Here is a 72,089-nt window from a genome sequence, read left to right as displayed (position 1 = left end):
CCGAGAGATTGATCCAGTGATCCTCACATGCCAGACAGATTGATCCAGGGATCCCCACATCCCAGAGAAATTGATCCGGCGATCCCCCATCCCAGAGACAATGATCCAGGGATCCCCACATCCCAGAGAGATTGGTCCAGGGAGTCGCCCCCATCCGAGAAATATTGATCCAGGGATCCCCACATTCCAGAGAGATTGATCCAGGGATCCCCAACTCGCTGAGAGATTGATCCAGGGATCCACACATCCCAGAGAGATTGATCCAGGGATCCTCACATCGCAGAGAGATTGATCCAGGGATCCCCACATCCCAGATATTGATCCAGGGATCCCCACATCCCAGAGAGATTGATTCAGGGATCCCCACATCCCAGAGAGATTGATCCAGTGATCCCCACATCCCAGAGAGATTGATCCATGGATTTCCCCATCCCAGAGACATTGATCCAGGGATCCCCACATCCCAGGAAGATTTATCCAGGGATTCCCCCCACCCAGAGAGATTGATCCAGGGATCCTCACATCCCAGAAAGATTGATGCAGGGATCCCCACATCCCAGAGATATTGTTCCAGGGAATCCGCCATCACAGAGAGATTGATCCAGAAATCGCCACATCCCTGAGACATTGATCCAGGGATCCCCAAATCGCTGAGCGATTGATCCAGGGATCCCCACATCCCAGAGACATTGATCCAGGGATCCCCACATCTCAGACAGAGTGATCCAGGGATCCCCCATCCCAGAGAGATTGATCCAAGAATTCCCCCATCCCGGAGAGATTGTTCCAAGGATCCCCACATCCCAGAGAGATTGATCCACGGATACCCCCATCCCAGAGATATTGATCCATGGATCCCCACATCCCAGAGATATTGATCCAGGGATCCCCACATTCCAGAGAGATTGATCCAGGGATCCCCACATCCCCGAGAGATTGTTCCAGGGATCCCCACATCCCCGAGAGATTGATCCAGTGATCCCCACATCTCAGAGAGATTGATCCAGGGATCCGCACATCCCAGAGAGAGTGATCCAGGGATCCCCACATCCCTGTGACAATGATACAGGTATGCCCACATCCCAGAGACATTGATCCAGGGAACCCCACATCCCAGAGACATTGATCCAGGGATCCCCACATCTCAGACAGAGTGATCCAGGGATCCCCCATCCCAGAGAGATTGATCCAAGAATTCCCCCATCCCGGCGAGATTGTTCCAAGGATCCCCACATCCCAGAGAGATTGATCCATGGATCCCCCCATCCCAGAGATATTGATCCATGGATCCCCACATCCCAGAGATATTGATCCAGGGATCCCCACATTCCAGAGAGATTGATCCAGGGATCCCCACATCCCCGAGAGATTGTTCCAGGGATCCCCACATCCCCGAGAGATTGATCCAGTGATCCCCACATCTCAGAGAGATTGATCCAGTGATCCCCACATCTCAGAGAGATTGATCCAGGGATCCGCACATCCCAGAGAGAGTGATCCAGGGATCCCCACATCCCTGTGACAATGATACAGGTATGCCCACATCCCAGAGACATTGATCCAGGGATCCCGACATCCCAGAGATATTGATCCAGGGACTCCACATGCCCAGAGAGATTGATCCAGTGATTCCCCCATCCCAGAGAGATTGATCCAGGGATACCCACCTTCCTGAGACATTGAACCAGGGATCCCCAAATCGCTGAGAGATTGGTCCACGGATCCCTACATCCCAGAGAGATTGATCAAGGGATCCCCACATCCCAAAGAGATTGATCCAGGGATACCCCACATCCCAGAGAGATTGATCCAGGGTTCCCCACGTTCCATAGAGATTGATCGAGGATCCCCACATCCCAGAGAAATTGATACAGGGATCCCCACATCCCCGAGAGATTGATCCAGGGATCCCCACATCCCAGAGACATTGATCCAGGGATCCCCACATCTCAGACAGAGTGATCCAGGGATCCCCCCCATCCCAGAGAGATTGATCCAGGAATTCCCCCATCCCGGAGAGATTGTTCCAGCGATCCCCACATCCCAGAGAGATTGATCCACGTATCCCCCCATGCCAGAGATATGGATCCATGGATCTCCACATCCCAGAGATATTGATCCAGGGAATCCCCCATCACAGAGAGATTGATCCAGAGATCTCCACATCCCAGAGAAATTGATCCAGGGATCCCAACTTCCCAGAGATATTGTTCCAGGGATCCCCACATCCCAGATAGATTGTTCCAGGGATCCCCATATCCCAGAGTGATCCGGGGATCCCCACATCCCCGAGAAAATGATCCAGGGATCCCCACATCCCAGAGACATTGATCCAGGGATCCCAACATCCCAGAGACATTGATCCAGGGATTCCCCACATCCCAGAGAGATTGATCCAGGGATCCCCACATCCCCGAGAGATTGATCCAGGGACCCCCACATCCCCGAGGGATTGATCCAGGGATCCCCACATCCCCGAGAGAGTGATCCAGGGATCCCCACAGCCCAGAGAGATTGATCCAGGGATCCCCACATCCCGAGAGATTGATCCAGGGATCCTCACATGCCAGACAGATTGATCCCCACATCCCAGAGAAATTGATCCGGCGACTCCCCATCCCAGAGACAATGATCCAGGGATCCCCACATCCCAGAGAGATTGGTCCAGGGATTCGCCCCCATCCGAGAAATATTGATCCAGGGATCCCCACATGCCAGAGAGATTGATCCAGGGATCCACACATCCCAGAGAGATTGATCCAGGGATCCACACATCCCAGAGAGATTGATCCAGGGATCCTCACATCGCAGAGAGATTGATCCAGGGATCCCCACATCCCAGAGATTGATCCAGGGATCCCCACATCCCAGAGAGATTGATTCAGGGATCCCCACATCCCAGAGAGATTGATCCAGTGATCCCCACATCCCAGAGAGATTGATCCAGGGATCCCCACATGCCAGAGAGATTGATCCATGGATTTCCCCATCCCAGAGACATTGATCCAGGGATCCCCACATCCCAGGAAGATTTATCCAGGGATTCCCCCCTCCCAGAGAGATTGATCCAGGGATCCTCACATCCCAGAGAGATTGATGCAGGGATCCCCACATCCTAGAGATATTATTCCAGGGAATCCGCCATCACAGAGAGATTGATCCAGAAATCGCCACATCCCTGAGACATTGATCCAGGGATCCCCAAATCGCTGAGCGATTGATCCAGGGATCCCCACATCCCAGAGACATTGATCCAGGGATCCCCACATCTCAGACAGAGTGATCCAGGGATCCCCCCATCCCAGAGAGATTGATCCAGGAATTCCCCCATCCCGGAGAGATTGTTCCAAGGATCCCCACATCCCAGAGATATTGATCCATGGATCCCCACATCCCAGAGATATTGATCCATGGATCCCCACATTCCAGAGAGATTGATCCAGGGATCCCCACATCCCCGAGAGATTGTTCCAGGGAACCCCACATCCCCGAGAGATTGATCCAGTGATCCCCACATCTCAGAGAGATTGATCCAGGGATCTGCACATCCCAGAGAGAGTGATCCAGGGATCCCCACATCCCTGTGACAATGATACAGGTATGCCCACATCCCAGAGACATTGATCCAGGGATCCCGACATCCCAGAGATATTGATCCAGGGACTCCACATGCCCAGAGAGATTGATCCAGTGATTCCCCCATCCCAGAGAGATTGATCCAGGGATACCCACCTTCCTGAGACATTGAACCAGGGATCCCCAAATCGCTGAGAGATTGGTCCACGGATCCCTACATCCCAGAGAGATTGATCAAGGGATCCCCACATCCCAAAGAGATTGATCCAGGGATACCCCACATCCCAGAGAGATTGATCCAGGGTTCCCCACATTCCATAGAGATTGATCGAGGATCCCCACATCCCAGAGAAATTGATACAGGGATCCCCACATCCCCGAGAGATTGATCCAGGGATCCCCACATCCCAGAGAGATTGATCCAGGGTTTCCCACGTCCCAGAGAGATTGATCCAGGGATCCCCACATCCCTGAGACAATGGTCCAGGGATCCCCACATCCCAGAGACATTGATCCAGGGATCTCCACATCCCAGAGAGATTGATCCAGGGATTCCCCCATCCCAGAGAGATTGATCCAGGGATCCCCACATCCCAGAGAGATTGATCCAGGGATTCCCCCATCCCAGAGAGATTGATCCAGAGATCCCCAAATCGCTGAGCGATTGATCCAGGGATCCCCACATCCCAGATAGATTGATCCAGGGATCCCCACATCTCAGACAGAGTGATCCGGGGATCCCCCCCATCCCAGAGAGATTGATCCAAGAATTCCCCCATCCCGGAGAGATTGTTCCAGTGATCCCCACATCCCAGAGAGATTGATCCACGGATCCCCCCATTCCAGAGATATGGATCCATGGATCTCCACATCCCAGAGATATTGATCCAGGGAATCCCCCATCACAGAGAGATTGATCCAGAGATCACCACATCCCTGAGACATTGATCCAGGGATCCCCAAATCGCTGAGTGATTGATCCAGGGATCCCCACATCCCAGAGAGATTGATCCAGGGATCCCCATATCCCAAAGAGATTGATCCAGGGATTCCCCACGTCCCAGAGTGATTGATCCAGGGATCCCCACATCCCAAAGAGATTGATCCAGGGATCCCAACTTCCCAGAGATATTGTTCCAGGGATCCCCATATCCCAGAGTGATCCCAGGATCCCCACATCCCAGAGAAAATGATCCAGGGATCCTCACATCCCAGATAGAGTGGTCCAGGGATCCCCACATCCCTGAGAGAGTGATCCAGGGATCCCCACATCCCAGAGAGATTGATCCAGGGATCCCCACATCCCAAGACATTGATCCAGGGATCCTCACATGCCAGACAGATTGATCCAGGGATCCCCACATCCCGAGAGATTGATCCAGGTATCCTCACATGCCAGAGAGATTGATCCAGGGCCCCCACATCCCAGATAGAGTGGTCCAGGGATCCCCACATCCCTGAGAAAATGATCCAGGGATCCCCACATCCCAGAGACATTGATCCAGGGATTCCCCACATCCCAGAGAGATTGATCCAGGGATCCCCACATCCCCGAGACATTGATCCAGGGATTCCCCACATCCCCGAGGGATTGATCCAGGGATCCCCACATCCCAGAGAGATTGATCCAGGGAACCCCACATCCCGAGAGATTGAGCCAGGGATCCCCACATCCCAGAGACATTGATCCGGCGATCCCCCATCCCAGAGACAATGATCCAGGGATCCCCACATCCCAGAGAGCTTGGTCCAGGGATTCGCCCCCATCCGAGAAATATTGATCCAGGGATCCCCACATTCCAGAGAGATTGATCCAGGGATCCCCAAATCGCTGAGAGATTGATCCAGGGATCCACACATCACAGAGAGATTGATCCAGGGATCCTCACATCGCAGAGAGATTGATCCAGGGATCCCCACATCCCAGAGATTGATCCAGGGATCCCCACATCCCAGAGAGATTGATTCAGGGATCCCCACATCCCAAAGAGATTGATCCAGGGATCCCCACATCCCAGAGAGATTGTTCCAGTGATCCCCACATCCCAGAGAGATTGATCCAGGGATCCCCACATCCCAGAGAGATTGATCCAGGGATTCCCACATCCCAGAGAGATTGATCCAGGGATCCCCACATCCCAGAGAGATTGATCCAGGGATCCTCACATCCCAGAGAGATTGATCCAGGGAATCCCCCATCACAGAGAGATTGATCCAGAGATCGCCACATCCCTGAGACATTGATCCAGGGATCCCCAAACCGCTGAGCGATTGAACCAGGTATCCGCACATCCCAGAGAAATTGATCCAGGGATCCCCACATCTCAGACAGAGTGATCCAGGGATCCCCCCATCCCAGAGAGATTGATCCAGGAATTCCCCCATCCCGGAGAGATTGTTCCAGGGATCCCCACATCCCAGAGATATTGATCCAGGGATCCCCACATCCCAGAGAGATTGATCCAGGGATCCCCACATCCCAGAGAGATTGTTCCAGGGATCCCCACATCCCTGAGAGATTGATTCAGCGATCCCCACATCTCAGAGAGATTGATCCAGGGATCCGCACATCCCAGAGAGATTGATCCAGGGATCCCCACATCCCAGAGAGATTGATACAGGGATTCCCCCATCCCAGAGAGATTGATCCTGGGATCCCCACATCCCAGAGAGATTGATCCAGGGATTCCCCCATCCCAGAGAGATTGATCCTGGGATCCCCACATCCCAGAGAGATTGATCCAGGGATTCCCCCATCCCAGAGATATTGTTCCAGGGAATCCCCCATCACAGAGAGATTGATCCAGAGATCGCCACATCCCTGAGACATTGATCCAGGGATCCCCAAATCGCTGAGCGATTGATCCAGGGATCCCCACATCCCAGAGAAATTGATCCAGGGATCCCCACATCTCAGACAGAGTGATCCCGGGATCCCACCATCCCAGAGAGATTGATCCAGGAATTCCCCCATCCCGGAGAGATTGTTCCAGGGATCCCCACATCCCAGAGAGATTGATCCACGGATCCCCCATCCCAGAGATATTGATCCATGGATCCCCACATCCCAGAGATATTGATCCAGGGATCCCCACATCCCAGAGAGATTGATCCAGGGAGCCCCACATCCCCGAGAGATTGTCCCAGGGATCCCCACATCCCTGAGAGATTGATCCAGCGATCCCCACATCTCAGAGAGATTGATCCAGGGATCCGCACATCCCAGAGAGAGTGATCCAGGGATCCCCACGTCCCTGTGACAATGATACAGGTATGCCCACATCCCAGAGACATTGATCCAGGGAACCCCACATCCCAGAGAGATTGATACAGGGATTCCCCCATCCCAGAGAGATTGATCCTGGGATCCCCACATCCCAGAGAGATTGATCCAGGGATTCCCCGATCCCAGAGAGATTGATCCAGGGATCCTCACCTCCCCGATAGATTGATCCAGAGATCCCCACTTTCCACAGATTTTGATCCAGGGATCCTCAAATCCCAGAGAGATTGATTCAGGGATCCCCACATCCCGGAGAGATTGATCCAGGGATTCCCCCATTCCAGGGACATTGATGCAGGGATCCCCAAATTACTGAGAGATTGATCCAGGGATCCACACATCCCAGAGAGATTGATCCAGGGATCCCCGAATCCCAGAGAGATTGATCCAGGGATCCCCACATCCCAGAGAGATTGATCCATGTATCCTCACATCCCAGAGAGATTGATGGAGGGATTCCCCCACCCGAGAGAGATTGATCCAGGGATGCCCGCATCCCAGAGAGATTGATCCAGGGATCCCCGAATCCCAGAGAGATTGATCCAGGGATGCCCGCATCCCAGAGAGATTGATCCAGGGATCCCCACATCCCAGAGAGATTGATCCAGCGATCCCCACATCTCAGAGAGATTGATCCAGGGATCCGCACATCCCAGAGAGATTGATCCAGGGATCCCCACATCCCAGAGAGGTTGATACAGGGATTCCCCCATCCCAGAGAGATTGATCCTGGGATCCCCACATCCCAGAGAGATTGATCCAGGGATTCCCCCATCCCAGAGAGATTGATCCTGGGATCCCCACATCCCAGAGAGATTGATCCAGGGATTCCCCCATCCCAGAGAGATTGATCCAGGGATCCCCACATCCCAGAGAGATTGATCCAGAGATCCCCACATCCCTGAGACATTGATCCAGGGATACCCGCATCCCAGAGAGATTGATCCAGGGATCCCCATATCCTAGAGGGATTGATCCAGAGATCCCCACATCCCTGAGACATTGATCCAGGTTCCCCACATCCAGGAGAGATTGATCCAGGGATCCTCACATCCCAGAGAGATTGATCCAGGGATCCCCACATCCCAGAGAGATTGATCCAGGGATCCCCACATCCCAGAGAGATTGACCCACGGATCCCCCCATCCCTGAGATATTGATCCATGGATCACCACATCCCAGAGATATTGAACCAGGGATCCCCACATCCCAGAGAGATTGATCCAGTGATCCCCACATCCCAGAGAGATTGATCCAGGGATCCCCCCATCCCAGAGAGATTGATCCAGGGATCCTCACATCCCCGATAGATTGATCCAGAGATCCCCACATCCCACAGATTTTGATCCAGGGACCCTCAAATCCCAGAGAGATTGATTCAGGGATCCCCACATCCTGGAGAGATTGATCCAGGATCCCCACATCCCAGAGACATTGATCCAGGGATTCCCCCATCACAGAGAGATTGATCCAGGGATCCCCACATCCCAGAAAGATTGATCCAGTGATCCCCAAATTGCTGAGAGATTGATCTTGGTATCCCCACATCCCAGAGAGATTGATCCAGAGATCCCCACATCCCTGAGACATTGATCCAGGGATACCCACATCCCAGAGAGAATGATCCAGGGATCCCCACAACCCAGAGAGATTGATCCAGGGATCCTCACATCCCCAATATATTGATCCAGAGATCCCCACATCCCACAGATTTTGATCCAGGGACCCTCAAATCCCAGAGAGATTGATTCAGCAACCCCACACCCCCAGAGAGATTGATCCAGGGATCCTCGCATCCCAGAGAGATTGATCCAGGGATCCCGACATCCCAGAGAGATTGATCCAGCAACCCCACACCCCCAGAGAGATTGATCCAGTGATTCCCCCCATCCCAGAGAGATTGATCCAGGAATCCCCACATCCCAGAGAGATTGATTCAGGAATCCCATCATCCCCGAGAGATTAATCCAGGGATCCCCACATCCCAGAGAGATTGATCCAGGGATCCCCACATCCCAGAGAGATTGCTGCAGGGATCCCCACATCCTAAAGAGATTGATCCAGGCTTCCCCCATTCCAGAGAGATTGATCCAGGGATCCCCACATCCCAGAGAGATTGATCCAGGGATCCCCACATCCCAGAGAGATTGATCAAGGGATCCCCAAAACCCAGAGAGACTGATCCAGCGATTCCCCACATCACAGAGAGATTGATCCAGGGATCCTCACATCCCAGAGAGATTGATCCAGGGATTCCTCCATCCCAGAGAGATTGATCCAGGGATCCCCACATCTCAGAGAGATTGATCCAGGGATCCGCACATCCCAGAGAGATTGATCCAGGGATCCCCACATCCCAGAGAGATTGATACAGGGATTCCCCCATCCCAGAGAGATTGATCCTGGGATCCCCACATCCCAGAGAGATTGATCCAGGGATCCCCACATCCCAGAGAGATTGATCCAGAGATCCCCACATCCCTGAGACATTGATCCAGGGATACCCGCAACCCCGAGAGATTGATCCAGGGATCCCCACATCCCAGAGAGATTGATCCAGTGATCCCCATATCCCAGAGGGATTGATCCAGAGATCCCCACATCCCTGAGACATTGATCCAGGGTTCCCCACATCCAGGAGAGATTGATCCAGGGATCCCCACATCCCAGAGAGATTGATCCAGAGATCCCCACATCCCAGAGACAGTGATCCAGGGATCCTCACATCCCAGGGAGATTGATCCAGGGATCCTCACATCCCAGAGAGATTGATCCAGGGATCCCTACATCCCAGAGAGATTGATCCAGTGATCCCCAAATCGCTGAGAGATTGATCTTGGTATCCCCACATCCCAGAGAGATTGATCCAGGGATCCCCACATCCAAGAGAGATTGATCCAGGGATTCCCCCATCACAGAGAGATTGATCCAGGGATCCCCACATCCCAGAAAGATTGATCCAGTGATCCCCAAATTGCTGAGAGATTGATCTTGGTATCCCCACATCCCAGAGAGATTGATCCAGAGATCCCCACATCCCTGAGACATTGATCCAGGGATACCCACATCCCAGAGAGAATGATCCAGGGATCCCCACAACCCAGAGAGATTGATCCAGGGATCCTCACATCCCCAATATATTGATCCAGAGATCCCCACATCCCACAGATTTTGATCCAGGGACCCTCAAATCCCAGAGAGATTGATTCAGGGATCCCCACATCCTGGAGAGATTGATCCAGGATCCCCACATCCCAGAGACATTGATCCAGGGATTCCCCCATCCCAGAGACATTGATCCAGGGATCCCCAAATTGCTGAGAGATTGATCCAGGGATCCACGCATCCCAGAGAAATTGATCCAGGGATCCCCGAATCCCAGAGAGATTGATCCAGGGATCCCCACATCCCAGAGAGATTGATCCAGGGATCCTCGCATCCCAGAGAGATTGATCCAGGGATCCCGACATCCCAGAGAGATTGATCCAGTGATTCCCCCCATCCCAGAGAGATTGATCCAGGAATCCCCACATCCCAGAGAGATTGATTCAGGAATCCCATCATCCCCGAGAGATTAATCCAGGGATCCCCACATCCCAGAGAGATTGATCCAGGGATCCCCACATCCCAGAGAGATTGCTGCAGGGATCCCCACATCCTAAAGAGATTGATCCAGGCTTCCCCCATTCCAGAGAGATTGATCCAGGGATCCCCACATCCCTGAGAGATTGATCCAGCGATCCCCACATCTCAGAGAGATTGATCCAGGGATCCCCACATCCCAGAGAGATTGATCCAGGGATCCCCACATCCCAGAGAGATTGATACAGGGATTCCCCCATCCCAGAGAGATTGATCCTGGGATCCCCACATCCCAGAGAGATTGATCCAGGGATTCCCCCATCCCAGAGAGATTGATCCAGGGATCCCCACATCCCAGAGAGATTGATCCAGAGATCCCCACATCCCTGAGACATTGATCCAGGGATACCCGCATCCCCGAGAGATTGATCCAGGGATCCCCACATCCCAGAGAGATTGATCCAGTGATCCCCATATCCCAGAGGGATTGATCCAGAGATCCCCACATCCCTGAGACATTGATCCAGGGTTCCCCACATCCAGGAGAGATTGATCCAGGGATCCCCACATCCCAGAGAGATTGATCCAGAGATCCCCACATCCCAGAGACAGTGATCCAGGGATCCTCACATCCCAGGGAGATTGATCCAGAGATCCCCACATCCCAGAGACAGTGATCCAGGGATCCTCACATCCCAGAGAGATTGATCCAGGGATCCTCACATCCCAGAGAGATTGATCCAGGGATCCCTACATCCCAGAGAGATTGATCCTGGGATCCCCAAATCGCTGAGAAATTGATCTGGGTATCCCCACATCCCAGAGAGATTGATCCAGGGATTCCCCACATCCGAGAGAGATTGATCCAGGGTTCCCCACATTCCAGAGATATTGATCCAGGGATCCCCACATCCCAGAGAGATTGATCCAGGGATCCCCACATCCCAGAGAGATTGATCCAGTGATCCCCAAATCGCTGAGAGATTGATCTTGGTATCCCCACATCTCAGAGAGATTGATCCAGGGATCCCCACATCCAAGAGAGATTGATCCAGGGATTCCCCCATCACAGAGAGATTGATCCAGGGATCCCCACATCCCAGAAAGATTGATCCAGTGATCCCCAAATTGCTGAGAGATTGATCTTGGTATCCCCACATCCCAGAGAGATTGATCCAGAGATCCCCACATCCCTGAGACATTGATCCAGGGATACCCACATCCCAGAGAGAATGATCCAGGGATCCCCACAACCCAGAGAGATTGATCCAGGGATCCTCACATCCCCAATATATTGATCCAGAGATCCCCACATCCCACAGATTTTGATCCAGTGACCCTCAAATCCCAGAGAGATTGATTCAGGGATCCCCACATCCTGGAGAGATTGATCCAGGATCCCCACATCCCAGAGACATTGATCCAGGGATTCCCCCATCCCAGAGACATTGATCCAGGGATCCCCAAATTGCTGAGAGATTGATCCAGGGATCCACACATCCCAGAGAAATTGATCCAGGGATCCTCGAATCCCAGAGAGATTGATCCAGGGATCCCCACATCCCAGAGAGATTGATCCAGGGATCCTCGCATCCCAGAGAGATTGATCCAGGGATCCCGACATCCCAGAGAGATTGATCCAGCAACCCCACACCCCCAGAGAGATTGATCCAGTGATTCCCCCCATCCCAGAGAGATTGATCCAGGAATCCCCACATCCCAGAGAGATTGATTCAGGAATCCCATCATCCCCGAGAGATTAATCCAGGGATCCCCACATCCCAGAGAGATTGATCCAGGGATCCCCACATCCCAGAGAGATTGCTGCAGGGATCCCCACATCCTAAAGAGATTGATCGAGGCTTCCCCCATTCCAGAGAGATTGATCCAGGGATCCCCACATCCCTGAGAGATTGATCCAGCGATCCCCACATCTCAGAGAGATTGATCCAGGGATCCGCACATCCCAGAGAGATTGATCCAGGGATCCCCACATCCCAGAGAGATTGATACAGGGATTCCCCCATCCCAGAGAGATTGATCCTGGGATCCCCACATCCCAGAGAGATTGATCCAGGGATTCCCCCATCCCAGAGAGATTGATCCAGGGATCCCCACATCCCAGAGAGATTGATCCAGAGATCCCCACATCCCTGAGACATTGATCCAGGGATACCCTCATCCCCGAGAGATTGATCCAGGGATCCCCACATCCCAGAGAGATTGATCCAGTGATCCCCATATCCCAGAGGGATTGATCCAGAGATCCCCACATCCCTGAGACATTGATCCAGGGTTCCCCACATCCAGGAGAGATTGATCCAGGGATCCCCACATCCCAGAGAGATTGATCCAGAGATCCCCACATCCCAGAGACAGTGATCCAGGGATCCTCACATCCCAGGGAGATTGATCCAGGGATCCTCACATCCCAGAGAGATTGATCCAGGGATCCCTACATCCCAGAGAGATTGATCCTGGGATCCCCAAATCGCTGAGAAATTGATCTGGGTATCCCCACATCCCAGAGAGATTGATCCAGGGATTCCCCACATCCGAGAGAGATTGATCCAGGGATCCCCACATTCCAGAGATATTGATCCAGGGATCCCCACATCCCAGAGAGATTGATCCAGGGATCCCCACATCCCAGAGAGATTGATCCAGGGATCCCCACATCCCAGAGAGATTGATCCAGGGATCCCCACATCCCAGAGAGATTGACCCACGGATCCCCCCATCCCTGAGATATTGATCCATGGATCACCACATCCCAGAGATATTGATCCAGGGATCCCCACATCCCAGAGAGATTGATCCAGTGATCCCCACATCCCAGAGAGTTTGATCCAGGGATCCACACATCCCAGAGAGATTGATCCAGGGATCCCCACATCCCAGAGAGATTGATCCAGGGTTCCCCACATTCCATAGAGATTGATCGAGAATCCCCACATCCCAGAGAAATTGATACAGGGATCCCCACATCCCCGAGAGATTGATCCAGGGATCCCCCCATCCCAGAGAGATTGATCCAGGGATTCCCCCATCCCAGAGAGATTGATCCAGTGTTCCCCACATCCCAGAGAGATTGATCCAGGGATCCCCACATCCCAGAGAGATTGATCCAGGGATCCTCACATCCCAGAGAGATTGATCCAGTGATCCCCAAATCGCTGAGAGATTGATCTTGGTATCCCCACATCCCAGAGAGATTGATCCAGGGATCCCCACATCCAAGAGAGATTGATCCAGGGATTCCCCCATCACAGAGAGATTGATCCAGGGATCCCCACATCCCAGAAAGATTGATCCAGTGATCCCCAAATCGCTGAGTGATTGATCTTGGTATCCCCACATCCCAGAGAGATGGATCCAGGGATCCCCACATCCAAGAGAGATTGATCCAGGGATTCCCCCATCACAGAGAGATTGATCCAGGGATCCTCACCTCCCCGATAGATTGATCCAGAGATCCCCACTTTCCACAGATTTTGATCCAGGGATCCTGAAATCCCAGAGAGATTGATTCAGGGATCCCCACATCCCAGAGAGATTAATCCAGGGATCCTCACCTCCCCGATAGATTGATCCAGAGATCCCCACTTTCCACAGATTTTGATCCAGGGATCCTCAAATCCCAGAGAGATTGATTCAGGGATCCCCACATCCCAGAGAGATTGATCCAGGGATTCCCCCATTCCAGGGACATTGATGCAGGGATCCCCAAATTACTGAGAGATTGATCCAGGGATCCACACATCCCAGAGAGATTGATCCAGGGATCCCCACATCCCAGAGAGATTGATCCATGTATCCTCACATCCCAGAGAGATTGATGGAGGGATTCCCCCACCCGAGAGAGATTGATCCAGGGATCCTGACATCCCAGAGAGATTGATCCAGGGATCCCGACATCGCAGAGGGATTGATCCAGGGATTCCTCCATCCCAGAGAGAGTGATCCAGGTATTCCCAAATCCCAGAGATATTGATCCAGGTATTCCTACATCCCAGAGAGATTGATCCAGGGATACCCACATCACTGAGAGATTGGTCCAGGGATCCGCACATCGCTGAGAGATTGATCCAGGGATCCCCACATCCCAGAGAGAGTGATCCAGGGATCCCGACAGCCCAGAGAGATTGATCTTGGTATCCCCACATCCCAGAGAGATGGATCCAGGGATCCCCACATCCAAGAGAGATTGATCCAGGGATTCCCCCATCACAGAGAGATTGATCCAGGGATCCTCACCTCCCCGATAGATTAATCTGAGATCCCCACTTTCCACAGATTTTGATCCAGGGATCCTGAAATCCCAGAGAGATTGATTCAGGGATCCCCACATCCCAGAGAGATTAATCCAGGGATCCTCACCTCCCCGATAGATTGATCCAGAGATCCCCACTTTCCACAGATTTTGATCCAGGGATCCTCAAATCCCAGAGAGATTGATTCAGGGATCCCCACATCCCAGAGAGATTGATCCAGGGATTCCCCCATTCCAGGGACATTGATGCAGGGATCCCCAAATTACTGAGAGATTGATCCAGGGATCCACACATCCCAGAGAGATTGATCCAGGGATCCCCGAATCCCAGAGAGATTGATCCAGGGATCCCCACATCCCAGAGGGATTGATCAATGTATCCTCACATCCCAGAGAGATTGATGGAGGGATTCCCCTACCCGAGAGAGATTGATCCAGGGATCCTGACATCCCAGAGAGATTGATCCAGGGATCCCGACATCGCAGAGGGATTGATCCAGGGATTCCTCCATCCCAGAGAGAGTGATCCAGGTATTCCCAAATCCCAGAGATATTGATCCAGGTATTCCCACATCCCAGAGAGATTGATCCAGGGATACCCACATCACTGAGAGATTGGTCCAGGGATCCGCACATCGCTGAGAGATTGATCCAGGGATCCCCACATCCCAGAGAGATTGATCCAGGGATTCCCACATCCCAGAGAGATTGATCCAGGGATTCCCACATCCCAGAGAGATTGATCCAGGGATCCTCACAACCCAGAGATGCCCCACATCCCAGAGAGATTGATCCCTGGATCCCCACATCCGAGATAAATTGATCCAGGGATTCCCCCATCCCAGAGAGATTGATCCAGGGATCCCCACATCCCAGAGAGATGGATCCAGGGATCCCCACATCCCAGAGAGATTCATCCAGGGATCCCCACATCCCACAGATTCTGATCCAGGGATCCCCGAATCCCAGAGAGATTGATCCAGGGATGCCCGCATCCCAGAGCGATTGATCCAGGGATTCCCGAATCCCAGAGAGATTGATCCAGGGATGCCCGCATCCCAGAGAGATTGATCCAGTGTTTCCCCCCATCCCAGAGAGATTGATCTAGGGATCCCCACATCCCAGAGAGATTGATCCAGGGATCCCGACATCCCAGAGAGATTGATCCAGTGACCCCACACCACCAGAGAGATTGATCCAGTGATTCCCCCATCCCAGAGAGATTGATCCAGGGATCCCCTCAACCCAGAGAGATTGATCCAGTGATTCCCCCCCATCCCAGAGAGATTGATCCAGGGATCCCCACATCCCAGAGAGATTGATCCAGAGATCCCCACATCCCTGAGACATTGATCCAGGGATACCCACATCCCAGAGAGAATGATCCAGGGATCCCCACAACCCAGAGAGATTGATCCAGCTATCCCCATATCCCAGAGGGATTGATCCAGAGATCCCCACATCCCTGTGACATTGATCCAGGGTTCCCCACATCCAAGAGAGATTGATCCAGGGATCCCCACATCCCAGAGAGATTGATCCAGGGATCCCCCCCATCCCAGAGAGATTGATCCAGGGATCCTCACATCCCCGATAGATTGATCCAGAGATCCCCACATCCCACAGATTTTGTTCCAGGGATCCTCAAATCCCAGAGAGATTGATTCAGGGATCCCCACATCCTGGAGAGATTGATCCAGGATCCCCACATCCCAGAGACATTGATCCAGGGATTCCCCCATCCCAGCGACATTGATCCAGGGATCCCCAAATTGCTGAGAGATTGATCCAGGGATCCACACATCCCAGAGAAATTGATCCAGGGATCCCCGAATCCCAGAGAGATTGATCCAGGGATCCCCACATCCCAGAGAGATTGATCCAGGGATCCTCGCATCCCAGAGAGATTGATCCAGGGATCCCGACATCCCAGAGAGATTGATCCAGCAACCCCACACCCCCAGAGAGATTGATCCAGTGATTCCCCCATCCCAGAGAGATTGATCCAGTGATTCCCCCCATCCCAGAGAGATTGATCCAGGAATCCCCACATCCCAGAGAGATTGATTCAGGAATCCCATCATCCCCGAGAGATTAATCCAGGGATCCCCACATCCCAGAGAGATTGATCCAGGGATCCCCACATCCCAGAGAGATTGCTCCAGGGATCCCCACATCCTAAAGAGATTGATCCAGGCTTCCCCCATTCCAGAGAGATTGATCCAGGGATCCCCACATCCCAGAGAGATTGATCCAGGGATCCCCACATCCCAGAGAGATTGATCAAGGGATCCCCAAAACCCAGAGAGATTGATCCAGCGATTCCCCCCATCACAGAGAGATTGATCCAGGGATCCTCACATCCCAGAGAGATTGATCCAGGGATCCCAACATCCCAGAGAGAGCGATCCAGGGATCCCCCCATCCCAAAGAGATTGATCCAGGGATTCCCCCATCCCAGAGAGATTGATCCAGGGATCCCCACATCCCAGAGAGATTGATCCAGGGATTCCCCACATCCCAGAGAGATTGATCCATGGATCCCCACATCGCTGAGAGATTGATCCAGGGATCCCCACATCGCTGAGAGATTGATTCAGGGATCCCGACATCCCAGAGAGATTGATCCAGCAACCCCACACCCCCAGAGAGATTGATCCAGTGATTCCCCCCATCCCAGAGAGATTGATCCAGGAATCCCCACATCCCAGAGAGATTGATTCAGGAATCCCATCATCCCCGAGAGATTAATCCAGGGATCCCCACATCCCAGAGAGATTGATCCAGGGATCCCCACATCCCAGAGAGATTGCTGCAGGGATCCCCACATCCTAAAGAGATTGATCCAGGCTCCCCCCATTCCAGAGAGATTGATCCAGGGATCCGCACATCCCAGAGAGATTGATCCAGGGATCCCCACATCCCAGAGAGATTGATACAGGGATTCCCCCATCCCAGAGAGATTGATCCTGGGATCCCCACATCCCAGAGAGATTGATCCAGGGATTCCCCCATCCCAGAGAGATTGATCCAGGGATCCCCACATCCCAGAGAGATTGATCCAGAGATCCCCACATCCCTGAGACATTGATCCAGGGATCCCCACATCCCAGAGAGATTGATCCAGGGATCCCCACATTCCAGAGATATTGAACAAGGAATCCCCACATCCCAGAGAGATTGATCCAGGGATTCCCCCATCCCAGCGACATTGATCCAGGGATCCCCAAATTGCTGAGAGATTGATCCAGGGATCCACACATCCCAGAGAAATTGATCCAGGGATCCCCGAATCCCAGAGAGATTGATCCAGGGATCCCCACATCCCAGAGAGATTGATCCAGGGATCCTCGCATCCCAGAGAGATTGATCCAGGGATCCCGACATCCCAGAGAGATTGATCCAGCAACCCCACACCCCCAGAGAGATTGATCCAGTGATTCCCCCATCCCAGAGAGATTGATCCAGTGATTCCCCCCATCCCAGAGAGATTGATCCAGGAATCCCCACATCCCAGAGAGATTGATTCAGGAATCCCATCATCCCCGAGAGATTAATCCAGGGATCCCCACATCCCAGAGAGATTGATCCAGGGATCCCCACATCCCAGAGAGATTGCTCCAGGGATCCCCACATCCTAAAGAGATTGATCCAGGCTTCCCCCATTCCAGAGAGATTGATCCAGGGATCCCCACATCCCAGAGAGATTGATCCAGGGATCCCCACATCCCAGAGAGATTGATCAAGGGATCCCCAAAACCCAGAGAGATTGATCCAGCGATTCCCCCCATCACAGAGAGATTGATCCAGGGATCCTCACATCCCAGAGAGATTGATCCAGGGATCCCAACTTCCCAGAGAGAGCGATCCAGGGATCCCCCCATCCCAGAGAGATTGATCCAGGGATTCCCCCATCCCAGAGAGATTGATCCAGGGATCCCCACATCCCAGAGAGATTGATCCAGGGATTCCCCACATCCCAGAGAGATTGATCCATGGATCCCCACATCGCTGAGAGATTGATCCAGGGATCCCCACATCGCTGAGAGATTGATTCAGGGATCCCGACATCCCAGAGAGATTGATCCAGCAACCCCACACCCCCAGAGAGATTGATCCAGTGATTCCCCCCATCCCAGAGAGATTGATCCAGGAATCCCCACATCCCAGAGAGATTGATTCAGGAATCCCATCATCCCCGAGAGATTAATCCAGGGATCCCCACATCCCAGAGAGATTGATCCAGGGATCCCCACATCCCAGAGAGATTGCTGCAGGGATCCCCACATCCTAAAGAGATTGATCCAGGCTTCCCCCATTCCAGAGAGATTGATCCAGGGATCCCCACATCCCTGAGAGATTGATCCAGCGATCCCCACATCTCAGAGAGATTGATCCAGGGATCCGCACATCCCAGAGAGATTGATCCAGGGATCCCCACATCCCAGAGAGATTGATACAGGGATTCCCCCATCCCAGAGAGATTGATCCTGGGATCCCCACATCCCAGAGAGATTGATCCAGGGATTCCCCCATCCCAGAGAGATTGATCCAGGGATCCCCACATCCCAGAGAGATTGATCCAGAGATCCCCACATCCCTGAGACATTGATCCAGGGATACCCGCATCCCCGAGAGATTGATCCAGGGATCCCCACATCCCAGAGAGATTGATCCAGTGATCCCCATATCCCAGAGGGATTGATCCAGAGATCCGCACATCCCTGAGACATTGATCCAGGGTTCCCCACATCCAGGAGAGATTGATCCAGGGATCCCCACATCCCAGAGAGATTGATCCAGAGATCCCCACATCCCAGAGACAGTGATCCAGGGATCCTCACATCCCAGGGAGATTGATCCAGGGATCCTCACATCCCAGAGAGATTGATCCAGGGATCCCTACATCCCAGAGAGATTGATCCTGGGATCCCCAAATCGCTGAGAAATTGATCTGGGTATCCCCACATCCCAGAGAGATTGATCCAGGGATTCCCCACATCCGAGAGAGATTGATCCAGGGATCCCCACATTCCAGAGATATTGATCCAGGGATCCCCACATCCCAGAGAGATTGATCCAGGGATCCCCACATCCCAGAGAGATTGATCCAGGGATCCCCACATCCCAGAGAGATTGATCCAGGGATCCCCACATCCCAGAGAGATTGATCCAGGGATCCCCACATCCCAGAGAGATTGACCCACGGATCCCCCCATCCCTGAGATATTGATCCATGGATCACCACATCCCAGAGATATTGATCCAGGGATCCCCACATCCCAGAGAGATTGATCCAGTGATCCCCACATCCCAGAGAGTTTGATCCAGGGATCCACACATCCCAGAGAGATTGATCCAGGGATCCCCACATCCCAGAGAGATTGATCCAGGGTTCCCCACATTCAATAGAGATTGATCGAGAATCCCCACATCCCAGAGAAATTGATACAGGGATCCCCACATCCCCGAGAGATTGATCCAGGGATCCCCACATCCCAGAGAGATTGATCCAGGGATTCCCCCATCCCAGAGAGATTGATCCAGTGTTCCCCACATCCCAGAGAGATTGATCCAGGGATCCCCACATCCCAGAGAGATTGATCCAGGGATCCTCACATCCCAGAGAGATTGATCCAGTGATCCCCAAATCGCTGAGAGATTGATCTTGGTATCCCCACATCCCAGAGAGATTGATCCAGGGATCCCCACATCCAAGAGAGATTGATCCAGGGATTCCCCCATCACAGAGAGATTGATCCAGGGATCCTCACCTCCCCGATAGATTGATCCAGAGATCCCCACTTTCCACAGATTTTGATCCAGGGATCCTGAAATCCCAGAGAGATTGATTCAGGGATCCCCACATCCCAGAGAGATTAATCCAGGGATCCTCACCTCCCCGATAGATTGATCCAGAGATCCCCACTTTCCACAGATTTTGATCCAGGGATCCTCAAATCCCAGAGAGATTGATTCAGGGATCCCCACATCCCAGAGAGATTGATCCAGGGATTCCCCCATTCCAGGGACATTGATGCAGGGATCCCCAAATTACTGAGAGATTGATCCAGGGATCCACACATCCCAGAGAGATTGATCCAGGGATCCCCGAATCCCAGAGAGATTGATCCAGGGATCCCCACATCCCAGAGAGATTGATCCATGTATCCTCACATCCCAGAGAGATTGATGGAGGGATTCCCCCACCCGAGAGAGATTGATCCAGGGATCCTGACATCCCAGAGAGATTGATCCAGGGATCCCGACATCGCAGAGGGATTGATCCAGGGATTCCTCCATCCCAGAGAGAGTGATCCAGGTATTCCCAAATCCCAGAGATATTGATCCAGGTATTCCCACATCCCAGAGAGATTGATCCAGGGATACCCACATCACTGAGAGATTGGTCCAGGGATCCGCACATCGCTGAGAGATTGATCCAGGGATCCCCACATCCCAGAGAGAGTGATCCAGGGATCCCGACAGCCCAGAGAGATTGATCTTGGTATCCCCACATCCCAGAGAGATGGATCCAGGGATCCCCACATCCAAGAGAGATTGATCCAGGGATTCCCCCATCACAGAGAGATTGATCCAGGGATCCTCACCTCCCCGATAGATTAATCTGAGATCCCCACTTTCCACAGATTTTGATCCAGGGATCCTCAAATCCCAGAGAGATTGATTCAGGGATCCCCACATCCCAGAGAGATTGATCCAGGGATTCCCCCATTCCAGGGACATTGATGCAGGGATCCCCAAATTACTGAGAGATTGATCCAGGGATCCACACATCCCAGAGAGATTGATCCAGGGATCCCCGAATCCCAGAGAGATTGATCCAGGGATCCCCACATCCCAGAGAGATTGATCCATGTATCCTCACATCCCAGAGAGATTGATGGAGGGATTCCCCCACCCGAGAGAGATTGATCCAGGGATCCTGACATCCCAGAGAGATTGATCCAGGGATCCCGACATCGCAGAGGGATTGATCCAGGGATTCCTCCATCCCAGAGAGAGTGATCCAGGTATTCCCAAATCCCAGAGATATTGATCCAGGTATTCCCACATCCCAGAGAGATTGATCCAGGGATACCCACATCACTGAGAGATTGGTCCAGGGATCCGCACATCGCTGAGAGATTGAACCAGGGATCCCCACATCCCAGAGAGAGTGATCCAGGGATCCCAACAGCCCAGAGAGATTGATCCAGGGATCCCCACACCCCAGAGACATTGATCCAGTGATCCCCACATCCCAGAGAGATTGATCCAGGGTTCCCCCATCCCAGAGAGATTGATCCAGGGATTCCCACATCCCAGAGAGATTGATCCAGGGATCCTCACAACCCAGAGATGCCCCACATCCCAGAGAGATTGATCCCTGGATCCCCACATCCGAGATAAATTGATCCAGGGATTCCCCCATCCCAGAGAGATTGATCCAGGGATCCCCACATCCCAGAGAGATGGATCCAGGGATCCCCACATCCCAGAGAGATTCATCCAGGGATCCCCACATCCCAGAGAGATTGATCCAGGGATTCCCACATCCCAGAGAGATTGATCCAGGGATCCTCACAACCCAGAGATGCCCCACATCCCAGAGAGATTGATCCCTGGATCCCCACATCCGAGATAAATTGATCCAGTGATTCCCCCATCCCAGAGAGATTGATCCAGGGATCCCCACATCCCAGAGAGATTGATCCAGGGATCCCGACATCCCAGAGAGATTGATCCAGTGACCCCACACCCCCAGAGAGATTGATCCAGTGATTCCCCCCATCCCAGAGATTGATCCAGGGATCCCCTCAACCCAGAGAGATTGATCCAGTGATTCCCCCCCATCCCAGAGAGATTGATCTAGGGATCCCCACATCCCAGAGAGATTGATCCAGAGATCCCCACATCCCTGAGACATTGATCCAGGGATACCCACATCCCAGAGAGAATGATCCAGGGATCCCCACAACCCAGAGAGATTGATCCAGCGATCCCCATATCCCAGAGGGATTGATCCAGAGATCCCCACATCCCTGTGACATTGATCCAGGGTTCCCCACATCCAAGAGAGATTGATCCAGGGATCCCCACATCCCAGAGAGATTGATCCAGGGATCCCCCCCATCCCAGAGAGATTGATCCAGGGATCCTCACATCCCCGATAGATTGATCCAGAGATCCCCACATCCCACAGATTTTGTTCCAGGGATCCTCAAATCCCAGAGAGATTGATTCAGGGATCCCCACATCCTGGAGAGATTGATCCAGGATCCCCACATCCCAGAGACATTGATCCAGGGATTCCCCCATCCCAGCGACATTGATCCAGGGATCCCCAAATTGCTGAGAGATTGATCCAGGGATCCACACATCCCAGAGAAATTGATCCAGGGATCCCCGAATCCCAGAGAGATTGATCCAGGGATCCCCACATCCCAGAGAGATTGATCCAGGGATCCTCGCATCCCAGAGAGATTGATCCAGGGATCCCGACATCCCAGAGAGATTGATCCAGCAACCCCACACCCCCAGAGAGATTGATCCAGTGATTCCCCCATCCCAGAGAGATTGATCCAGTGATTCCCCCCATCCCAGAGAGATTGATCCAGGAATCCCCACATCCCAGAGAGATTGATTCAGGAATCCCATCATCCCCGAGAGATTAATCCAGGGATCCCCACATCCCAGAGAGATTGATCCAGGGATCCCCACATCCCAGAGAGATTGCTCCAGGGATCCCCACATCCTAAAGAGATTGATCCAGGCTTCCCCCATTCCAGAGAGATTGATCCAGGGATCCCCACATCCCAGAGAGATTGATCCAGGGATCCCCACATCCCAGAGAGATTGATCAAGGGATCCCCAAAACCCAGAGAGATTGATCCAGCGATTCCCCCCATCACAGAGAGATTGATCCAGGGATCCTCACATCCCAGAGAGATTGATCCAGGGATCCCAACATCCCAGAGAGAGCGATCCAGGGATCCCCCCATCCCAGAGAGATTGATCCAGGGATCCCCACATCCCAGAGAGATGGATCCAGGGATCCCCACATCCCAGAGAGATTCATCCAGGGATCCCCACATCCCACAGATTCTGATCCAGGGATCCCCGAATCCCAGAGAGATTGATCCAGGGATGCCCGCATCCCAGAGCGATTGATCCAGGGATTCCCGAATCCCAGAGAGATTGATCCAGGGATGCCCGCATCCCAGAGAGATTGATCCAGTGATTCCCCCCATCCCAGAGAGATTGATCTAGGGATCCCCACATCCCAGAGAGATTGATCCAGGGATCCCGACATCCCAGAGAGATTGATCCAGTGACCCCACACCCCCAGAGAGATTGATCCAGTGATTCCCCCCATCCCAGAGAGATTGATCCAGGGATCCCCTCAACCCAGAGAGATTGATCCAGTGATTCCCCCCCATCCCAGAGAGATTGATCTAGGGATCCCCACATCCCAGAGAGATTGATCCAGAGATCCCCACATCCCTGAGACATTGATCCAGGGATACCCACATCCCAGAGAGAATGATCCAGGGATCCCCACAACCCAGAGAGATTGATCCAGCGATCCCCATATCCCAGAGGGATTGATCCAGAGATCCCCACATCCCTGTGACATTGATCCAGGGTTCCCCACATCCAAGAGAGATTGATCCAGGGATCCCCACATCCCAGAGAGATTGATCCAGGGATCCCCCCCATCCCAGAGAGATTGATCCAGGGATCCTCACATCCCCGATAGATTGATCCAGAGATCCCCACATCCCACAGATTTTGTTCCAGGGATCCTCAAATCCCAGAGAGATTGATTCAGGGATCCCCACATCCTGGAGAGATTGATCCAGGATCCCCACATCCCAGAGACATTGATCCAGGGATTCCCCCATCCCAGCGACATTGATCCAGGGATCCCCAAATTGCTGAGAGATTGATCCAGGGATCCACACATCCCAGAGAAATTGATCCAGGGATCCCCGAATCCCAGAGAGATTGATCCAGGGATCCCCACATCCCAGAGAGATTGATCCAGGGATCCTCGCATCCCAGAGAGATTGATCCAGGGATCCCGACATCCCAGAGAGATTGATCCAGCAACCCCACACCCCCAGAGAGATTGATCCAGTGATTCCCCCATCCCAGAGAGATTGATCCAGTGATTCCCCCCATCCCAGAGAGATTGATCCAGGAATCCCCACATCCCAGAGAGATTGATTCAGGAATCCCATCATCCCCGAGAGATTAATCCAGGGATCCCCACATCCCAGAGAGATTGATCCAGGGATCCCCACATCCCAGAGAGATTGCTCCAGGGATCCCCACATCCTAAAGAGATTGATCCAGGCTTCCCCCATTCCAGAGAGATTGATCCAGGGATCCCCACATCCCAGAGAGATTGATCCAGGGATCCCCACATCCCAGAGAGATTGATCAAGGGATCCCCAAAACCCAGAGAGATTGATCCAGCGATTCCCCCCATCACAGAGAGATTGATCCAGGGATCCTCACATCCCAGAGAGATTGATCCAGGGATCCCAACATCCCAGAGAGAGCGATCCAGGGATCCCCCCATCCCAGAGAGATTGATCCAGGGATTCCCCCATCCCAGAGAGATTGATCCAGGGATCCCCACATCCCAGAGAGATTGATCCAGGGATTCCCCACATCCCAGAGAGATTGATCCATGGATCCCCACATCGCTGAGAGATTGATCCAGGGATCCCCACATCGCTGAGAGATTGATTCAGGGATCCCCACATCCCAGAGAGATTGATCCAGGGATCTCCACATCCTTGAGACATTGATCCAGGGATCCCCACATCCCAGAGAGATTGAACCAGGGATCCACAAATTGCTGAGAGATTGATCCAGGGATCCACACATCCCAGAGAGAGTGATCCAGGGATCCCCACATCTCAGAGAGAGTGATCCAGGGATCCCCACATCCCAGAGAGATTGATCCAGGGACCCCCACATCCCAGAGAGATTGATCCAGGGATCCCCACATCCCAGAGAGATTGATCCAGGGATTCCCCCATCCCAGAGAGATTGATCCAGGGATTCCCACATCCCAGAGAGATTGATCCAGGGATTCCCACATCCCAGAGAGATTGATCCAGGGATCCCCACATCCCAGAGAGATTGATCCCTGGATCCCCACATCCGAGATAAATTGATCCAGGGATTCCCCCATCCCAGAGAGATTGATGCAGGGATCCCCACATCCCAGAGAGATTGATCCTGGGATCCCCACATCCCAGAGAGATTCATCCAGGGATCCCCACATCCCAGAGAGATTGATCCATGGATCCCCATAACGCAGAGAGATTGATCCAGGGATTCCCCCCATCCCAGAGAGATTGATCCAGGGATCCTCACATCCCCGATAGATTGATCCAGAGATCCCCACATCCCACAGATTCTGATCCAGGGATCCCCACATCCCAGAGAGATTGAACCAGGGATCCACAAATTGCTGAGAGATTGATCCAGGGATCCACACATCCCAGAGAGAGTGATCCAGGGATTCCCCCCATCTCAGAGAGAGTGATCCAGGGATCCCCACATCCCAGAGAGATTGATCCAGGGATCCCCACATCCCAGAGAGATTGATCCAGGGATCTCCACATCCTTGAGACATTGATCCAGGGATCCCCACATCCCAGAGAGATTGAACCAGGGATCTACAAATTGCTGAGAGATTGATCCAGGGATCCCCACATCCCAGAGAGATTGATCCAGGGATCCCCACATCCCAGAGAGATTGATCCAGGGACCCCCACATCCCAGAGAGATTGATCCAGGGATCCCCACATCCCAGAGAGATTGATCCAGGGATCCCCACACCCCAAGAGATTGATCCAGGGATCCCCACATCCCAGAGACATTGATCCAGGGATCTCCCCATCCCAGAGAGATTGATCCAGGGATCCCCACATCCCAGAGAGAGTGATCCAGGTATCCCTACATCCCAGAGAGAGTGATCCAGGGATCCTCACATCCCAGAGATATTGATCCAGGGATCGCCACATAGAGGTTATTTTCGGGATCCCACAGAGAAATTATTCAAGGGATCCCCACACCTCACAGTCGGATTGTCTAGGGATCCCCTCAGTGATACTCATTCAGGAATCCCACATCTGACAGACATATTAATCCATAGATCTCCACAGTCAGATTAGTTGAGGGATCCATATAGTGAGATTAATCCAGAAATCCCCAGAGAAATTTGTCTCGGTATCCTGATAGTGAGATTAATCCAGAGATCCACATCGTGAAATTAATCCAAGTATTCCCACAGTGAGATTAGTTGAGGAATCCAGAGATCCCCACAGTGAGATTAGTTGAGGGATCCAGAGATCCCCACAGTGAGATTAGTTGAGGGATCCAGAGATCCCCACAGTGAGATTAGTTGAGGGATCCATACAGTGGGATTAATCCAGAGGTTGCCATAGAGAGATTAGTCTAGGGATCCACATAATGAGATTATTCAAAGGATCCCCACAATGAGATTTAATCTCAGGATCCCCACAGTCCACAGTAAGATTTATCCAGTGATCCCTATATCCATCATAAGAGATTTCAACTGGGCATGCTGTGTGTTTTACTCACAGTACTGTCATGTTCCCTGTCTTACAAAATGACTGCACTTCAGATGTAATTCACTTTGGGACATCCTAGCTCTTTCCTTCTTTATTAACAAGGACTCTGAGCTAGAACACTCAACTCACACCATTTTCTTTTAAAGATCACAATCCATGAAAATGAATGAACCCTTGAGGAATAATTTAAAATATTGTGTTTTGTTTTGGAAATTTAACTTTGAAAGACAATTTAAGTGAACGTTGAACATTGGTCCTGTGACTTGCTTGCTCCAACTCAGCCACTTTATCTCTGTGCAAAATGCTCAACACATCAGATTTGTGCCCTTCCTCCCCCGTTCTTCCTCGGTTTAATTCCTGCCATTATATCCTTCAGGTTGAAGTGGCAGTGTCACGGAGTCACGTTGAAGAAGCACTTTGTTACTCCAACTGAGCGGCTGGTGTGGGATGAGGTGCATTGTTGTCTCATGACCTTCCAATATTGCACTCGTCCCGGCCTCCTGTTCTGGCTGGATTGATCCACAGAGGGGCAGTTGCTGCGATCAGATGTGGCCTGCTGGTGTACAGGGGCTTCCTTTCATTCTAAGGTTGGGAGGGCTGTAATTTGCATTGAGTTTTTCCTTAAAAGCATTGCACTCATCCCGGCCAGAGTCTGAGGGGGTTACGCATCTCAGGGCCACATCACGTTAACTGGCAGATGCTTAGTGGCTACTTGGAGCCTCCTCGCCCCCAGAGAACACCACAACTGGCCTGATCCTGTCCTCACTCCTCATCCAGTGGATCGCCAGGCACCAGGGCACGCGGAACAAGGACACACAAACCCAGGGGCGTGCGCAGACCTGGGACACTGGTTCCAGCCCGGTTTGCATGTGGCCAGCCTGTGGGTGAATGCTGTTGCTATGGTCTTGGTGAGTCTGGATGTAACAACCATGTGAAACATCTAACTACGCTGGAGTCCCACTTCATGGACTCGCATGGTCCAAATCGCTCAGTCTGATGTTCAGTAAAGCAAACAGCTAATTATGTTTGTATCGCACCTTTAACGTAATCAAACATCTTGAGGCACTTCACGGGAGAAAAATAAAATATACCGAGCCACGTCTATTGATATGAGGTCAGATGGCCAAAAGCTTGGTCAAAGAGGGAGGTTTTAAAGAGCATTTTAAAGGAGGAAAATGAGGTAGAGAGGCAGGGAGTGTAGGGTGAGAATTGCAGAACTTGGGGTCTAGGCAGCTGAAGGAATGGCCACCAATGCCAGAGCGATTACAATTGGGGATGCTCTGGAGTCCAGAAATAGATGAGCACAGCTATCTCAGAGGGTTGTGAAGCTAGAGAAGATTACAGAGGTAGGGAGAGCTTTGAAAACAATAATGAGAATTTTGAAACCAAGACACTGGGAACCAATGTAGGTGACTGACAAAGGTGATAGTTTAATGAGACTTCGTGCGAGTTAAGAGATGGGCAGCAAAGTTTTGGATGATTTCACGTTTATGGAGATTAGAAGGTCAGCGTTGCGTTGGAACTGGTGACAAAGGCACGACTGAGGGTTTCAGAGGTGAGTGGAGGGAGGTGAAAATAGGCGGTTTTAGTAATGGAATGAATGTGGTCAAAAGCTCATCTCGGGACCAAACATGACACCAAGATGACCAACATACTGGTTTCGTCTCACTCCATTCCAGGAGAGGGATGATGCTTGGAGCAGGAACTAAAAACAATGGCTTCAGTCTTCCCGGTTTTAATTGGAGGAAATGCCTGCTTGTTCAGTTCTGGATGTTGGATAAACAGTCTGATATTTAACACCAGTGGAGGTGTGGTGATGTTGAGCTAGGTGTTGCTGGCATACTTGTGAAAGCTCATGCTGTGCTTGTGGGTGATGTACCAAGAGGCAGCATGTAAGTAGGAGGGGACCAAGGATAGGTCCCTATCCTTGAACCAGGCGAGAGCACTTTCACCCAGCCGGACGTTAATGAGGAGGCTTTGGAGGAGGATGGTGTGGTCAACCATGTCAAAGGCTGCAGATAGGTCAAGCAGCATGACGAGGGAAGTTTACTTTTGTCATAGAAACATAGGATGCTATTTACGATAAGTTGTTTGTGGCTTGCAGACTGTGGCAAGAGCAGAACCCCGATTGGAGGGATTCAGACCTAGGGCTCCGGGAAAGACCAGCACAGATTTGAGAGGCAAAAACACGTTCAAGGACGTTGTGGAAGAAAAGGAAGGTCAGAGATGGGGGCCGTATTGGGGTCAAGGATTGCTTTTTTTTGAGGAGAGGGGTAATAATGACAGAGACAACCTCTGAAGAGAGAACCGTTTACAATATTGGCTAACATGGGGGCCAGGGTAGAAAGTTAGGTGGTCGGCAGTTAAGTAGGAACAGGGTCAAGGGAATCACGGGAGCAGGAGATGGGTCTCATGGACAAGATGAGCTTGAAGAGGGCGCGAGGGGAGATAGGGGAGAAGCTGGAGAAAGATGAAGTTTGAGCTAAGGCAGTGGGAACTTGCCGGGGAGCTAGTGGAAGGGAGGGATGCTGCAGAGACAGCTGATCGGATGCTCTTGATCTTAGTGGCAAAGTCCAGGAGGTCCTCACAATGAATGTTGGAGATGTGGGTAGAGGGGATGGGGAGAGGAGTTTAAGAAGATGATCTGCAATAGTGAAAAGAAGCCAGGGTTTATCTTTGCTTTCCAGGGTGATCCTAGAATAATGAACAATTATTGCTAGCACTGTTACTACAGTTTGGGAGCAGTTTGATAACGTGAATGTAAGTAACTGATGCCCAGACATTTCCTTTCAACACCTGAATTACACAGGCACTCAATGTTCACCTTCTCCTCCAAGGCTGACTGAGGTACGTTCCACATGTGCAGAGCAGTGAGGCAGCAGGAAGGGGAGAACCATGAGTCCTGGGCAACCCTCAACACTCCCCCCGCTTGGAATATCAAAACCAGAAACCAAAGTGAAGCTGGTAGACAAGCGCTGCTCACCCTGGAGGGGCTGAGACTGCGTATACGGCTGGTCCCAAAGGGGGGCAGTGAGGAGGAATCCCTGTGTACTGGAATCCCTGAAGCGAGAGAGGGTTAGAGAAGTAAACGTTTGTTATTGGAATGGAAACCATGCAAGATCTGTCAGGTGTAAAGTCAAACCGACCCTTTGCAGTAACTACCTGTAATCACCAACCCCTTGGAGTCACCTAGGGCCAATGTTTATTCTGACATTCACACTCCCAGTCAGGCTTATTTCCTTTTCTATTTTTTTTTAATGTTTTTGGCATTTTAAAAAATTACTTCTTGTTGCCATTGGGTCAAATTCACTGTTTGTGGAAACGACTGACAAGCGTCCCTGAAGCCACCAGGCATAAGAACCTCTTTGATCTTCATAGGCCAAGTTGCAGCAGCTTCCGAAATGGCTCAAAGTCATCAGGAATTGTGTCTGTGGGACAAGCAGGGAAGAGAGATCAAATGAGTGGAAGAGTCAGGCACATTTCCCCTCCACGCCCAATCGCACATTTCAGTCACCACTACTTGGAATGAATATTTTGTGAGCATTTGGTCTACTGGCCGTAGCTGTACTCACCATTACACCTGTAACGCAGGTTGGACCAAATAATGTTCTCTTGGGAGAAGCAGAAGACACCGAGACGCCCCCCACGCATCGTTGTGTCGATTGTTACCCCCGAATCAGCCACCAGATTAGGTCCTTCGTACAATTTAACTCTGAAAGGGAACAAAGAAACAGCTTTTCAGTTGACAGAAATATTTCTCTCTGCCCTCGGTTTTTAGGACCCCCTTGAAATGGTGCAGCTGTAAACTTCCTGTCTGCACACAAGCTGGTGTAACCAGCCTGGAAATCCACAGCAGGTCAGTCAGTCTGTAAGGTGGGTTATGGCCATTTGGCTGTGTAACCTTTGAACCTGACTCCCCTCCTCTCGGACAGACAGATATCCTGACACCCTTGCTGTAAAGAAAATGGAGGGTTCTGGGTCCAAAGACTTATTAGATTTAAAGGTCTGATCAGAGGACAAGCAGAATAGTCAGATATTGATCCCAGTGGTCGTGTGTAGCTTCACTGAAAGTAACCAGCCAGTTACAGCAGGAAAACTTAGGTAACATATAAGAAATAGACCATATAAGGAGTAGACCATTCAGCCCCTCAAGCCTGCTCCATCATTCAGTAAGATCATGGCTGATCTGTTTGTGTTTCGAATTCCACATTCCCATCTACCCCCGATAACCTCTGATTCCCTTGCCTAACAAGAATCTATCTCCCTCTGCTTTAAAAATATTCAATAACCCCACCTCCACCACTTTCTGAGGCAGAGAGTTCCAAAGCCACACAACCCTCTGAGAGAAAAAAATTTCTCCACATCTCTGTCCTAAAAGGGCGACCCCTAATTTTAAAACAGTGATCCCCAGTTCTGGACTCACCCACAAGAGGAAACATCCTTTCCATGTCCACCTTGTCAAGGCCGTTCAGGATCTTATATACTTCAATCAAGTCACCCCTCACTCTTCTAAACTCCAGTGGGAACAAGCTCAGTCTGTCCAACCTGTCCTCATCAGACAACCCACTCATTCCAGGTATCAATCTAGTAAACCTCCTCTGAACCGTCTCCAATGTATTTACATCCTTTCTTAAATAAGGAGACTAAAACTGCTCACAGTATTGGAGATTTCACCACTGCTCTGTATAACTGAAGCATAACATCCTTACTTTTATAAAAACAAAAAAACTGCAGATGCTGGAAATCCAAAACAAAAACAGAATTACCTGGAAAAACTCAGCAGGTCTGGCAGCATCGGCGGAGAAGAAAAGAGTTGACGTTTCGAGTCCTCATGACCCTTCGACAGAACTTGAGTTCTGTCGAAGGGTCATGAGGACTCGAAACGTCAACTCTTTTCTTCTCCACCGATGCTGCCAAACCTGCCGAGTTTTTCCAGGTAATCCTTACTTTTATGTTCAATTCCTCTCCTAATAAAGGATAGCATTCCATTAGCCTTCCTACTTACTTGCTGTACTTGCATACTAACTTTTTGTGACTCATGCACTAGGACACCCAGATCCCTCTGCACCTCAGAATTCTGCAGCCGGTTTCCATTTAATTAATACTTTACTTTTTTATTCTTCCTGCCAAAGTGAATAACTTCACATTTTCCCACATTATACTCCATCTGCCAGATCTTTGCTCATTCACACAACTTATCAATATCCTTCTACAACTCATGTCCTCTTCACAACATACTTTCCGACCTATCCTTGTGTCATCTGCAGATTTAGCTCCCATGTCTTCATTCCCCTCACCTAAGTCATTGATGTAAATTGTAGAAAGTTGAGGACCCAACACAGACCCCTGTGGGACTCTACGTGTCACATCCTGCCAATCAGAAAGAGACCCATTTATGCATACTGTTTGCTTTCTGCCAGCCAGCCAATCTTCTATCCATGCTAATATGTCACTCCCTACACCATGAGCTTGTATTTTCTGTAATAACCTTTGATGTGGCACCTTATCACATTTAGAATGGGAGCTTTTTCGGGGTTGTGAAAAGGCTAGTGGGGGAGGGTGATCAAGATCAAAGATCACAACAAAGATATTAAGCCCTTAGGATACAAACACTCAACATTTCATGCTTGGAAATATTTTTAGCAGATATCTTTCGCAGTGAGTGGTTAGGATCTGGAAGTGTGGTGGAGGCAGATTGAATCATGGCTTTCAAAAGTGAATTGGATAAGCACCTGAAGAGAGAAAAAGTGCAAGGCTACAGGGACAGGGCAGGGTAGTGGCACTAGCTGGGGTGCAGAGAGCCGGCACAGACACAATGGGCTGAATAGCTTCCTTCATTCTATAATTCTATACTTTGGGGAATCTCATTCCAGAGCCATATACACTAACCAAGGGAGAGAGAGACCCATCCACAGTCAGAGCCAAAGATTTCACAGTCGACATTAGAAGCTCATCTCTGCACTGTACATATCTCTCTGTCTCTAACCACCAGTGTGTCTCTTTGACTCAGCACTGTGCGTCTCTTGGTCTCTAACTTTACAGCGTGTCTCTTTGACTCTGCACTGTCTCTCTCTGGGTCTCCAACTGCACTATGTGTGTGTCTCTGACTCTGCTGTATGTATTTCTTCGTCTCTACCTTTGCATGGGTTGTTTGTGTGTGTGCACCTTTTGGTCTGTAAGTAAGTGTTTCTCGCTCTCTCTCTCTCTCTCTCTCTTTCTAGTGTCTTCTCGCTATCTCCCTGTCTTTCATTGCATGTTACAGCAAAATGATTTTTTTTCCCAGTCTGCTTTCAGGCTCTGAGCCCATGGAAGGGCAGAGTGAACCTAACAAAGAAAGGACTGAAATAGCTTAAAGCTAGAGTCATGGTGGTCTGACAATGGGGAACTCAGATTCTAAACAGTAACTTCAGCCTGTCAGTCCTTGTCTCCAGGATTTACATTACAATAGAAAAGGGGCCCAAACTGACCTGCCAGGATCCTGTTGCTATGGAAAAGTAACTGTTACTAGAAGGGAAGGGATGTCTTTTGAGCCTGGAGAACGTGTTTAGCATTCACCAGCATAACAGAACACACAACCCCAATCAGCAAACACATGGGCCGCCTCTGTTTATTCAGAATGATTCTGAGGCACAAGACCTTCAACAAACATCACCAAACCTTCAAAATCCCAAACATCCAGGATTTCCACAGATTCTGTAATACAAATCGGCCTCAGACTCGCCAGCACAAAGGCTGATCAACTCTTACCAAGTGGAGTAAGGGCCACTTTCGATGGGGAGGGGGGTGGTGGCCATAACTCCCCCTGGTGGCTGACGGCCACACTGCACATGCTCACCACAAGAGACAGAGACAAGACTCCCAGGCTCAGCCTCACTTCTGGAAAGAAGGGACAAAAAGTAGGGTCACCAGACATCCCAGTTTTACCAGGATGGTCAGGGTTTTTCACTAAGCATCGCAGTGCCCCCATCGTCTGCTCCAGATCCCTCCTCTTTAACTCACCCCTTACATTCCATTTACTGTTGGCAGCCCAGAAAAAACCTGGGCTAGGATTTCACAGCCCCCCCTCCCTGTCTGGGGGGAACATTACAGCCCCCCCTCCCTGTCTGGGGGGAACATTACAGCCCCCCCTCCCTGTCTGGGGGATATTACAGCCCCCCCTCCCTGTCTGGGGGGATATTACAGCCCCCCCTCCCTGTCTGGGGGGAACATTACAGCCCCCCCTCCCTGTCTGGGGGGATATTACAGCCCCCCCTCCCTGTCTGGGGGGACATTACAGCCCCCCCTCCCTGTCTGGGGGGATATTACAGCCCCTCCCCCACCGCCTGGGGGATATTATAACCCCCCCTCACCGTCTGGGGGATATTACAGCACCCCCTCCCTGACTGGGGGGACATTACAGCCCCCCCTCCCTGTCTGGGGGGATATTACAGCCCCCCCTCCCTGTCTGGGGGGATATTACAGCCCCCCCTCCCTGTCTGGGGGGATATTACAGCCCCCCCTCCCTGTCTGGGGGGATATTACAGCCCCCCCTCCCTGTCTGGGGGGATATTACAGCCCCCCCTCCCTGTCTGGGGGGATATTACAGCCCCCCCTCCCTGCCTGGGGGATATTATAACCCACCCTCCCTGACTGGGGGGATATTACAGCCCCCCCTCCCTGTCTGTGGGATATTACAGCCCCCGCTCCCTGTCTGGGGGGAACATTACAGCCCCCCCTCTCTGTCTGGGGGGAACATTACAGCCCCCGCTCCCTGTCTGGGGGGAACATTACAGCCCCCCCTCCCTGTCTGGGGGATATTACAGCCCCCGCTCCCTGTCTGGGGGAATATTATAACCCCCCCTCACCGTCTGGGGGGACATTACAGCCCCCCTTCCCTGTCTGGGGGGACATTACAGCCCCCCTTCCCTGTCTGGGGGGATATTACAGCCCCCCCTCCCTGTCTGGGGGGATATTACAGCCCCCCCTCCCTGTCTGGGGGGATATTACAGCCCCCCCTCCCTGTCTGGGGGGATATTACAGCCCCCCCTCCCTGTCTGGGGGGATATTACAGCCCCCCCTCCCTGTCTGGGGGGATATTACAGCCCCCCCTCCCTGTCTGGGGGGATATTACAGCCCCCCCTCCCTGCCTGGGGGATATTATAGCCCCCCCTCCCTGCCTGGGGGATATTACAGCCCCCGCTCCCTGTCTGGGGGGAACATTACAGCCACCCTCCCTGTCTGGGGGGATATTACAGCCCCCTCTCCCTGTCTGGGGGGACATTACAGCCCCCCCTCCCTGTCTGGGGGATATTACAGCCCCTCCCCCACAGCCTGGGGGATATTACAGCCCCCCCTCCCTGCCTGGGGGATATTATAACCCCCCCTCACTGACTGGGGGGACATTACAACCCCCCCTCCCTGACTGGGGGGACATTACAACCCCCCCTCCCTGTCTGGGGGGATATTACAGCCCCCCCTCCCTGTCTGGGGGGATATTACAGCACCCCCTCCCTGTCTGGGGGGATATTACAGCCCCCCCCTCCCTGACTGGGGGGACATTACAGCCCCCCCTCCCTGTCTGGGGGGATATTACAGCCCCTCCCCCACCGCCTGGGGGATATTATGACCCCCCCTCACCGTCTGGGGGACATTACAGCCCCCCCTCCCTGACTGGGGGATATTACAGCCCCCCTCCCTGCCTGGGGGGATATTACAGCACCGCCCCACCGCCTGGGGGGATATTACAGCCCCCCCTCCCTGCTTGGGGGGATATTACAGCCCCCCCTCCCTGCTTGGGGGGATATTACAGCAACCCCCACTGCCTGGGGGGATATTACAGCACCCCCCACTGCCTGGGGGGATATTACAGCACTCCACCCCCACCACCTGGAGGGATATTACAGCCCCCCACCCCTGCCTGGGGGATATTACAGCACCCCCCCAACCGCCTGGGGGGATATTACAACAACCCCCCCCCCCAAACCTGGAGGGATATTACAGCCCCCCACCCCTGCCTGGGGGATATTACAGCACCCCCCCAACCGCCTGGGGGATATTACAGCAGCACCCCCCCGCCCACATGGGGGGACATTACAGCCCATTCCCCCGCCCCCCCCCACACCTGGCTGGGGGGATATTACAGCCGCCCCCAACCAACCCCCTGGGGGGATATTACAGCCTGTTCCCCCCCCCCCCTGCCTGGGGGGATATTACAGCCCACTCTTTGCCTGGGGGTATATTACAGCCTATTCCCTGCCTGGGGGGATATTACAGTCCCCTCCCTGCCTGGGGGGGATATTACAGCCCACTCTTTGCCTGGGGGTATATTACAGCCCATTCCCTGCCTGGGGGGATATTACAGTCCCCCCCACCGCCTGGGGAGATATTACAGCCCATCCCCACCCCCCCACACCCCTGCCTAGGGGGATATTACAGCCTATTCCCTGCCTGGGGGGATATTACAGTCCCCTCCCTGCCTGGGGGGGATATTACAGCCCACTCTTTGCCTGGGGGTATATTACAGCCCATTCCCTGCCTGGGGGGATATTACAGTCCCCCCCACCGCCTGGGGATATATTACAGCCCATCCCCACCCCCCCACACCCCTGCCTAGGGGGATATTACAGCCTATTCCCTGCCTGGGGGGATATTACAGTCCCCTCCCTGCCTGGGGGGGATATTACAGCCCACTCTTTGCCTGGGGGTATATTACAGCCCATTCCCTGCCTGGGGGGGATATTACAGCCCACTCTTTGCCTGGGGGTATATTACAGTCCCTTCCCTGCCTGGGGGGATATTACAGTCCCCTCCCTGCCTGGGGGGATATTACAGTCCCCTCCCTGCCTGGGGGGGATATTACAGTCCCCTCCCTGCCTGGGGGGATATTACAGTCCACTCCCTGCCTGGGGGGATATTACAGTCCCCTCCCTGCCTGGGGGGATATTACAGTCCCCTCCCTGCCTGGGGGGATATTACAGTCCCCTCCCTGCCTGGGGGGATATTACAGTCCCCTCCCTGCCTGGGGGGGATATTACAGTCCCCTCCCTGCCTGGGGGGATATTACAGTCCCCTCCCTGCTTGGGGGGATATTACAGTCCCCTCCCTGCTTGGGGGGGATATTACAGTCCCCTCCCTGCCTGGGGGGATATTACAGTCCCCTCCCTGCCTGGGGGGATATTACAGTCCCCTCCCTGCCTGGGGGGATATTACAGTCCCCTCCCTGCCTGGGGGGATATTACAGTCCCCTCCCTGCCTGGGCGGGATATTACAGTCCCCTCCCTGCCTGGGGGGATATTACAGCTGTAAAATCCCTGGCAATGGGAATTAGAGAGAGAGATGAGGAACAGGGAGTATGTCCTGGGAGCATTCCCTTTGCCTTTCAGGAGCACATTACATTTCCCTTGTCTTTGTCCATGTCAAGCTGACAAAGCCGGAGACGTGAAGGGGGCAGCGCTTTACACCCCGGCTGGAAAAGCGGAGAAGTAATTGAAACTCAGGCCGGTTGCTGGGGGAGAGTGACCTCTGTTATCACTGGTGAGTGACGGGGCGGACACAGCCCAGCGCTGGGGTCAGGGGTGGGGGTGGGGGTGGGGTGGACACAGCCCAGCGCTGGGGTCAGGGGTCAGGGGTGGGGTGGACACAGCCCAGCGCTGGGGTCAGGGGTCAGGGGTGGGGGTGGGGTGGACACAGCCCGGCGCTGGGGTCAGGTGTGGGGGTGGCCACTGCCCAATCCAACCTCAACCAATTACGGAGCACAGCTGAGGCTGTGACCACCCCACCCCCACCCCCTCCCCGTCACTTGCTGTTCCCTTTAATCCGCTTTGTGTCCCTCCTCACTGAAGCAGCAGCTGCTGCTTTGTACACATTGTCGGGACTCATCGTCGCTCTTTCTGTCCGAGGCCCACATGCTTTAGACTTCCCAGCTCCATGTTTCTGGACGTGTTGAGCTGTTTTCTCAATAACCATGCCGCTCTGCAAACTTCTCCACAATCACATCCTACTATTGGGCTTGGGGCTTCACTCCAAAAGCAACCTTGCCCTGCAAACGAGAGTGTGGTGAAGGTGTGTCTGGCTGTCTCTCGCGTGCTGAGGGAAAGAGTCCTTGTGTGGCTGGTGTTTAGGGGCCATGAAGCTGTCACTCTGTCCCTTCAGCTGTTGCACTAACCCTGTGCCTTCCCAGGTCACCCAGACCCTCACCAAAAACAAACCAAATATATTGAGCCTTTTATTAAAAACAAGTCTGCAGATAATAAGGAAAAACGACACCGATCGAGCTGGAATTTAATGTTGATCTTATTTTTTAAGTTTGGGTATCAACGTAGCTCCCTGTATATTTATAGATGTATATATATCATTATTAGTCTATGATCAGATCAGATATGTTGCTTTAATGGGTTTTATTGGTACCCTTTGGATGAAGCGAGTCTCTCTCTCTCTCTCTTTAGGAATGGTAATGGGAGTGGGTGCCGGTCACTCACTGAGCCAGAGTTATAGGTATATGTACCTTGGGAGCCCTGTCTCAACAGGCAGTGGGTTTGAACAGTGTGTGAAGGGGAGAGTGAGGAGAGCAGGGTAAGGGGCAGGGGAGGGCCAGCAGCAGTGAGTCAGAAGCCAGCGGGGGAAGGCACTGATTTAGAGGAGGCACCGGGATTAATTTATTGGAGGTCATGATGAGCATCTACAAGTTAACCCCATGACCCGCTTGTGGCCGGGAGGGACTCAGCTTCTGGGTGAAGACAGGAGGATTGACAGTGACGTGTGCCAATCACACTTGAGGATGTAGCTGGATGCCACCCTTCAGTAAAACATCACTCAGCGCTGAGCAAGGTGGTGGGCATCTTCGGCTGAGCTGTGGCATGTTCAACCAAACTTTTATAGAAGCAAAAAACTGCGGATGCTGGAAATCCAAAACAAAAACAAAAATACCTGGAAAAACTCAGCAGGTCTGGCAGCATCTGCAGAGAGGAACATTGCATTTGTTGCTCCCAATGTGGTTTCCTCTACATTGGAGAGACTAAACGCAGACTGGGTGACCGCTTTGCAGAACATCTTCAGACTGTCTGCAAGCATTACCCAAACCTCCCTGTTGTTTGCCATTTCAACACTCCACCCTGCTCTCTTGCCCACATGTCTGTCCTTGGCTTGCTGCATTGTTCCAGTGAAGCCCAACGCAAACTGGAGGAACAGCACCTCATCTTCCGACTAGGCACTTTACAGCCTTCCGGACTGAATATTGAGTTCAACAATTTTAGATCATGAACTGTCTCCTCCATCCACACCCCCTTTCCGACCCCCCTTTTTTTCCCAATAATTTATATAGATTTTCTTTTCCTACCTACTTCCATTATTTTTAAATGTATTTCCATGCATTGTTTTATCTTTACCTTTTAGCCTTTTTCGATTCCTTCACCCCACCCCCACTAGGGCTATCTTTACCTCGCTTGTCCTGCTTTCTACCCTTATTTAGCACATTCCTTAGATAATATCACCACCTTCAACATCTCTTTGTCCTTTTGTCTGTGACATCTTTTGGTTATCTCCACCTATCACTGGCCCTCTATCCAGCTCTACCTGTCTCACCCACTCCCCCACCTTAAACCAGCTTATATTTCACCTCTTTTCCATTTTTCCTTAGTTCTGTTGAAGAGTCACACGGACTCGAAAGGTTAACTGTGTTCTCTCTGCAGATGCTGTCAGACCTGCTGAGTTTTTTCAACCAAACTTTGGGTTGAAAGATTGCAAATAAAATCTCTCAAACTTGAGGTACATTTGCAAGTTTAAAGTTCAGCTTCTAGCTAAAAAAAATGTCCATTGTTAGAACCCAGTGTGGAAATGAAAATAAGCAAGGCTTTTAAATGGAAGTTGCTCTTACCATTGTGCATTGCACAGTAAGTAAAGTTGGAGTGGAATAGGGGATTCTAGCTGGGAGCTTCTGATAAATGAAGTCTTGGTCCAGTCTATGGTTCCTAACTGCTGACTTCAATAATTGGGTGTTTTAATGGGGTTGTCAACTATGACTGAACATATTCAGTACAAGAGTAAGGGGGTCATGTTGAACTTGTCTAAGTCACTCGTTTGGAGTGCATCCAGTTCTGGGCACCAAACCTGAGCAAGGATGTGAGGGCACTGGAGAGAGTAGAGAGCAGATTCACACAAATGATTCCAAGGATAAAGAACTGTAGCTATGAGGATAGATCGGCTAGGTTGGGACTGTCTTCCTTGGAGATAAGAAGGCGGAGAGGAGACTTGATAGTGGTATTCAAAATCCTGAGGGGTATAGACAGGCTAAATAGTGAGAAGCTGTTTCCACTTGAGAGCATCAAGAATTCAAGGGCACAGATTGAAAATAATTGGCAAAAGGAGTAAATGTGATGTGAGGAAAGCTTTTTCACCCAGAGGGTGGTTGGAGCCTGGCATGAACTTCCTGAGAGGGTGGTGGAGGCAGGTTTGATCGAGGTATTGAACAGGGAGTTGGATTGCTATCTGAAGAGACAGAAAGTGCAAGGTCACGGGGATAAGACAGGGCAGTGGGACTAGGTGGAATACTCTTTCAGGGAGTCAGTGCAGACTTGATGGGCTGAATGACCTCCTCCTGCACTGTAAAGATACTGTGATTCTGGGAGATGTCATCACATGACCTGTTACTTCAACTGCCCCTCCCCCAGATTGCTGCCATTGGTTACCCAACACGTCAATCATCCCAGAGCCCCACCTTCCCAAGCATTTTCAGTGTATCCCAGCTTTGATAGTTGAAAATCTAGTCACCCTAAAATACAGGATAGCTGGTCAAGGGGGCTTCAAGCTTCGGAATTCTTGCCCTATAACTCTCTGTCCGTCTCCTTCTTTAAGATGTTTGTTATGAAGAAATATTATATAAAATTTCAGTTTCTATCATCAGGTGGACATACATATGTACTGAGCGTTTTTGACAAGGGCATTTTTGCTAAGCAAAGGGCTTTGGCCCTACAGCAGCTATTATCTTGCATTTGCAAAGGGCACATAGGGAGCAGGAGCAGGAGGAGGTCAATCAGCCCTTTGAGCCTGTGCCACCATTCAGTGTGATCATAACTGAGCCTCTATCTCAACACCGTACTCCCGCTCTCTCCCCATACTCCTTGATGCCTTTAGAGTCCGGAAATACTTCGATTTCCTCCTTAAATATATTCAATGACTTGGCCTCCACAGCTTCCTCAGGTAGAGAATTCCACAGGTTCACCACCCTCTGAGTGAAGAGGTTTCTCCTCATCTCAGTCGTACTTGGTCTGCCCCGTATCCTGAGACTGTGACCCCTTGTTCTAGACCCCGCCACCCCCCCCGCAACCCCCAGCCAGAGGAAACATCATCCCTGCATCCAGTCTGTCCATCCCTGTCAGAATTTTATACGTTTCAATGAGATCCCCTCTCATTCTTCCAAACCCTAGTGAATACCGGCCCAGTCAGCTCAATCTCTCCTCATACAGCAAGCCTGCCATCCTAGGACTCCCTCTATGGTAAGTATATCCTTTCTTAGGTAAGGAAACCAAAACTACTCAATACTCCAGGTGTGGTCTCACCAAGACCCCATAGAGCTGCAGCAAGACATCCTTGATCCTATACTCAAGTCCTCTCGCAATGAAGGCTAACATATCATTTGCCTTTTTAACTGCTTGCTGCACTTGCATTAGCTGCTTTTAGGGAGACACGGAATCTATGGTGCTCGCAGAAGGAGATCATGTGATCCAGCTCCTGGGTACATAAAAAAATGCTGGATTTTGTATGGTCAGAGAGACAGAGCCACAGGGGAAAACAGGCTGACCCAGTCTTTCTTCTGAAACTTCTCTCATCAAAGCTGAGCTGTTTGTGATTTGAAAAACTCACCAGAAGATCTCATTGCTGCAAACCAAGTGTTCTTAAAGAAGAATTATGAATCAACACCATTGTCTCCAAGAGACAAGAGAATCAACCAGCAGCTGCTGTGGACCAAGACCCTTCGGCTGGAAAGAAGCATCTGAGCACTCCGAGAATAACATTATTTCTGATTTATAACTTGGCCAAGTTTTTAAGATGCTCTGCAGAGTTTTACTTTTTTTTTGTATGTTTAGCAGGGGGGGTCGGGGAAGAGGTGTGTTGTGTGTGTGTTGTTTTTCCATTAATGGATATTTGGACATTATGTATATATTAAACCTTTTGTTAATAATTTCTGCATTGTTACCTGCATGAGTTAGCTGGCTTATCTGTTGCAGCAGGCTATACACAGTTAAATGGATACTAAATTGGCAATATCACCTTTTTAACTTCAGACTCTGCTATAACAACTCAGGAGTGGGACAAAGAGAGGAGTCAGTTCACCCTCTGCTAATCTTGTCATAATATGTTCCTTAAAATCTATAGAAGACAGAGAGTTGGGATAAGGGGGGCATTTTCAGGATGGCAACCTATAACTAGTGGAGTGCCACAGGGCTCAGTGCTGGGGCTGCAATTATTTTCAAAACAGATTAATACTTGGATAAGGGAAGTGAATGTACTATCATCAAGTTTACGCTTGACACAAAAATAGGTGGGAAGGCAAGTGGTGAAGATGACAGAGGGATATAGACGGGTTAAGTGAGTGGGCAAAAACTTGGCAGATGGAATATACTGTGGGAAAATGTGAGGTTATGCACTTTGGCAGGAAGAATTAGGAGCTGAATATTATTTAAATGGAGAAAGACTGCAGAAAGCTGCAGCACAGAGGGATTTGGGGCTCCTGGTGCATGAATCACGCTGGCGTACATGTTCAGCCGGTGATAGGGAAGCAAATGGAATGTTGGCCTTTATTTCAAAGGGAATGGAGTATAAAAATAGCTGAGTCTTGCTAAAACTATACAAGGCACTAGTTAGACCAGTTTTGGTCCCTTATCTAAGGAAAGATATACTGGCATTGGGGGCAGTCCAGAGAAGGTTCCCCAGGTTAAGCCTGGAAATGGAGGGATTTTCTTATGAGGAGAGGTTGAGTAGGTTAGGCCTTTACTCATTGGAAGAATGAGAGGCGACCTTATTGAAACATATAAGATTCTTAGGGGTCTTGACAGGGTAGATGTTGAGAGGTTGTTTCCCCTTGTGGGAGAGTCAAGGACCAGAGGGCATAATCTCAGAGTGAGGGGTCACCCATTTAGGACAGAGATGAGCAGGAATTTCTTCTCAGAGGGTAGTCAATCTGGAATTCTTTATCCCAGAGGGCTGTAGAGGCTGGGTCATTTAGTATATTCAAGGCTGAGATAGCCAGATTTTTAATCAGTAAGGGAATCAAGGGTTATGGGGAAAAGGCAGGAAAGTGGAGTTGAGGATTAGCAGATCAGCCATGATCTCATTGAATGGGAGAGCAGACTCGATGGGCTGAATGGCCTACTGTCTGCTCCTACGTCCTATGGTCTTACCTCTCATCTGCCAAATATCTTAGGTGACACAGTGTCAAATTCTGTTTGATAACATTGCTGTGAACCACCTTGGGACATTTTACTGCTTAAAGATGCTACATAAATACAATGGAGACTTTCAGAAGGGCCTGAGCCTGTGTGCTTATACTGGGGTGCAGTCTACACAAGGTCCTACTGGCCCCACAGCTCACCTTATATAGCCGACCTGTGGCCTATGCATTAGCTGCCATCGGTAGGAGGTCTTGTCCTGCCAGCCCACGTCCCGGGGATCTTTCCACAGGAGGGTGACCTGGTCCTGTGTGCTGCCAGTATTCCACAACGCATTCCTTAGGTGCTCTCCTGGGCCACTCTTTGATTTCACAGCCTGATCGGGATCCAAGCAGAAGCACAGGTTAGGAACCTGAACAATGTATCGTCATCACAAACAGAACAGATTGTCCAAGCCCACTGATTAGATCAACTTATTGACCAGACAGTGGGTGCTTTCACTTCATGCTTTGGCGCATGGTCTGTGTGGAGGCTCCAACAGTGAACACATCTGAGTGTTGTGACCTCTCAGACTCAGCTGTTGTTCTCCCATCTCCTGAAGGGTCTCACTCTTACAATATACAAACATACACCACCAAAGTGACCAAGCTCGCTGTTTGAATATAGACTCGGAGGCCTGGTTCATTCTGCTTTTTTGTAGATTTGTTCATGGGGTGTGGGTGTCGCTGGCTGGGCCAGTATTTATTGCCCATCCCTAATTGCCCTTGTTCAGAGAGCATTTGTTTTTTTGAAGAGTCAACCACGTTGTTGTGGGTCTGGAGTCACGTATAGGCCAGACTGGGTAAGAACAGCAGATTTCCTTCCCTAAAGGACATTAGGGAACCAGATGGGGTTTTATGACAATTGGCAATAGTTTTCCTGGTTTTCAATTCCAGATTTTATTCAAATTTCACCATCTGCCATGGTGGGATTTGAGCTGGGGTTCCCCAGAGCATTACCCTGGGTCTCTGGAGCACTAGTCCATGTCACCGCCTCCCCAGAACTCTCCCCCTGGTACAAGGCAGATCCATTACACCATAACTAATCCCTTTCCCTTAAAGGGGGTCACCCTTAAAGCAGGAGATGGGCAGAGATACCTGAGGGTAAGGGGAGAGGGAGGCGTGAGGAGGCCCTGTGGCTCAGGCAGGAGGGTGATGGGAAACTCCTGAGGCCAGGCGGGTGGGGGCAGCAGGGCACAGGGACAGAGTTAATGTTCCAGGCAGATGCATCCCTTTAAAGAGAAGGGACAGCCAGAGGAATCCAGCAGAGTTGGCAGTCACCAAGTTGACTGGCTCTCTTCGACTGAGGACCTGAAAGAGAGACAGCAAGGCTGGACAGGCGTTGAGTTTCATGCAGCTCCATCAGAGATGGTGTAGTCTGGACAATTCCAGCCACTACATTTTGACAGGACCCTGCAGTCAGTGACTTCATAGGCCGATATTGTCTCTGATTCTGGACACCAGTTCACCACAAAGGGCAGACATGTGCCCGGCAGGCTCTGGGCTAATGCCCAAGTTAGACCTCTAGCGTGGATCCTTGTGCTTGATGTGCCTCGAATCAGGGGATTCTGGAGAGACAATCGGGCCATCAGATGTTTGGAAGAATCACTGTTCAGGCATTAGCCTGTACTGCTCCTGTCATCAACCTACACATTTCCCAACAAGAGGTCACTGCACAGTGATATGCAGCAGGAACCATGGCTGACTTTCACAGCTCAGGATTGTAGCTACTGAGTTAGCAGGGACAGGACTGTCTCTCACCCAGCTCCTGGTTACTGAGTTAGCAGGGACAGGACTGTCTCTCACCCAGCTCCTGGTTACTGAGTTAGCAGGGACAGGACTGTCTCTCACCCAGCTCCTGGTTACTGAGTTAGCAGGGACAGGACTGTCTCTCACCCAGCTCCTGGTTACTGAGTTAGCAGGGACAGGACTGTCCCTCACCCAGCTCCTGGTTACTGAGTTAGCAGGGACAGGACTGTCTCTCACCCAGCTCCTGGTTACTGAGTTAGCAGGGACAGGACTGTCTCTCACCCAGCTCCTGGTTACTGAGTTAGCAGGGACAGGCCCTTCTCTCACCCAGCTCCTGGTTACTGAGTTAGCAGGGACAGACCCATCTCTCACCCAGCTCCCGGTTACTGAGTTAGCAGGGACAGGACTGTCTCTCACCCAGCTCCTGGTTACTGAGTTAGCAGGGACAGGACTGTCTCTCACCCAGCTCCTGGTTACTGAGTTAGCAGGGCCAGGCCCTTCTCTCACCCAGCTCCTGGTTACTGAGTTAGCAGGGACAGACCCATCTCTCACCCAGCTCCTGGTTATTGAGTTAGCAGGGACAGGACTGGCTCTCATCCAGCTCCTGGTTACTGAGTTAGCAGGAATAGGACTGTCCCTCACCCAGCTTCTGGTTACTGAGTTAGCAGGGACAGGACTGGCTCTCACCCAGCTCCTGGTTACTGAGTTAGCAGGAATAGGACTGTCCCTCACCCAGCTTCTGGTTACTGAGTTAGCAGGGACAGGACTGTCTCTCACCCAGCTCCTGGTTACTGAGTTAGCAGGGACAGGCCCTTCTCTCACCCAGCTCCTGGTTACTGAGTTAGCAGGGACAGGACTGTCCCTCACCCAGCTTCTGGTTACTGAGTTAGCAGGGACAGGACTGTCTCTCACCCAGCTTCTGGTTACTGAGTTAGCAGGGACAGGACTGTCTCTCACCCAGCTCCTGGTTACTGAGTTAGCAGGGACAGGACTGTCTCTCACCCAGCTCCTGGTTACTGAGTTAGCAGGGACAGGACTGTCTCTCACCCAGCTTCTGGTTACTGAGTTAGCAGGGACAGGACTGTCTCTCACCCAGCTCCTGGTTACTGAGTTCGCAGGGACAGGACTGTCTCTCACCCAGCTTCTGGTTACTGAGTTAGCAGGGACAGGACTGTCTCTCACCCAGCTCCTGGTTACTGAGTTAGCAGGGACAGGACTGTCTCTCACCCAGCTTCTGGTTACTGAGTTAGCAGGGACAGGACTGTCTCTCACCCAGCTCCTGGTTACTGAGTTAGCAGGGACAGGCCCTTCTCTCACCCAGCTCCTGGTTACTGAGTTAGCAGGGACAGGCCCTTCTCTCACCCAGCTCCTGGTTACTGAGTTAGCAGGGACAGGCCCTTCTCTCACCCAGCTCCTGGTTACTGAGTTAGCAGGGACAGGACTGTCTCTCACCCAGCTTCTGGTTACTGAGTTAGCAGGGCCAGGACTGTCTCTCACCCAGCTTCTGGTTATTGAGTTAGCAGGGACAGGACTGTCTCTCACCCAGCTCCTGGTTACTGAGTTAGCAGGGACAGGACTGTCTCTCACCCAGCTTCTGGTTACTGAGTTAGCAGGGACAGGACTGTCCCTCACCCAGCTTCTGGTTATTGAGTTAGCAGGGACAGGACTGTCTCTCACCCAGCTCCTGGTTACTGAGTTAGCAGGGACAGGACTGTCTCTCACCCAGCTTCTGGTTACTGAGTTAGCAGGGACAGGACTGTCCCTCACCCAGCTTCTGGTTATTGAGTTAGCAGGGACAGGCCCTTCTCTCACCCAGCTCCTGGTTACTGAGTTAGCAGGGACAGGACTGTCTCTCACCCAGCTTCTGGTTACTGAGTTAGCAGGGCCAGGACTGTCTCTCACCCAGCTTCTGGTTATTGAGTTAGCAGGGACAGGACTGTCTCTCACCCAGCTCCTGGTTACTGAGTTAGCAGGGACAGGACTGTCTCTCACCCAGCTTCTGGTTACTGAGTTAGCAGGGCCAGGACTGTCCCTCACCCAGCTTCTGGTTATTGAGTTAGCAGGGACAGGACTGTCTCTCACCCAGCTCCTGGTTACTGAGTTAGCAGGGACAGGCCTGTCTCTTACAGCTTTGTGCATTGGTTTCACCTTGAGCTGAAGGCCTGGTTCAGCTACCGCACGGAATGGTGTTGACTGCCAGTACGTCTGCTCTGTCTGTTTCCACATCACCACGTAGAAGCTGGAACTGTCCTGATAGCCAAAGATAAACCCTGCATAGTCATCATCCGTCACAGTGTTCACATGAAAAGTGCCTTCAAAGTCCACTCCATTGAACGCAGTGTAACCTGGGTCGGGGGGTGAAAATAGTACAATCAACATTCTCAGTTCTTACAGCAGCAAAACCTGCATAAACCACTGGGTTAGAGTGAGACAGAGCCAACACCAGCTGAGTAAACCATAATCAAAAACCTCCTGTTTAATATCAGGACCTAACCTAACAGGGAGCTTCAAACACTCCCAGGACAGGTACAGCACGGGGTTAGATACAGTGTAAATATCCCTCTACACTGTCCACATCAAACACTCCCAGGACAGGTACAGCACGGGGTTAGATACAGTGTAAATATCCCTCTACACCGTCCCCATCAAACACTCCCAGGACAGGTACAGCACGGGGTTAGATACAGAGTAAAGCTTCCTCTACACTGTCCCCATCAAACACTCCCAGGACAGGTACAGCACGGGGTTAGATACAGTGTAAAGCTCTCTCTACACTGTCCCCATCAAACACTCCCAGGACAGGTACAGCACGGGGTTAGATACAGTGTAAATATCCCTCTACACTGTCCACATCAAACACTCCCAGGACAGGTACAGCACGGGGTTAGATACAGTGTAAATATCCCTCTACACCGTCCCCATCAAACACTCCCAGGACAGCTACAGCACGGGGTTAGATACAGAGTAAAGGTCCCTCTAAACTGTCCCCATCAAACACTCCCAGGACAGGTACAGCACGGGGTTAGATACAGAGTAAAGATCCCTCTACACTGTCCCCATCAAACACTCCCAGGACAGGTACAGCACGGGGTTAGATACAGAGTAAAGCACCCTCTGCACTGTCCCCATCAAACACTCCCAGGACAGCTACAGCACGGGGTTAGATACAGAGTAAAGCGCCCTCTACACTGTCCCCATCAAACACTCCCAGGACAGGTACAGCACGGGGTTAGATACAGTGTAAATATCCCTCTACACTGTCCCCATCAAACACTCCCAGGACACGTACAGCACGGGGTTAGATACAGTGTAAATATCCCTCTACACCGTCCCCATCAAACACTCCCAGGACAGGTACAGCACAGGGTTAGATACAGAGTAAAGCTCCCTCTACACTGTCCCCATCAAACACTGCCAGGACAGGTACAGCACGGGGTTAGAGACAGAGTAAAGTGCCCTCTACACTGTCCCCATCAAACACTCCCAGGACAGGTACAGCACAGGGTTAGATACAGAGTAAAACTCCCTCTACACTGTCCCCATCAAACACTCCCAGGGCAGGTACAGCTCGGGGTTAGATACAGAGTAAAGCTCCCTCTACACTGTCCCCATCAAACACTCCCAGGACAGGTACAGCACGGGGTTAGATACAGAGTAAAGCTCTCCCTAAACTGTCCCCATCAAACACTCCCAGGACAGGTACAGCACGGGGTTAGATACAGAGTAAAGATCCCTCTACACTGTCCCCATCAAACACTCCCAGGACAGGTACAGCACGGGGTTAGATACAGAGTAAATCTCCCTCTACACTGTCCCCATCAAAGACTCCCAGGACAGGTACAGCACAGGGTTAGATACAGAGTAAAGATCCCTCTACACTGTCCCCATCAAACACTCCCAGGACAGGTACAGCACAGGGTTAGATACAGAGTAAAGCTCTCTCTACACTGTCCCCATCAAACACTCCCAGGACAGGTACAGCACAGGGTTAGATACAGAGTAAAGCTGCCTCTACACTGTCCCCATCAAACACTCCCAGGACAGGTACAGCACGGGGTTAGATACAGAGGAAAGCTCCCTCTACACTGTCCCCATCAAACACTCCCAAAGAGTGGGAAATATCTGAACTTCTAATGTAGAAGTCTTGGTGGCCAGTTTAATATTAAAGCCCCTGGTGAGTGAGTAAGTGAAGCTGCCCTGTTTGTTCTCAGTTGTTCCAGTTTGGGATGTTGCTGTTGACATCACATTTCAATGATTGAACAAATTACGTCAACTTACCAACAGCTAATCCAGGGTCACTGTTCATCGTCTGAACAATCTCCATTCCCTGTCATACAAACAGAAAAGTGATTGAGGAGGGCTAAGTTAGAAACTTCAGGGCCCGCACGCGCTGCTGAAGGACGTTGAAGCAGTGGCAGGGAAGGGAGCGAGGGGGAAGCTGGAGTCCATGCCAAGGATAGAAGGTTTGTGACAGACCGCAGACGCTGACTTCTGTCTTTCCAATGTTTAACCCGAGGCAGCTTATCCAAGATTAGATATCAGAGAAGCAGTGTAAGGACAGAGATGGGAGGGAGGTGGAGCATACATATGGAAACTGAAAAGCTTTATCTGTGGGCGATATCGCATAAGAGGCAGCGTGTCAATGAAGAAGAGGTCGGGGGAACAAGAAGAGATTTTTGGGGAGTTCCAGAGGCAACAAATACAAGAAGAGGTGAAGCCCTTGCTGAAGATGCTCTGCCCATATTTGGTGTATATTTGGCTGTAAGAAAAATGGAACCAAATGAAGACAGTTCCACAGACAACAGAGGAGAGTCAAAGGAAGACGATCAAATTGAAAGTGTGAAAGACTGCCAGGAGGGGATAATGATGCACAGTCATAGACCAGGAGGATTTATTTTGTGACTTTGGTTAGAATATTTCAGTGTTACTGGATGGTCTGAGAGAGTCAAACATGGAGTTGTGGTAAATCAGGGATTTGGAGGGTAACAATCTGTTCAGGGTGAGCTGTACAGCCTGTTATGTGTGTGGGCCTTGTTACTGACATTGTTCCAATGATTCGATTTTGGATCCACTTCTCAAAACTGGGGCCGAAATCTGTTCAGCTATCACTGATTAACTCCTAAAACACTGAAACAGACACTACAGACAGTGGTGACTGTACATCGAAATCCATAAAATTTACAAGGCAAAAACAGGTTGTTCAGGCGAACCAATCCATCTGTGTTGCCTTTCACTCGAAGCAACCCGTTCTAATCATGTTTACTTGCTTTGTTTCCTGATTCTATTCTGATCCGAAATGGTGATAGTTTCTACCTCAATCACTAACTCTGGAAGTGAATTTCACAGCATTACAACTCTGTAAATATTGCTCCTGTCCTCTGTTCTAAATCTCTCACATTTAATCCTGTGTGTCAGGCCCCTTTCCAGACAGCTATTGGGAATGATCTGCTTTCTCTTTCCTCTGCCCCTTCTTTCACATTTTTAAACACTTCCATCACATCGCCCCATAATCGATATTCCATCAAAACAAGACCCAATTTTTGGTTCTTCCTTGTATTTTTTTGCTTCTACTGAGCAACACCCAGTAAATCTGTGCTGAAGCTTCTCTGCTGCCTTAATATACCTCACATAGCTTGCAGCCCAGGACTGCAGTGTTTTGGCTGAGGTCTCATTAAGGTTTTATATTAGCTCATCATTAATGAGTTACAGAAAGATAAAACCTCAGAGAAAAAGCGAAAGCGGGAACGAGAATTAATACAGGTACAGAGATGCAGAAAGAATAAATTTACCTGGTTTAGGACCACCCAGTTCGGGTCAATCTGTGCATCACCCTCAGGATCTAGAACAACAGTCTGATAGGCACGGAAATCAGTAAGAGTGATCTCTGCACTCTCGGGACAGACATCAAACTGGTCAAAGACAGCATCATTATCAAAGTCATTTTCACAAACATCACCAATCCCGTTATCTGGCACAAAAGATAAGGACAATATCAGAATGAAACATTGACACCTACCCCATCTGGCCCCGTTACCTATAAACAACACCCCCCTCCTCATACCCAGCCCAGCTCCACAAAATTCATCCCCTCCCCCGATCTCCACCCCCATCACCAAACCTCACCCTCATCCTCAAACCCCAGCCTCAGTTCCCCGTGGATGTTTTCAAGGATACTATCTAACCCCTTTACGGTGGGAGACTTGATGTGAATCACTAACCATCAGAATCCTTCTGATTGGGGTTCACAACTAAGCGGCAGTTATCAGGGCCCAAAGGTCCATAGTCAGGAATTCCATCGTTGTCATCATCATCGTCACACTCATCACCCAACCCATCGTTGTCAGAATCCAGCTGGGAGCTGTTTGGCGTTTCTGGACAATTGTCTTTGGAGTCTTGGTGCCCATCTCCATCGCTAAAACCCAAACCCAATCAAAACTGGTCAACAGCTCATCATAAACAGAAACAAAGAGGATCAACAGCTCATCATAAACAGACACAAACAGGATCAACAGCTCATCACAAACAGACAAACAAACAGGATCAACAGCTAATCATAAACAGACACACAAACAGGATCAACAGCTAATCATAAAAAGACACAAACAGAATCAACAGCTCATCATAAACAGACACACAAACAGGATCAACAGCTCATAACAAGCAGACACAGAAACAGGATCAACAGCTCATCTTAAACGGACACAAAAAGGATAAACAGCTCATCATAAACAGACACACAAACAGGATCAACAGCTCATCATAAACAGACACAAACAGGATCAATAGCTCATCAAAAACAGACACACAAACAAGGTCAACTGCTCATAATTTACAGACACAAACAGGATCAAGAGCTCATCATAAACAGTCACACAAACAGGATCAACAGCTCCTCATAAACAGTCACACAAACAGGGTAAACAGCTCATCATAAACAGTCACACAAACAGGATCAACAAATCACAGTAAACAGACACAAACAGGTTTAAGAGATCATCATAAACAGCCACACAAACAGGATCAACAGCTCATAATAAACAGACACACAAACAGGATCAACAGCTCATCATAAACATGCACCCAAACAATATCAAGAGCTCATCATAAACAAATACACAAACAGCATTAACAGCTCATCATAAACAGACACAAACAGGATCAACAGCTCATCATAAACAGACACACAAACAGGGTCAACAGCTCATCATGAACAGTCACACAAACAGGATCAACAGCTCACCATAAACAGACACAAACAGGTTTAAGAGATCATCATAAACAGACACACAAACAGTATCAAAAGCTCATAATAAACAGACACACAAACAGGATCAACAGCTCATCATAAACATACACCCAAACAATATCAACAGCTCATCATAAACAAATACACAAACAGCATTAACAGCTCATCATAAACAGACACAAACAGGATCAACAGCTCATCATAAACAGACACACAAACAGGGTCAACAGCTCATCATGAACAGTCACACAAACAGGGTCAACAACTCATCATACACAGTCACACAAACAGGGTCAACAGCTCATCATGAACAGAAACAAACAGGAAAAACACCTCATCATAAACAGACACACAAACAAGGTCAACAGCTCATCAAAAACAGTCACACAAACAGGATTAACAGCTCATCATAAACACACACACAAACAGGATCAACAGCTCATCATAAGCTTACACACAAACAGGATCTACAGCTCATCATACAGGTACAAACAGGATCGATAGCTCATCATAAACAGACACAAATAGCATCAACAGCTCATCATAAACAGACACACAAACATGATCAACAGATCATCATAAACAGACACAAACAGGATAAACAGCTCATCATAAACAGATACACAAACAGGATCAACAGCTCATCATAAACCGACACAAACAGGATCAACAGCTCATCATAAACAGACACAAACAGGAACAACAGCTCATCATAAACAGACACAAACAGGGTCAACACCTCAACATAACTAGACCCAAACAGGAACAATTGCCCATCATAAACAGACAAAAACTGGATTAGCAGCACATCGTAAACAGATACACAAACAGGATCAACAGCTCATCTTAAACAGACACAAACTGGATCAAGAATTCATCATAAACAGACACAAACAGGATCAACAGCTCATCATAAACAGACACACAAACAGGATTCACAGCTCATCATAAACAGACACAAACAGGAACAACAGCTCATCATAAACTGACACACAAACAGGATCAACAGCTCATCATAAACAGACACAAACAGGATCAACAGATCATAATAAACAGACACACAAACAAGATTAACAGGTCATCATAAAGAGACACAAACAGGATCAACAGCTCATCATAAACAGTCACACAAACAGGATCAACAGTTCATCATGAACAGTCACACAAACAGGATAAACAGCTCATCATAAACAATCTCAAAAAAAGGGTCAACAACTCATCATAAACAGACACAAACAGGGTCAACAGCTCATCATAAACTGTCACACAAAGAGGATCATCAGCTCATCATAAACAGATACACAAACAGGATCAACAGCTCATCATAAACAGACACAAACAGGATCAACAGCACATCATAAACAGACACAAACAGGATCAACAGCCCATCATAAACAGACGCCAACAGGATAAACAGCTCATCATAAACAGATACACAAACAGGATCAACAGCTCATCATAAAAATACACAAACGGGAATAACACCTCATTATAAACAGACACACAAACAGGGTCAACTGCTCATCATAACCAGACAAAAACAGGTTCAACCGCTGATCAGAAACAGACACAAACAGGATCAACAGCTCATCATAAACAGACACGAACAGGATAAACAGCTCATCATAAACTGTCACACAAAGAGGATCATCAGCTCATCATAAACAGATACACAAACAGGATCAACAGCTCATCATAAACAGACACGAACAGGATAAACAGCTCAACGTAAACACACACACAAACAGGATCAACAGCGCATCATAAGCTGACACACAAACAGGATCTACAGCTCATCGTAAACAGATACAAACAGGATAAACAGCTCATCATAAACAGACACAAATAGTATCAACAGCTCATCATAAACAGACACACAAACAGGATCAAAAGCTCATCATAAACAGACACAAATAGTATCAACAGCTCATCATAAACAGATACAAACAGGATCAATAGCTCATCATAAACAGACACAAATAGTATCAACAGCTCATCATAAACAGACACACAAACAGGATCAACAGATTATCATAAACAGACACAAACAGGATCAACAGCTCATCATAAACAGACACACAAAAAGGATCAACAGCTCACCATAAACAGACACAAAAAGTATTAACAACTCATCGTAAACAGACACACAAACAGGATCAGCAGCTCATCATAAACCGACACAAACAGGAACAACAGCTCATCATAAACTGACACAAACAGGATCAACAGATCATCATAAACAGTCACACAAACAGGGTCAACAGCTCATCATAAACAGTCACACAAACAGGGTCAACAGCTCATCATAAAAATACACAAACAGGAATAACTCCTCATTATAAACAGACACACAAACAGGATCAACCGCTGATCATAAACAGACAAAAACAGGATCAATCACTGATCATAAACAGACACAAACAGGATCAACAGATCATCATAAACAGACACACAAACAGGATCAACAGCTCATCATAAACAGACACAAACAGGTTTAATAGCTCATATTAAACAGACACTCAAACAGGATCAACAGCTCATCATAAACAGACACAAACAGGATCAATAGCTCATCATAAACAGACACACAAACAGGATCAACAGCTCATCATAAACAGACACACAAACAGGGTCAACAGCTCATCATAAACAGTCACACAAACAGTGTCAACAGATCATCATAAACAGTCATACAAACAGCATCAGAAGCTCTTCATAAACAGACACACAAACAGGATCAACAGCTCATCATGAACAGACACACAACCAGTATCGACAGCTCCTCTTAAACAGAACCAAAAAGGATCAACAGCTCGGCATCAAGAGTCACACAAACAGGAACAACATCTCATTATAAACAGACACAAACAGGATTAAAAGCTCATCATAAACAGTCACAAACAGGATCAACAGCTCATCATAAACAGATACACAAACAGGATCAACATCTCTTCATAAACAGACACACAAACAGGATCAATAGCTCATCAAAAACAGACACAAACAGCATAAACAGTTCATCATAAACAGATACACAAACAGGATCAACAGCTCATCATAAACAGATACAAACAGGATCAACAGCAGATCATAAACAAACACAAACAGGATAAACAGTTCATCATAAACAGATACACAAACAGGATCAACAGCTCATCGTAAACAGACACACAAACAGGATCAGCAGCTCATCATAAACTGAAACAAACAGGAACAACAGCTCATCATAAACAGACACAAACAGGAACAACAGCTGATAATAAACAGACACACAAACAGGATTCACAGCTCATCATAAACAGACACAAACAGGAATAACAGCTCATCAGAAACCGACACAAACAGCTCATCATAAACAGACAAAAACAGGATCAACAGCTCATCAAAAACAGACACACAAAGAGGATTAACAGCTCATCATAAACAGACACAAACAGGATCAGCAGCTCATCATGAACAGACACAAACAGGAACAACAGCTCATAATAAACAGACACACAAACAGGATTCACAGCTCATCATAAACAGACACAAACAGGAATAACAGCTCATCAGAAACCGACACAAACAGCTCATCATAAACAGACACAAACAGGGTCAACAGCTCATCATAAACAGTCACACAAACAGGATCAACAGCTCATCATAAAAATACACAAAAAGGAATAACACCTCATTATAAACAGACACAAACAGGGTCAACTGCTCATCATAACCAGACACAAAAAGTATTAACAGCTTATCGTAAACAGACACACAAACAGGATCAACAGCTCATCTTAAACAGACACAAACTGGATCAAGAGCTCATCATAAACAGACACACAAACAGGATTCACAGCTCATCGTAAACACACACAAACAGGATCAACAGCTCATCATAACTAGACCCAAACAGGAACAATTGCCCATCATAAACAGACAAAAACTGGATTAGCAGCTCATCGTAAACAGATACACAAACAGGATCAACAGCTCATCTGAAACAGACACAAAATGGATCAAGAGCTCATCATAAACAGACACAAACAGGATCAACAGCTCATCATAAACAGACACACAAACAGGATTCACAGCTCATCATAAACTGACACAAACAGGAACAACAGCTCATCGTAAACACACACAAACAGGATCAACACCTCATCATAACTAGACCCAAACAGGAACAATTGCCCATCATAAACAGACAAAAACTGGATTAGCAGCTCATCGTAAACAGATACACAAACAGGATCAACAGCTCATCTGAAACAGACACAAACTGGATCAAGAGCTCATCATAAACAGACACAAACAGGATCAACAGCGCATCATAAACAGACACACAAACAGTATTCACAGCTCATCATAAACAGACACAAACAGGATTCACAGCTCATCATAAACAGACACAAACAGGAACAACAGCTCATCATAAACTGACACACAAACAGGATCAACAGCTCATCATAAACAGACACAGAAAAAGGATCAACAGCTCATCATAAACAGTCACACAATCAGGATAAACAGCTCCTCATAAACAATCTCAAAAAAAGGGTCAACAACTCATCATAAACAGACACAAACAGGGTCAACAGCTCATCATAAAGAGTCACACAAACAGGATCAACAGCTCATCATAAACAGACACAAACAGGAACAACAGCTCATCATAACTAGACCCAAACAGGAACAATTGCCCATCATAAACAGACACAAACTGGATTAAGAGCTCATCATAAACAGACACACAAACAGGGTTCACAGCTCATCATAAACAGACACAAACAGGATAAACAGCTCATCATAAACAGATACACAAAAAGGTTCAAGAGCTCATCATAAACAGACACAAACAGGATCAACAGCTTATCATAAACAGACACACAAACAGGGTCAACAGCTCATCATAAGCTTACACACAAACAAGATCAACAGCTCATCATAAAAATACACAAACAGGAATAACACCTCATTATAAACAGGCACACAAACAGGGTCAACTGCTCATCATAAACAGACACGATCAGGAGAAACAGCTCAACGTAAACACACACACAAACAGGATCAACAGCTCATCATGAGCTGACACACAAACAGGATCTACAGCTCATCATAAACAGATACAAACAGGATCAATAGCTCATCATAAACAGACACAAATAGCATCAACAGCTCATCATAAACAGACACACAAACAGGATCAACAGATCATCATAAACAGACACAAAAAGTATTAACAGCTCATCGTAAACAGACACACAAACAGGATCAACAGCTCATCATAAACCGACACAAACACGAACAACAGCTCATCATACACTGACACACAAACAGGATCAACAGCTCAGCATAAACAGATACACAAACAGGATCAACAGCTTACCAGAAACAGACACGAACAGGAACAACAGCTCATCATAAACAGTCACACAAACAGGATCAACAGCTCATCACAAACAGACACAAAAAGGAATAACACCTCATCATAAACAGACACAAAAACAGGATCAAGAGTTCATCATAAACAGACACAAACAGGAAAAACAGCTCATCATAAACTGACACACAAACAGGATCAACAGCTCAGCATAAACAGATACACAAACAGGATCAACAGCTCAGCATAAACAGACACGAACAGGATCAACAGCTCATAATAAACAGACACGAACAGGATCAACAGCTCATAATAAACAGACACACAAACAAGATTAACAGGTCATCATAAACAGTCACGCAAACAGGGGAAACAGCTCACCATAAAGGGACAAACAAACAGGATCAACAGCTCATCAAAAACAGATACACAAAAAGGTTCAAGAGCTCATCATAAAAAGACACCAAAACAGGATCACAAGCTCATCATATACAGACACAAACAGGATCAACAGCTCATCATAAACAGACACAAACAGGATCAACAGCTCATCATAAACAGACACACAAATAGGATCAACAGCTTATCATAAACAGACACAAAAACAAGATTAACAGGTCATCATAAACAGACACAAACAGGATCAACAGCCCATCACAAACTGTCACACAAACAGGATCAACAGCTCATCATAAGCAGACACACAAACAGGATCACCAGCTCATCATACACAGACACAAACAGGATCACCAGCTCATCATATACAGACACAAACAGGATCAACAGCTCATTAAAAACAGTCATACAAACAGGATCAACAGCTCATCATAAACAGTCACACAAACAGGGGAAACAGCTCACCATAAACAGACACACAAACAGGATCAACAGCTCATCATAAACAGTCACACAAACAGGATCAACAGCTCATCATAAAAATAGGTCACACAAACAGGAATAACACCTCATTATAAACAGACACACAGGTTCAACTGCTCATCATAACCAGACAAAAACAGGATCAAAAAAATAGTCACACAAACAGGAATAACACCTCATTATAAACAGACACACAGGTTCAACTGCTCATCATAACCAGACAAAAACAGGATCAACCGCTGATCATAAACAGACACAAACAGGATCAACAGCTCATCATTAGTTGACACACAAACAGGATCTATTACTCATCATAAACAGATACAAACAGGATCAATAGCTCATCATAAACAGACACAAATAGCATCAACAGCTCATCATAAACAGACACACAAACATGATCAACAGATCATCATAAACAGACACAAACAGGATAAACAGCTCATCATAAACAGATACACAAACAGGATCAACAGCTCATCATAAACAGACACACAAACAGGATCAACAGCTCATCATAAACAGACACACAAACAGGATCAACAGCTCATCATAAACCGACACAAACAGGGTCAACAGCTCATCATAAAGAGTCACACAAACAGGATCAAAAGCTCATCATAAACAGTCACGCAAACAGGGGAAACAGCTCACCATAAACAAACAAACAAACAGGATCAACAGCTCATTATAAACAGACATAACAGGATCAACAACTCATCATAAACAGTCACACAAACAGGATCAACAGCTCATCATAAAGAGACACAAACAGGATCAACAGATCATCTTAAACAGACACAAAGAGGTTCAACAGCTCATCATAAACAGACACAAACAGGATCAACAGATCATCATAAACAGACACAAACTGGATCAACAGCTCATCATAAACAGACACACAAAGAGGATCAAGAGTTCATCATAAACAGACACACAAACCGGATCAACAGCTCATCAAAAACAGACACAAAAAGGAGTAACACCTCATTATAAACAGACACACAAACAGGATCAACAGCTCATCATGAACAGACACAAACAGGATCAACAGCTCATCATGAACAGTCACACAAACAGGATCAACAGCTCCTCATAAACAGTCACACAAACAAGGTCAACAGCTCATCATAAACAGTCACACAAACAGGATCAACAGCTCACCATAATTAGAAACAAACAGGATCAACAGATCATCATGAACAGTCACACAAACAGGATCAACAGCTCCTCATAAACATCACACAAACAAGGTCAACAGCTCTTCATAAACAGTCACACAAACAGGGTCAACAGCTCATCATAAACAGACACAACCAGGATTAACAGCGCATCGTAAACACACCTTGAAACAGGATCAACAGCTCATCATAAACAGAAACAAACAGATTATCAGCTCATCATAAACAGACACAAACAGGATCAACAGTTCATCATAAACAGACACAAACAGGATTAACAGTTCATCGTAAACAGTCACACAAACAGGATCAACAGCTCATCATAAACAGACACAAACAGGATCGACAGCTCATCATAAACAGACACACAAACATGATCAACAGATCATCATAAACAGACATAAACAGTATAAACAGCTCATCATAAACAGACACACAAACAGGATCAACAGCTCATCATAAACCAACACAAACAGGATCAACAGCTCATCATAAACAGACACAAACAGGAACAACAGCTCATCATAAACAGATACACAAACAGGATCAACAGCTCATCATAAACAGACACACAAACAGGATCAACAGCTCATCATAAACCGACACAAACAGGATCAACAGCTCATAATAAACAGACACAAACAGGAACAACAGCTCATCGTAAACAGACACAAACAGGATCAACACCTCATCATAAGTAGACCCAAACAGGAACAATTGTCCATCATAAACAGACAAAAACTGGATTAGCAGCTCATCGTAAACAGATACACAAACAGGATCAACAGCTCATCTTAAACAGACACAAACTGGATCAAGACCTCATCATAAACAGACACAAACAGGATCAACAGCTCAGCATAAACAGACACACAAACAGGATTCACAGCTCATCATAAACAGACACAAACAGGAACAACAGCTCATCATAAACTGACACACAAACAGGATCAACAGCTCATCATAAACAGACACACAAACAGGATCAACAGATCATCATAAACAGACACAAACAGGATCAACAGTTCATAATAAACAGACACAAAAACAAGATTAACAGGTCATCCTAAACAATCTCAAAAAAAGGGTCAACAACTCATCATAAACACACATAAACAGGGTTAACTGCTCATCATAAAGAGTCACACAAACAGGATCAACAGCTCATCATAAACAATCTCAAAAAAAGGGTCAACAACTCATCATAAACACACATAAACAGGGTTAACAGCTCAGCATAAAGAGTCACACAAACAGTTCAACGTAAACAGTCACACAAACAGGATCAACAGCTCATCATAAACAGACACAAACAGAATCAACAGCTCACCATAAACAGACACAAACAGGATCAACACCTCATCAAAACTAGACACAAACAGGAACAACAGCCCATCGTAAACAGACAAAAACTGGATTAATAGCTCATCGTAAACAGACACAAACTGGATCAAGAGCTCATCATAAACTGTCACAACCAGGATCAACAGCTCATCATAAACAGGCAAACAAACAGGATTAACATCCCATCATAAACAGACACAAACAGGATCGACAGCTCATCATAAACAGTCACAAACAGGATCAACAGCTTACCATAAACAGTCACGCAAACAAGATCAACAACTCATCATAAACAGAAACAAACAGGAACAACAGCTTATCATAAACTGACACACAAACAGGATCAACAGCTCATCATAAACAGACACACAAAAAGGACCACCAGCTCATCATACACAGACACAAACAGGATCACAAGCTCATCATATACAGACACAAACAGGAACAAGAGCTCATCATAAACAGACACAAACAGGATCAACAGCTCATCATAAACAGACACACAAATAGGATCAACAGCTTATCATAAACAGACACACAAACAGGATCAATAGCTCATTATAAACAGACACAAAAAGGATCAACAGCTCATCATAAACAGACACAAAAACAAGATTAACAGGTCATCATAAACAGACACAAACAGGATCAACAGCTCATCATAAACTGTCACACAAACAGGATCAACAGCTCAGCATAAACAGTCTCGCAAACAAGATCAACAGCTCAGCATAAACAATCTCGCAAACAAGATCAACAGATCACCATAAACAGACACAAACAGGATCAACACATCATCAAAACTAGACACAAACAGGAACAACAGCCCATCGTGAATAGACAAAAACTGGATTAACAGCTCATCGTAAACAGACACAAACTGGATCAAGAGCTCATCATAAACTGTCACAACCAGGATCAACAGCTCATCATAAACAGGCACACAAACAGGATTAACATCTCATCATAAACAGACACAAACAGGATCGACAGCTCATCATAAACAGTCACAAACAGGATCAAGAGCTTATCATAAACAGTCACGCAAACAAGAGCAACAGCTCATCATAAACAGACACAAAAACAAGATTAACAGGTCATCATAAACAGACACAAACAGGATCAACAGCTCATCATAAACAGTCACACAAACAGGATCAACAGCTCAGCATAAACAATCTCAAAAAAAGGGTCAACAACTCATCATAAACAGACACAAACAGAGTCAACAGCTCATCATAAAGAATCACACAAACAGGATCAACAGCTCATCATAAACAGTTACGCAAATAGGGGAAACAGCTCACCATAAACAGACAAACAAACAGGATCAACAGCTCATCATAAACAGATACAATCAGGATCAATAGCTCATCATAAACAGACACAAACAGGATCAACAGCTCATCATAAACAGTCACACAAACAGGATCAACAGCTCATCATAAACAGACACAAACAGGATCAACAGCTCATCATAAACAGACAAAAACAGGATTAACAGCTCATCATAAACTGTCACACAAAGAGGATCAACAGCTCATCATAAACAGACACAAACAGGATCAACAGCTCATCATAAACAGACACAAACAGGATAAACAGTTCATCATAAACAGATACACAAACAGGATCAACAGCTCATCATGAACAGACACAAAGAGGATCAACAGCAGATCATAAACAGACACACAAACAGGGTCAACTTCTCATCATAAACAGACACGAACAGGAACAACAGCTCATCATGAACAGACACAAACAGGATCAGCAGCTCATCATAAACAGTCACACAAACAGGATCAGCAGCTCATCATACACAGCCACACAAACAGGGTCAACAGCTCATCATAAACAGTCACACAAACAGGGTCAACAGCTCATCATAAAAATACACAAACTGGAACAAAAGCTCATCATAAACAGACACACAAACAGGGTCAACTTCTCATCATAAACAGACACGAACAGGATGAAACAGCTCAACGTAAACACACACACAAACAGGATCAACAGCTCATCATAAGCTGACACACAAACAGGATCTACAGCTCATCATAAACAGACACAAATAGTATCAACAGCGCATCATAAACAGACACACAAATAGTATCAACAGCTCATCATAAACAGACACACAAACAGGATCAACAGATCATCATAAACAGACACAAAAAGGCTAAACAGCTCATCATAAACAGATACACAAACAGGACCAACAGCTCATCATAAACAGACACAAACAGGGTCAAAAGCTCACCATAAACAGACACAAACAGGATCAACACCTCATCAAAACTAGACACAAACAGGAACAACAGCCCATCGTAAACAGACAAAAACTGGATTAACATCTCATCGTAAACAGACACAAACTGGATCAAGAGCTCATCATAAACAGACACAAACAGGATCAACAGCTCATCATAAACAGACACACAAACAGGATTCAAAGCTCATCATAAACAGATACACAAACAGGATCAACAGCTCATCTTAAACAGACACAAACAGGGTTAACTGCTCATCATAAACAGACATAAACAGGACCAACAGCTCATCATAAACAGTCACACAAACAGGATCAACAGCTCATCATAAACAGTCAAACAAACAGGGTCAACAGCTTATTATAAACAGTCACACAAACAGGGTCGACTGCTCATCTTAAACAGATACAAACAGGATCAATAGCTCATCATAAACAGACACACAAACAGGATCTACAGCTCATCATAAACAGATACACAAACAGGACCAACACCTCATCATAACTAGACCCAAACAAGAACAACAGCCCATCATAAACAGACAAAAACTGGATTAGCAGCTCATCGTAAACAGATACACAAACAGGATCAACAGCTCATCTTAAACAGACACAAACTGGATCAAGAGCTCATCATAAACAGACACAAACAGGATCAACAGCTCATCATAAACAGACACACAAACAGGATCAACAGCTCATCATGAACAGACACCAAAACAGGGTCAACTGCTCATCATAAACAGACATAAACAGGATCAACAACTCATCATAAACAGTCACACAAACAGAATCAACAGCTCATCATAAACAGTCAAACAGACAGGGTCAACGGCTCATCTTAAAGAGACACAAACTGGATCAGGAGCTCATCATAAACAGACACAAACAGGATCAATTGCTCATCATAAACAGTCACACAAACAGGGTCGACTGCTCATCATAAACAGTCACACAAACAGGAACAACAACTCATCCTAAACAGACACAAACTGGATCAAGAGTTCATCATAAACTGACACAAACAGGGTCAACAGCTCATTATAAACAGTCACACAAACAGGGTCGACTGCTCATCATAAACAGTCACACAAACAGGAAAAACAACTCATCCTAAACAGACACAAACTGGATCAAGAGTTCATCATAAATTGACACAAACAGGATCAAGAGTTCATCATAAACAGTCACACAAACAGGGTCGACTGCTCATCATAAACAGTCACACAAACAGGGTCAACAGCTCATCAAAAACAGACACAAACAGGATCAACAGCTCATCATAAACAGTCACATAAACAGGGTCAACAGCTCATCATAAACAGACACAAAGAGGATCAGCAGCTCATCATAAACAGACACAAACAGGATCAACAGCTCACCATAAACAGACACAAAAAGGATTAACAGCGCATCGTAAACAGACACACAAACAGGATCAACAGCTCATCATAAACAGACACACAAATAGGATCAACAGCTCATCATAAACAGACACAAACAGGATCAACAGCTCATCATAAACAGACACCAAAACAGGGTCAACTGCTCATCATAAACAGACATAAACAGGATCAACAACTCATCATAAACAGTCACACAAACAGAATCAACAGCTCATCATAAACAGTCAAACAAACAGGGTCAACGGCTCATCTTAAAGAGACACAAACTGGATCAAGAGCTCATCATAAACAGACACAAACAGGATCAATTGCTCATCACAAAAAGACACCAAAACAGGGTCAACAGCTCATTATAAACAGTCACACAAACAGGGTCGACTGCTCATCATAAACAGTCACACAAACAGGAACAACAACTCATCCGAAACAGACACAAACTGGATCAAGAGTTCATCATAAACTGACACAAACAGGATCAAGAGTTCATCATAAACAGTCACACAAACAGGGTCGACTGCTCATCATAAACAGTCACACAAACAGGGTCAACAGCTCATCAAAAACAGACACACAAACAGGATCAACAGCTCATCATAAACAGACACACCAACAGGATCAACAGATCATCATAAACAGACACAAAAAGGATAAACAGCTCATCATAAACAGATACACAAACAGGATCAACAGCTCATCATAAACAGACACACAAACAGGATCAACAGCTCACCATAAACAGACACCAAAACAGGGTCAACTGCTCATCATAAACAGACATAAACAGGATCAACAACTCATCATAAACAGTCACACAAACAGAATCAACAGCTCATCATAAACAGTCAAACAAACAGGGTCAACGGCTCATCTTAAAGAGACACAAACTGGATCAAGAGCTCATCATAAACAGACACAAACAGGATCAATTGCTCATCATAAACAGTCACACAAACAGGGTCGACTGCTCATCATAAACAGTCACACAAACAGGAACAACAACTCATCCTAAACAGACACAAACTGGATCAAGAGTTCATCATAAACTGACACAAACAGGGTCAACAGCTCATTATAAACAGTCACACAAACAGGGTCGACTGCTCATCATAAACAGTCACACAAACAGGAACAACAACTCATCCTAAACAGACACAAACTGGATCAAGAGTTCATCATAAACTGACACAAACAGGATCAAGAGTTCATCATAAACAGTCACACAAACAGGGTCGACTGCTCATCATAAACAGTCACACAAACAGGGTCAACAGCTCATCATAAACAGACACAAAGAGGATCAGCAGCTCATCATAAACAGACACAAACAGGATCAACAGCTCACCATAAACAGACACAAAAAGGATTAACAGCTCATCGTAAACAGACACACAAACAGGATCAACAGCTCATCATAAACAGACACACAAACAGGATCAACAGCTCATCATAAACAGACACAAACAGGATCAACAGCTCATCATAAACAGACACCAAAACCGGGTCAACTGCTCATCATAAACAGACATAAACAGGATCAACAACTCATCATAAACAGTCACACAAACAGAATCAACAGCTCATCATAAACAGTCAAACAAACAGGGTCAACGGCTCATCTTAAAGAGACACAAACTGGATCAAGAGCTCATCATAAACAGACACAAACAGGATCAATTGCTCATCATAAAAAGACACCAAAACAGGGTCAACAGCTCATTATAAACAGTCACACAAACAGGGTCGACTACTCATCATAAACAGTCACACAAACAGGAACAACAACTCATCCGAAACAGACACAAACTGGATCAAGAGTTCATCATAAACAGACACACAAACAGGATTAACAGCTCATCATAAACAGATACAAACAGGATCAATAGCTCATCATAAACAGACACAAATAGTATCAACAGCTCATCATAAACAGACACACCAACAGGATCAACAGATCATCATAAACAGACACAAAAAGGATAAACAGCTCATCATAAACAGATACACAAACAGGATCAACAGCTCATCATAAACAGACACACAAACAGGATCAACAGCTCACCATAAACAGACACAAAAAGTATTAACAGCTCATCGTAAACAGACACACAAACAGGATCAACAGCTCATCATAAACAGACACAAACAGGATCAACAACTTATCATAAACAGTCACACAAACAGGATCAACAGCTCATCATAAACAGTCACACAAACAGGATCAACAGCTCACCATAATTAGAAACAAACAGGATCAACAGATCATAATGAACAGTCACACAAACAGGGTCAACAGCTCATCATAAACAGTCACAAAAACAGGATCTACAGCTCATCATAAAAGACTCAAACAGGATTAACAGCGCATCGTAAACACACCTTGAAACAGGATCAACAGCTCATCATAAAAAGACACACAAACAGGATCAACAGCTCATCATAAACAGACACAAACAGGATTATTAGCTCATCATAAACAGACACAAACATGATCAACAGCTCATCATAAACAGACACAAACAGGATCAACACCTCACCAGAAACAGACACAAACAGGATCAACACCCCATCAAAACTAGACACAAACAGGAACAACAGCCCATCGTAAACAGACAAAAACTGGATTAACATCTCATCGTAAACAGACACAAACTGGATCAAGAGCTCATCATACACTGTCACAACCAGGATTATTAGCTCATCATAAACAGACACAAACAGGATCAACAGCTCATCATAAACAGACACACAAACAGGATCAACAGCTCATCATAAACAGATACACAAACATGACCAACAGCTCATCATAAACAGACACAAACAGGATCAACAGCTCAGCATAAACAGTCACACAAACAGGATCAACAGCTCACCATAATTAGAAACAAACAGGATCAACAGATCATAATGAACAGTCACACAAACAGGGTCAACAGCTCAGCATAAACAGTCACAAAAACAGGATCTACAGCTCATCATAAAAGACACAAACAGGATTAACAGCGCATCGTAAACACACCTTGAAACAGGATCAACAGCTCATCATAAAAAGACACACAAACAGGATCAACAGCTCATCATAAACAGACACAAACAGGATTATTAGCTCATCATAAACAGACACAAACAGGGTCAACAGCTCATCATAAACAGACACAAACAGGATAAACAGCTCATCATAAACAGATACACAAACATGATCAACAGCTCATCATAAACAGACACAAACAGGATCAACACCTCACCAGAAACAGACACAAACAGGATCAACACCCCATCAAAACTAGACCCAAAAGGAACAACAGCCCATCGTAAACAGACAAAAACTGGATTAACATCTCATCGTAAACAGACACAAACTGGATCAAGAGCTCATCATACACTGTCACAACCAGGATTATTAGCTCATCATAAACAGACACAAACAGGATCAACAGCTCATCATAAACAGACACACAAACAAGATCAACAGCTCATCATAAACAGATACACAAACATGACCAACAGCTCATCATAAACAGACACAAACATGATCAACAGCTCAGCATAAACAGTCACACAAACAGGAGCAACAGCTCATCATAAACAGACACAAACAGGATCAACACCTCATCAAAACTAGACACAAACAGGAACAACAGCCCATCGTAAACAGACAAAAACTGGATTAACATCTCATCGTAAACAGACACAAACTGGATCAAGAGCTCATCATAAACAGACACAAACAGGATCAACAGCTCATCATAAACAGACACACAAACAGGATTCAAAGCTCATCATAAACTGACACAAACAGGGTCAACAGCTCATTATAAACAGTCACACAAACAGGGTCGACTGCTCATCATAAACAGTCACACAAACAGGAACAACAACTCATCCTAAACAGACACAAACTGGATCAACAGCTCATCATAAACAGTCAAACAAACAGGGTCAACGGCTCATCTTAAAGAGACACAAACTGGATCAAGAGCTCATCATAAACAGACACACAAACAGGATCAATTGCTCATCATAAAAAGACACCAAAACAGGGTCAACAGCTCATTATAAACAGTCACACAAACAGGGTCGACTGCTCATCATAAACAGTCACACAAACAGGAACAACAACTCATCCGAAACAGACACAAACTGGATCAAGAGTTCATCATAAACTGACACAAACAGGATCAAGAGTTCATCATAAACAGACACACAAACAGGATTAACAGCTCATCAAAAACAGACACAAACAGGATCAACAGCTCATCATAAACGGTCACACAAACAGGATCAACAGCTTATCATAAACAGTCACACAAACAGGGTCAACAGCTCATCATAAACAGACACAAAGAGGATCAGCAGCTCATCATAAACAGACACAAACAGGATCAAGAGCTCATCATAAACAGACACACAAACTGGATCAACAGCTCACCATAAACAGACACAAAAAGGATTAACAGCTCATCGTAAACAGACACAGAAACAGGATCAACAGCTCATCATAAACTGAAACAAACAGGATCAACAGCTCATCATATACAGACACAAACAGGATCAACACCTCATCATAAATAGACCGAAACATGAACAACTGCCCATCATAAACAGACAAAAACTAGATTAGCAGCTCATCGTAAACAGATACACAAACAGGATCAACAGCTCATCATAAACAGTCAAACAAACAGGGTCAACGGCCCATCATAAACAGACACAAACAGGATAAACAGCTAATCATAAACAGACACAAAGAGGATAAACAGCTCATTATAAACAGTCACACAAACAGGGTCAACAGCTCATTATAAACAGTCACACAAACAGGGTCAACAGCTCATTATAAACAGTCACACAAACGGGGTCGACTGCTCATCATAAACAGTCACACAAACAGGAACAACAGCTCATCCTAAACAGACACAAACTGGATCAAGAGTTCATCAAAAACTGACACAAACAGGATCAAGAGTTCATCATAAACAGACACACAAACAAGATTAACAGCTCTTCGTAGACAGACCCAAACAGGATCAACAGCTCATCATAAACAGTCACAGAAACAGGATCAGCAGCTCATCCTAAACAGTCACACAAACAGGGTCAACAGGTCGCCATAAAAAAACACACAAACAGGATCAACAGCTCATCATAAAGAGTCACACATACAGGAACAACATCTCATTATAAACAGACACAAACAGGATCAACGGCTCATCATAAACAGACACAAACAGGATCAACAGCTCAACATAAACAGTCACTCAAACAGGGTCAACAGCTCACCATAAACAAACACACAAACAGGATCAAAAGCTCATCATAAACAGACACAATCATGATCAACAGCTCATCATAAACAGACAAAAACAGGATCAATAGCTCATCAAAAACAGACACAAACAGGATAAACAGTTCATCATAAACAGATCCACAAAAAGGATCAACAGCTCATCATAAACAGATACAAACAGGATCAACAGCAGATCAAAAACAGACACAAATAGGATAAACAGTTCATCATAAACAGATACACAAACAGGATCAACAGCTCATCATAAACCGACACAAACAGGATCAACAGCTCATCAAAAACAGACACACAAACAGGATCAGCAGCTCATCATAAACAGTCACACAAACAGGAACAACAACTCATCTAAACAGACACAAACTGGATCAACAGCTCATCATAAACAGTCAAACAAACAGGGTCAACGGCTCATCTTAAAGAGACACAAACTGGATCAATAGCTCATCATAAACAGACACAAACAGGATCAATTGCTCATCATAAAAAGACACCAAAACAGGGTCAACAGCTCATTATAAACAGTCACACAAACAGGGTCGACTGCTCATCATAAACAGTCACACAAACAGGAACAACAACTCAACCGAAACAGACACAAACTGGATCAAGAGTTCATCATAAACTGACAAATACAGGATCAACAGCTCATAATAAACAGACACACAAACAGGATTAACAGCTCATCAAAAACAGACACAAACAGGACCAACAGCTCATCATAAACAGACATAAACAGGATCAACAGATCATCATAAACAGTCACACAAACAGGATCAACAGCTCTTCATAAACAGACACACAAACAGGGTCAACAGCTCATTATAAACAGTCACACAAACAGGGTCGACTACTCATCATAAACAGTCACACAAACAGGAACAACAACTCATCCGAAACAGACACAAACTGGATCAAGAGTTCATCATAAACTGACACAAACAGGATCAAGAGTTCATCATAAACAGACACACAAACAGGATTAACAGCTCATCATAAACAGATACAAACAGGATCAATAGCTCATCATAAACAGACACAAATAGTATCAACAGCTCATCATAAACAGACACACCAACAGGATCAACAGATCATCATAAACAGACACAAAAAGGATAAACAGCTCATCATAAACAGATACACAAACAGGATCAACAGCTCATCATAAACAGACACACAAACAGGATCAACAGCTCACCATAAACAGACACAAAAAGTATTAACAGCTCATCGTAAACAGACACACAAACAGGATCAACAGCTCATCATAAAAAGACACCAAAACAGGGTCAACAGCTCATTATAAACAGTCACACAAACAGGGTCGACTACTCATCATAAACAGTCACACAAACAGGAACAACAACTCATCCGAAACAGACACAAACTGGATCAAGAGTTCATCATAAACTGACACAAACAGGATCAAGAGTTCATCATAAACAGACACACAAACAGGATTAACAGCTCATCATAAACAGATACAAACAGGATCAATAGCTCATCATAAACAGACACAAATAGTATCAACAGCTCATCATAAACAGACACACCAACAGGATCAACAGATCATCATAAACAGACACAAAAAGGATAAACAGCTCATCATAAACAG

General features: G+C 47.8%; 1 protein-coding gene across 1 annotated transcript; it reads right to left on the bottom strand.

Moving 5' to 3' along the window:
• Positions 1-30,574: 30,574 nt before the first annotated feature.
• Positions 30,575-63,851, bottom strand: LOC121272860 (thrombospondin-3-like). Its single transcript, XM_041179694.1, has 11 exons — positions 63,758-63,851; positions 62,263-62,400; positions 61,484-61,621; positions 54,238-54,358; positions 51,701-51,894; positions 51,272-51,450; positions 49,761-49,809; positions 47,631-47,827; positions 43,899-44,071; positions 30,907-31,046; positions 30,575-30,762 (listed from the first exon to the last, which is right to left on the bottom strand). The coding sequence occupies exons 1-11, from the start codon at positions 63,849-63,851 to the stop codon at positions 30,707-30,709; spliced, it is 1,479 nt and encodes a 492-aa protein (XP_041035628.1). The 3' UTR covers positions 30,575-30,706.
• Between the last annotated feature and the right edge of the window lie 8,238 nt (positions 63,852-72,089).

The sequence above is a fragment of the Carcharodon carcharias genome, chromosome 36 (genome assembly GCF_017639515.1).
Source record: "Carcharodon carcharias isolate sCarCar2 chromosome 36, sCarCar2.pri, whole genome shotgun sequence".
NCBI classification, from domain to species: Eukaryota; Metazoa; Chordata; class Chondrichthyes; order Lamniformes; family Lamnidae; genus Carcharodon; species Carcharodon carcharias.
Note: the sequence above shows the minus strand (reverse complement) of the source record. Positions and strands in the feature narration are given on the sequence as shown.

What these genes read in the sequence shown, in the direction of transcription:
- LOC121272860 (XM_041179694.1), bottom strand. Translation starts at nt 63,851, where the DNA reads ATGTTAATCCAGTTTTTGTCTGTTTACGATGGGCTGTTGTTCCTGTTT. An exon ending in CCTGTTTGTGTCTGTTTATG is followed by an intron (nt 61,622 to 62,262) that starts GTGATCTGTTGA and finishes TGGTTGTGACAG; the next exon opens with TTTATGATGAGCTCTTGATC. An exon ending in ACTGGGTGGTCCTAAACCAG is followed by an intron (nt 49,810 to 51,271) that starts GTAAATTTATTC and finishes TTTGTATGACAG; the next exon opens with GGAATGGAGATTGTTCAGAC.